The sequence below is a fragment of the Anabas testudineus genome, chromosome 17 (assembly GCF_900324465.2).
Source record: "Anabas testudineus chromosome 17, fAnaTes1.2, whole genome shotgun sequence".
NCBI lineage: Eukaryota > Metazoa > Chordata > Actinopteri > Anabantiformes > Anabantidae > Anabas > Anabas testudineus.
The window spans coordinates 328,605-398,259 of NC_046626.1; the positions used below are offsets into that span (position 1 = coordinate 328,605).

At 40.8% G+C, this 69,655-nt stretch overlaps 7 protein-coding genes across 9 annotated transcripts in view; 4 read left to right on the forward strand and 3 right to left on the reverse strand.

Moving 5' to 3' along the window:
- The first annotated feature begins 2,459 nt into the window (after window positions 1–2,459).
- Window positions 2,460–4,721, forward strand: tmem70 (transmembrane protein 70). The gene is made up of 3 exons (XM_026375342.1): window positions 2,460–2,710; window positions 3,382–3,481; window positions 4,182–4,721. The coding sequence occupies exons 1-3, from the start codon at window positions 2,537–2,539 to the stop codon at window positions 4,625–4,627; spliced, it is 720 nt and encodes a 239-aa protein (XP_026231127.1). The 5' UTR covers window positions 2,460–2,536; the 3' UTR covers window positions 4,628–4,721.
- Window positions 4,722–4,844: 123 nt separating this feature from the next.
- Window positions 4,845–10,520, forward strand: ankrd45 (ankyrin repeat domain 45). 3 transcript variants are annotated; one of them, XM_026375345.1, is made up of 5 exons: window positions 4,845–5,581; window positions 6,301–6,468; window positions 6,566–6,651; window positions 8,173–8,311; window positions 9,118–10,520. In XM_026375345.1, the coding sequence occupies exons 1-5, from the start codon at window positions 5,365–5,367 to the stop codon at window positions 9,150–9,152; spliced, it is 645 nt and encodes a 214-aa protein (XP_026231130.1). In that variant the 5' UTR covers window positions 4,845–5,364; the 3' UTR covers window positions 9,153–10,520. The 3 variants fall into 3 exon arrangements, with proteins under 3 accessions (XP_026231130.1, XP_026231131.1, XP_026231128.1); XM_026375346.1 differs by having other exon boundaries at window positions 9,121–10,520; XM_026375343.1 differs by lacking the exon at window positions 9,118–10,520 and having other exon boundaries at window positions 8,173–8,567.
- Window positions 10,521–10,963: 443 nt separating this feature from the next.
- On the reverse strand, window positions 10,964–19,486 carry bpnt2 (3'(2'), 5'-bisphosphate nucleotidase 2). The gene is made up of 8 exons (XM_026375272.1): window positions 18,933–19,486; window positions 17,663–17,735; window positions 17,232–17,378; window positions 16,776–16,935; window positions 12,889–12,984; window positions 12,477–12,635; window positions 11,859–11,993; window positions 10,964–11,614 (listed from the first exon to the last, which is right to left on the reverse strand). Exons 1-8 carry the CDS (start codon window positions 19,049–19,051, stop codon window positions 11,472–11,474), a joined length of 1,032 nt encoding a protein of 343 aa, XP_026231057.1. The 5' UTR covers window positions 19,052–19,486; the 3' UTR covers window positions 10,964–11,471.
- Window positions 19,487–22,148: 2,662 nt separating this feature from the next.
- dars2 (aspartyl-tRNA synthetase 2, mitochondrial) lies at window positions 22,149–30,557 on the reverse strand. The gene is made up of 18 exons (XM_026374123.1): window positions 30,377–30,557; window positions 29,913–30,285; window positions 29,503–29,602; window positions 28,854–28,920; window positions 28,556–28,657; window positions 27,381–27,476; window positions 27,165–27,288; window positions 27,015–27,061; window positions 26,742–26,848; window positions 26,358–26,427; window positions 25,837–26,016; window positions 25,237–25,344; window positions 25,070–25,132; window positions 24,819–24,971; window positions 24,481–24,699; window positions 24,297–24,407; window positions 24,127–24,202; window positions 22,149–22,940 (listed from the first exon to the last, which is right to left on the reverse strand). The coding sequence occupies exons 1-18, from the start codon at window positions 30,446–30,448 to the stop codon at window positions 22,759–22,761; spliced, it is 2,250 nt and encodes a 749-aa protein (XP_026229908.1). The 5' UTR covers window positions 30,449–30,557; the 3' UTR covers window positions 22,149–22,758.
- LOC113171846 (quinone oxidoreductase-like) lies at window positions 30,493–45,231 on the forward strand. The gene is made up of 9 exons (XM_026374589.1): window positions 30,493–30,604; window positions 30,726–30,988; window positions 31,447–31,599; window positions 31,673–31,836; window positions 36,266–36,317; window positions 36,597–36,746; window positions 37,004–37,105; window positions 44,017–44,112; window positions 44,442–45,231. The coding sequence occupies exons 1-9, from the start codon at window positions 30,493–30,495 to the stop codon at window positions 44,601–44,603; spliced, it is 1,254 nt and encodes a 417-aa protein (XP_026230374.1). The 3' UTR covers window positions 44,604–45,231.
- Window positions 45,232–47,948: 2,717 nt separating this feature from the next.
- On the forward strand, window positions 47,949–49,335 carry LOC113171847 (quinone oxidoreductase-like). Its single transcript, XM_026374590.1, has 7 exons — window positions 47,949–47,957; window positions 48,185–48,337; window positions 48,422–48,585; window positions 48,653–48,659; window positions 48,796–48,867; window positions 49,023–49,118; window positions 49,234–49,335. Exons 1-7 carry the CDS (start codon window positions 47,949–47,951, stop codon window positions 49,333–49,335), a joined length of 603 nt encoding a protein of 200 aa, XP_026230375.1.
- Window positions 49,336–66,737: 17,402 nt separating this feature from the next.
- Window positions 66,738–69,655, reverse strand: part of tox (thymocyte selection-associated high mobility group box) — a 42,953-nt gene continuing 40,035 nt past the window's right edge. Inside the window, exons 9-10 of the mRNA XM_026373582.1 lie at window positions 69,109–69,266; window positions 66,738–68,114 (exon numbers count right to left, since the gene is read on the reverse strand). Coding sequence (XP_026229367.1) covers window positions 68,078–68,114; window positions 69,109–69,266 — 195 coding nt within the window. The 3' untranslated portion in view covers window positions 66,738–68,077. The remainder of the gene's footprint in view (window positions 68,115–69,108; window positions 69,267–69,655) is intronic.

Consider the following 69,655-nt stretch of genomic DNA (forward strand, 5'->3'; position numbering starts at 1 on the left):
CTGTTGCATATAAACTGCAAATTGATTCGGTGACATACAACGGTGAGTTGGTAATTGCAGTTCACATAAATGTTGTGCTGTGGTTCTCTGTATGAATCTTGACTTGGTGCATTCCATAATGACGTCTGTGAAGATTCTCAGTCATCATGGTGAGGTTGCCTGGACGTTGAAGCTTCCTACTGCAATAAGACTGGGTTATGAAGGAGCAGCATGATAAGTTGGAGACAGACTGTGTCTAAGGTCTCCTCCTCTGTTGAGTGAAGAGCTCTACACTAGAGAAACCAAACAGCCACTACAGGAGGATGGCCCTAGCAGACTAGAATTAGCTGGGTACCTTCATTTGAAGGACAAAGGACATTTGGGACAGAGAACATAGGCAGTACAAAAAGCACCAGAAGTCACTCCATTCAAGTAGGAACCCCTTACTTCAACAGAGGTGGAGGCCTTACATCTAATCTGTCACCAATTTATCATGCTGTGCTTTCACCAATCCTGTAACATGACCACATTGGTAAATGTGCCTCTTACTGCAGTGCCAATATTCAAATTTAAAATCCAGCTTCTGGCTGGCATTTTTCTCCCTCTTACCTAACCCAAGTAACATAGTCAAACTTCATACAAATGACCAGAATATGAATAATAATGTCGTACTTTATTGATCTCCTGGGGGAAATTGTTGTTTGGACAGCTGCAGTAGATGATGGAGGTACTGTGGAGTGTCAGGGTCTGTGTTAAATAGTATGGTTCATCATATACCTTACATCTACATCTTTACAGTTCAGAATTTATGAACTATTGCAACACTCAATCAACAGATGCCAGACAGAGAGTAATAAATCAAAGATATACAGCAGATTAGTGCCACCAGTTCTCAATCTTATTATAAACATTTCTTTAAAAAAGGGTCTGGTAATCTGATATTCAGTAAGTTGGTTAAGTTGTGAGGCAGAACATGGTTTCTAGGACTCCAAAAATGTATTTAGGATATATAAATGCATCTGCAAAGTTTTAAAATGTCCCTAGTGAACTAGACTGTTAAATGGCCATTGGTTTACAAAAGAAGCTGCTCAAGGAGAAGTGCAAATAACATCATTATGGAGTTGTATAGGAACACCCAAGCATTAAACCTTAAATGCATCTGTGTAATAATGTACCAGTTTTTAGACTGTCTAATTCATCCTTTTTTACATTTACCTCCCTTGTATTCCTCAAAGCATTTGTCTTTAGCAATACTCTTGTGTCAATTTTTTACTACCTCTGCCATTGTTATATTATTTTATCTGCAGCAGTTGTAGCCTGTTGTCAGTTTCCTAACTCGCTACCTGTAATCAGAACATTCATATGTAGTACTGTCCTGCCATCTGATGGATGACTAAAGGTGCTGCATGGGAGCAATTTGATGTTGCACCTTGTAGTCTCTATATGATTTTCTAGGTTATTTTTAGCATCACGCTATAAAATCAACATGACATTTTCAAATTACCTTCATACTTTGGGAGTTTTAAGGTAACTGTGGAAATGAAACTCTTTCAATTAGCTAAGTTAGAGGATGCATATTACTGTCATGTCTTTTGAAGTTAAGTGAGCATTCAATTCCTCATTTGTTTGTTTTTTCTATCCAGCATGGGTCCAGCTCAATAAAAATAAGATATATATATGTAATATATATATATATATATATATATATATATATATATATATATATATATATATATATATATATATATATATATATATATATATATAATGTCCACATTAACTTAAAGACATTAACTATTATATTGGACTGCCTGCTGCCTACATAGCATGTAATCACCCATATGAGGATGGGTTCCCTGTTGAGTCTGGTTCCTCTCAAGGTTTCTTCCTGTTGCCTTCTCAGGGAGTTTTTCTTGCCACCGTCGCCCTCGGCTTGCTCATCAGGGACAATCTCATTTCAAGATTCATACACATTCGCTGTTCATGTACTGTTCTTTGGTTGTGTAAAGCTGCTTTGTGACAATGTCAATTGTAAAAAGCGCTCTACAAATAAAATTGAATTGAATTGAATTGAATTAATTAGATTTAGCTATCGAATAAATAAATAAAAAACAATTAATAACCATAGAAATCATTTAGAAGCTGAAAGAGACAGCATTTAATAAGTATGTTTTTTAGTCTCTGTCAGAGGACGGGCAATTAGTGCTCTTCAGTCCATGCATCACAAATGAATGAAGGACACATCAATACACACAGCTGTCCTATCTGAAGACAGCCTCTTAATAGAACATGCAACAGACCGTTCTGTGTGCACAATGTGCAAGTACTGAGTACAAGACATAAAAGAAAGTTCACCTATAGTTAAGTACATTTCAGAAACAGGAGTGAGTGGCGATCCTAGCAAACAGCAGTAGGTGGCGGTAGTGCAGCCGTGAGTTGGTTGAAATTCGCAAAGAAGAAGAAGAAGAAGAAGAAGAAGAAGAAGAAGCGGAATCACTTGCAGCGTGTGAGAAGTTAGAAAGTGTATTAATCACGGAGGATCATCAAACAGCAAACTATGTTTTCTGTACATGTTGCGCGTAGGTTACGGCCTTGTACTGTTTCTCAGTCGTTCAAATACGTTCACGATAGGACCAGACAACATGATGCGTTTGCTGTGTCTTGTTTTAGAGGAATCTGTGAGAAACAGTTAGGTCCTGTCACAAGGTCGTTCCTCAACCTAAACCACAAGGTATTTACGTACAAACCAATATTATGTTTTACTGCAGGACGGGGGGTGTTGGGCCTCCGTAGTGTGGTCTTTAAGAGAATCCTTTACTGGACATGTTAAACAACTAGCTAATGGAAACAAGCCAGTTCTGCTTAGCTCAGTTAGCATTAGCCGCTAAGACCATTTTATGTGGAATCGGCTGGTGAGGATTTCTGTGTACTCCTGTTAAATGACACGTGTGTCACACATAGTACGGTAACATACACAACAAAACGTTGAGAATTGTGTGTGTGTATATTTTAATACAACTCATTGCCTCCTACAAAACATGCAATGAATTGATCTGGACCCTCATGAGGACCTCTCCTGGAAGACTTACCAAATTGATTTACAGAACTGCTGGTTGATGAGTGAGAAGAAGAAAATAACTTGAAGCAAGAAACACGAGGGATGGACATGTTGAAATCGGTATTTTTGATGAAGTGTTGAAGCCTGGTGAAACGTTGTTGTCCCATCTGGTTTCAACTCATTGGAACCATCATTTGTTTCTCAACAGGATAATAACTTAGAACGCACCACGACACAGTGATCAGATGAACTGATCTTCAGTCATCTCCAAGTGACATGGGGTGGGATGGGTGGGTTGGGCTTTTTAAACCAGCCCCAACATCATTTTTGTCTTCTTTGAATAGGTGCAGTCTCACTGTCCGCCCACTCGCTTTCTGTCCGCTGTGACCCACTCTGAGGACGGGAACCTCATTTACACTGGCAGCCTTGGCACCGCTGTTCGAGGTGAGTCACTGTGGCCTGATGCTTTTCATCTTTATTTGTTTTTATTACAGTGCAGGAGTAGAAATATTGCTATATCTGTACAACCAGCACATCATACATCCATATTGACACAGATCAGTTAACACCCGATGAACAACAACATTTTGCTGGTCAGGTCTCATTCTTGTGAACAAGAAATCACAGAAAGAGTTGGAGGGAATTTCTTTACACTTGGCACAAGCGTCCTCTTAAAATTATGAACTGATTAGATTTTGGTGGTCAAAGACCAACGTCACTGTGACCTCATATGTCCCATTCTCATCACGCAGTATCTCAGAAATGCCTGGAGGAAATGTGATTAATTCTGGCACAAACGTCCATTTGGACTCTTAGATAAACATTAGAATATCCAGACAGACTGCATGTAAACTACAACTTCAGAGGCCTTCAGCCACAATGCAGTAATTTTAGTTTTAGTCTCATATTTTAATAATCTGTGATGTAAAAACATTATAATAAAAAAACAGTGTTCATAGTTCAGTTCTAAAACCCTAGCACTCAATGAAGTGTGTGCAGACAGAGCTGCTGCTCAACATTCCTAAACCAGAGGGTGTCACAAATATGAATATATGGATATGTACATGATGATAACAGTGTATGAAGAAGTGTTTTCTGTGATAGCCATTCTATCTAATCTATGTTCCCTGACTCCTCTAATCAGGGGTAAAGTTGTTCTCTTACAGCTCCAGCGGGGCCAGCCTCTTGCTTATGCCCCAAATCCTCCTGAAGACGGGGCTAGGAGTCAAGAGCATTGCCATGCAAGTCTCTTTCTGTGGAATCATTGGCTTCTTCACCTTCCTCACCCCCGTCCTCCTCCACCTTGTCACCAAGGGTTACGTGGTGCGTCTGTACCATAACCCAGACACAGACACCTACACCGCCATCACCTACAGTGTTTTCCTCACTGAGAAAAAAAACGTGTTCCACCAGAGCCAGGTCAGAATCCCAGCCGTGAGTAAGATGTTCACCACTTTCTACGCTAAGAAAGTGGGGCTGCTGGTAAACCCGGACTTGTTCAGCATCCCAGACGATTACAACCACCTGATGGGCTATGATAAACCTTTCAGCTTTAACACGGATGACATGGACAGACCTGAGAAGTTCTAAAAGAGTGACTGCAAACAGGTGGAGCATATACTGAGGACTTTCTTAATCCGATTACATGTTTGTTTGTTTTTTTGTTTTTTTTGTTGAATTGTGTTAGATGTTTTGTAATTTAAATTATAACCTAATCATCATAACCTTTGTTTGCCTCGTTGTCGGTGTCATGATTGTGCATATACACTGCAAAATACAGCCACGTTCTGACTTTCAAAAAAAACTAAATTCCATTCATTTTTGAATGACTCCCTGTCATAGTCCCACTGAGACCAGGTTCTTCTCATAAGGATGTGTTCACTCAGCCAGGAGAGCAGACGTGATTGACTTTCTATTCTGAACCACATATATGTAATACATACTTATAAAATAAGGTGAATTCATAACAACACAGTTATGATGGGTATCTACTGATGTTTTAGCTTACGACCAGAGAAGAGTTTGTGGTTGTAAAACATATAACGTAACATTTATGGACAGCATTCTCTTCAATTCAATTCAATTTTATTTGCAGAGCGCTTTTTACAAAGAACAGTACATGAACATTGAATGTGTATGAATCATGAAATGAGATTGATGAGATTCTCTTGTGGGATCTATATGTCTGGTGTGGCGCCAACATACCAACACTGTTTGGAGTGACGCGGCGCCGTAACCATGGCGATATTCACATCCCAGCCTGTTGCGGAAGAACTCGTGGGGGCACCTAGCTAGCTAATGAGCTAACGTCAAATAAAGTGAGCAAAATGACGACATATGACGAAGTTTTTACACGTGTGCTGTCTGGGGACTTGGACACCATTATTCAGAATCGCCAAGGCGAATGGGACAGAGAGGAGATATTCGGAAAGAAGGACGAGGCTGGGAGAAACGTGTTGGCAGCTGCCAGTTTGTTGGGGAGGAGCGCCATCGTCCGGGAGCTGGTCAGTCACGGAGCCCGGGTCAACGAGCAGACTGTGCGGGGTGAGAGGGAAACACAGGCTGGGCCCTTTGAATTAGAATAAAACTTACAATAATAAACATCTAGTTATTTATTATACCACAAGAGTAATAGAACTCGAGTCTGAAGACTCTAAATCACTACTAAAATATGAACGTTAGTGTTACTGTGGTTGAGACTAATCAAGCTGCAATCACCAGATCCCAGAATAGTAGAATTTGAAATAGTTCCTTAATTGGAAAAAGTGATTTCTGTGTTTAAAATCTGAGTGCTGTACAAGAATGACAGTAATACTTACACTGCAACTTGGTAAAACACACGCAAACAGAAGTTCTGTGCAGAAATGTCAGAATAGATGGGAGAAACACAGTAAAGACAAACACTTGATTACTTTTTAGCATTGTGGCTATATTTATTTATTTACTATATGCCATTAGAACTACAGTATTTTAAGCACAGGAGAATTCATTATTAGAAAGTGTAATGCATGCATAAGATTTTGCTAATGTACTTACTTATACTGTAAGTTAAACATTTTCAGATTTCAACGTAATTTAATTTTTTTTTTACATTTCCCAGTGAATACAGTTCATTTAGAGTAATTAACGGGAAAAATGCTGATTGAATATAAACGTTCCACATTGTATATCAACACAGCATTTAAATTTCTACACTACAGTAGCAGTAGCATTGTCGTTGTCATAGTTGATCTGCGAGCCTCGCTTTGATTTCTGTGTTCCAGGTTATTCATCACTGCACCTTGCTGCTTGTTGGGGCCATGTGGACACAGTGAGGAGTCTACTTGAACTGGGAGCCAATATACAGGCCACCACCTTCAGGGGCGAGAGACCTGTAGACCTGGCCAGGAAATACTCAAAGACAGGCTGTGTTGACTGTCTTACCCTCGCAGGTGTGGATAGCTGATGTTTTGCCATTATCTTCAGCAGTCTCCTAATTAGTTAACTTGTATTTAATCCCTAACATGTATGCTATTTATCTCCATACAGAAGCAAAACAAGATCTGATGTCATACATTGTTTTCATTAAAGACATGGTTTCGCATTCAGAGAGGAACCTTACAAATGAGGAGAAGGTAACTTGTTTTACATCAGGACACTGTGAGACAAGATGCTCCTATTTATATTTATTTGTGCAGTATTCCACAGGTGAAAGAAGGCAGTTCTAGAGATTTGTCCTGGTAAAAATTAATGCTCCCCACAGTAGTACTTTTATTCCCATTCAGAGTTTCATACGTTTTTCGCCAAGATCTTGTATTGATGATGGGAGAGTGAGACCACTGCGCAAAGTCTTCTCCAGCACATCTCAAAGATTCTCAATGGGGTTAAGGTCTGGACTCTGTGGTGGCCTATCCATTTGTGAAAATGATGTGTCATGGTTCCTGAAACACTCTTTCACAATTTGAGCCAGCTGAATCCTGGCATTGTCATCTTGGAATATGCCCGTGTCATCAGGGAAGAAAAAAAATCTATTGATGGAATATTATACTGGTTATTCAGTATATTCAGGTAGTCAGCTGACCTCATTCTTTGAGTACATAACATTGCTGAACCAACTGCAGCAATAATTGACCCTTCTGAAATGAGAGATTAACATGTTTTCCTCGACCACAAGATGTGTCTTTATATATGTTTTTTTAAGAAATGAGAAGCTACTCACTGCTTCAGTTAGAGTTTAATAACTTGCTACCAGCTAAAAAATAATCATCCATGCAGTAATAATCCAACTGGAGGCTCTTACCTATTTGCTTAGTTAAATCCAGGTGGTGATTTTGTCTTTTGGATGGGCAGTGTATATAAACATTAAAAAGTATTGGTGGCTGTGGCTCAATAGGTAGAGCAGTTGACTGCCAATCACAGGATTGGTGGTTTGATTCCCAGCTGCCACGTCACATGCCAAAGTGTCCTTGGGCAAGATACTGAACCCCTAGTTGCCCCCGGTGAGTCAGGTCAGCTGCATAGCAGCTCTGTCATCAGTGTGTGAATGGGTGAATGAGACACAGTGTAAAGCGCTTTGAGTACCAGCTAGGTAGAAAAGTGCTATATAAGTGCAGACCATTTACCATTCTATGGAAATCAATAACTAACTTTTTTTTTGCACAGAGGACTCATCGTTAACATAAACAAACAGGAATCTATCTCATAAATAAGATTTAAACCCACTAAACCAGTCAGGCCAGTCCTTTGTCTGAAGCTAAGATGTCACATAACATGCGTCTATCTCCTAAAGTCTATTCTATAGTTATTACATGAATGCATTATTACATGATGATTCAGGATAAACAGTATTATAGTGCTTTATTATAGTGCTTGATCATTACATGTCTGTCCCTGAGCACTACAATGCTGCAAAATCACTACAATACTTTTGAAAAGATTTATTATCTATTATCTATCTAATATTATATAATAAATAAGTGAATGAAAGTTATTTCTTGTGCATGCATTACACTTTCTAATAATGAATTCTCCTGTGCTTAAAATAATGTAGTTCTAATGGCATATAGTAAATAAATAAATATAGCCACAATGCTAAAAAGTAATCAAGTGTTTGTCTTTACTGTGTTTCTTCCATCTATTCTGACATTTCTGCACAGAACTTCTGTTTGCGTGTGTGTTCTACCAAGTCAGATTGGATTCAGAGTTTCAAAAACCCCACTTTGTGGGACTTCACAGCTCAAAGAAAAGACATCGAGGACAGTCTTCAGTATATTCTCACCAAGTTGTCAGCTCAGCGTAAGTATTACTGTCATTCTTGTACAGCACTGAGATTTCATAGTTGATTTTTGAACACAGAAATATCTTTCCAATTAAGGAACTATTTTAAAATTCTACTATTGTGGTGATCTTGTGATTTCAGGTTGATTAGTCTCAACCAGAATGTGTTTATATATACAGTACTGTGCAAAAGTCTTAGGCACCATACACATTTTTGAGTTTGGCAGTGCTATTATAACTATATACCTATTTATGTTGTAGTCACGTGATTAGAATACAGATAGTGTTCATAGGAAATATGTTCACTGTGATAAAAACACAAAAATATCAGAATAAACATGTTTGTTTTAACATTATGTGGCTAAAGTGACAAATAATAAGTGTAACCTATGTAGAGGAATCTGGAAAGGATCGAGGACAAAAACAGAAGTGGAAGTTGTGATGAGAAGTTTCCCAGAGTTTCTTTTTTGAGAGTCCAGCAAGAACCTGGTTCAGCATCTGGCAGCTTCATCTGGATGGAAGCTGGACCAGAAATGTTTTTTGTGGAAAGGCAAAAGCCAAGAAACCACTTTTTGTGTTTCTAATGTAAAAAAAAAAGAGAGAGAGCGAGAAATAAATAGTGGTCATTGTTCATAAAAGAACAAAGAAAATGCTGCCTAAGACTTTCGCACAGTACTGTAAATGTAATACAATAAAACATTACTACATATTATAAGCTTCCATTGATTATACATAAATTAGTATTTGAGATTTTGTTTATATCCTTTACCATCTCATTCTGCTTTACTCTGCTTTCCTACTTGCATTTTTCTATTTGTCTGCAGCAGCTGACATGCCTGCTAAAGGAGAAAATGTTTAAAGCAGATGAAGTTGAGTTTTTTTCCCCACCCACCTCATTCTGACACTTGAAATGGATGGAACTTTGTGTTTGCTTATTCTTCGTTGCAGTAACTGTGTTTAATTATTTAGTAACGAAAAAATGCCTAAGCCTCAGTGATGGGTTTAAAAGTGTCTGAACATGTGTGGTTCTGTATGTGAATTTACTTAAACTGTCTGCAAACAACACAAGGCAGAAGAGCCCATACATAACACACATTCAGGGTAATTTCCATTGGCTCCTTACTTACTACTAAATACTTACTACTACTTACTATTGGTATGTCCCAAGTAATATAATCATGCAGAGAAAAACATTGACAATCTTAAATGTGTAGAAAATGAACAATATTAGTGCAAAGTTTTCAAATTAAAGGTTTGTTAACATGTGAACTTGTTAAGATGTTGAGAGTCCTGAACTGGTCATATTGGAATTGGAGGTTTCTGGTCAGTAACTGCAGTAACTCACACAACAGCTAGAATTACACTTTATTCCACACATACTTCCTTTTGTCAAACGTGGTGCATTTAAACAATTTCCCTCTGGGATTAATAAAGTTTTTTGAATTGAACACATCACTTACAATGCAACTCAGCTGCTGACAGTTCAGTCACATCACCAAAGAATACAGACACAGCTCCCTCTGGAGCCCCAAAAGCTTCCATATGACTCCCTCACACCCATAAACAGAGGTAAAAGCACTGGAGTTTCATTACTTGTATACAGTATTCAAACTGTTTCTGTGATGCTGTACATACATAGCAGAACCCAGTCATCTAGCATCATCTTCTGTCTGTGGCAGAACATGGCGTAAAAATGTCCAACTTCTAAACTCTAATATTTTCCATCTATTCAAGGTTATCAACAACACAAGAGCAGCTGAGGCAAACGGAACATAAAACAGGTCTCTTGTATCTTTTAGAACTGGCATTGGTCCATATTCTTCAAGTATATTATTGTCATTATTTTACATGCTTTCTCAGCAAAAGTAATTTGTCTAACTTCATGCCAGCCTTTGTTAAACTAAATGCATTTAATGGCTATAGGACTGTCAGTTCAAAGGTGCTGACACAAATGAGAGACAGTAGAGAAAGATACTAGTCGTAAACATGTCATTGTGGGGGTGTGATGGCCAAAGTTAAAACTACAACGTCCAAATAGTGACGGGATCGGAAACTGTACAAGCGGATTCTCTGCTCTTAACTCACAGTGAACTGAGACAGTGAAGCAAATCGTGTTTGTACTGAAGAGGTGTTGTTGTGTAGAGTACCAGGCCAGAGTCTAACTCACAAAAGTTTTTTTCCAGGTTGAGATTGATTTAAAAAAAAAAAAAGAAAAGTTTATGTTTTTAAGATAAACATACATCTTTTTACATTTGTGTAGAACTTCTTGTATAAAACAATCAATCACTGCATGTCCACACCGATACCTGAGAATGGCTATAAGCATCCATAATTGCCTTTTAGATGAAAGGTACCTACAGATGAGAAAATGTATCAAATATATAAATCACAATACGTCACAAAATGCATGGCGTGATCCTGCTTTGTAGAGCAGAGGGTGTAATCACATTTGTTTGTATGAAAACAATTTCCTGAAGCCTCCATTTCTTCAACAGGCCCACAGCGTGAGGCAACGCTTCATCATTGAAATTGAAAAGGTGTCTATTACAAGAGCTAATATTTTTCTCTCTGAGCTTAACCTGTCCATGATGTATGAAGAAAAAAAAGTTGTGTGGACACTCACAATTTAACTCGTAGCTGACTTGACCTAGTAACCATTCAACTTCTGGTCTAAAAGCAAGAGGAAAAACTAAAAAGTCTTAACCTTGCTGCTGGAGTCTTGACAAACCTACAGTGAGTGGATAATAAGGTTCATAAATAACAGGAAAATGAAATCCTTACAATATTTGCTGCCAATCCAAACATGAAGTGCTCCATCTCTGTGCCTCCTTAAATTCACAACTTTGAAGAAGCAGATTAGTCAAAGTCAGTCTGACGTGGATTGCTGTGGTGTTGGTGAACCTGGGGTTTGTTGTTAAAGAAGTATATCATGGACAGTTGAAGGGAGGGGATCCAGTTGTCCAGAGTTCATTGTGAACATGTGTTTGTGTGTATGTGCACTGAAGGAGAAGGACATACTGTTTCTCTGTATGCATGTGGAGGAGTGTACAGTCAGAGCCACTGTATCAACCACAGTCCTGCTCGGTGATCCAAGCCTCCAATTCCAATGCATGTGGCTGGTAGTTGTCTCCTTTCCCACTATGTCACCACACTACCTGCACCTCTGCGTTTGTGTCTTTCAATGCTCCGAAGGGTCCCAGTTTGGCAGCCTCTTCAGTATGGCCTTATGGTCCACGCCCACACTAGCCACTAGTCCTCCTTTGTTGAGTGGTGTTCCACTGTAGTCGATGTCCTCTCCCTTTAGAGTTGTCATGTGGCCTCCTACAATCATCATTGATTACATGTCACTGGTACTGCACACATTAAAAGCTAATAACACACATGACAGATCCTTCGAATTGTACATATACAGCAGGACTTGTTGTTTGATAATTTAAGAAATTACAAATAGTGTATAAGCAAAGATTCAAGACAAGCTACAATATGTTCTCCAACATCTTCTCACTGAGAGGAAAATCAGAATTTAATTTGACATTTCTTAAAAAAGCAACTGGTTGTTTCATACCCAGTGCATTCAGCAGTGCTGCGCCAGCACAGATGTCCCATTTCTTAATGAAGGTGATGTGAAGGTAAACATCGGCCTGGTCTATAGAACCTGAATCAAACTGAGGAACATCCAGGAGAGACAGAACCTTATATCCTGAGATACAGAGAGAGAGAGACTGAGTTAGAGGGTGACTGCCCAAGGGTTCAGAGAGAAACGTAGAAATCATGTCAGGGTTTGATCATGTAGGTCAAACTTAAGGCTAAACAAGCATAACTGCACTAGTAATCGTATTACTTGACTTACTTGTAAATACTTTAAACAAAAAAACAGACTATATGTAAGCTACAAGTGCTAAACTAAAAATTATAAGGCAGAGATGTTTCCAGAAGGAAAACACAAGATAAAGTGATGTGCATCAGGTTCACACACAGAAATGTACAGCAGTCCTGTTGGCTAGGGCTGGGGAATATGGCTAAAAATACTATCACAATAATCTTTTTTACATATTGGTTGATATTAATGACTATTAAATGTTCATACGTTTATTGGGAGGAAAAGTGTGTTTTTACTGGAGCTCCACATGCACCTACTTTAAAACGTATGTAAATATGTGAAATAAAATAATTCCCTACTCACCTGCTCCACCCGCTTCTATGGTTGTGCCGTTTCCAAAGGCATCATGAATGTAACTTTTGACTTTTCCAGAGTGGGAACGTGACACAATCATCTTTGGTGGGTTGTTACTGTAGGATAACCGTGGATGCATGTTTGATCCTTGTCCCACAAAAGCCCAGGCTGAGGAAGACAAGGAGATGAGAGGGAAAAAAGTTATTTTATTAAAGAAGAGCTTAGCAGTGATTCTTAAAGCCAGAATAAAGATACCAGAGGCACATTAAATGTTACTGAAATGCATTCTACTGAGGTTTTACAGGGTTTAGTGTGAGGGATTGTACTGAAAATGTCAAGTTGTTACTTAAAACTATTAAAAGAGACTAACAATGTGAAGTCCAGAAGATGGAGGTAGAACAAAAGTAATGGACACACTTACCAGTGAACCCAGTGAATGGCAGATGTATAACCCCAATGACTGGTTTACCATCTACAGCCACACATACCATTGTGGTCACATACTTCACAAGCTTCTCTATGGAGACAGATTAGCAGCAGACATGCAGGGTGGGCAAGAAAAATGGGGAAAGACAAAAGAGGATAAAACAGAGATGATGGCATTTTTTATTTGTGCATGTTTATATTTTGTAAATCACAGTAGCTCTTCTTAAAATGCTGTTAAAACTCAGTGACAGTAGCTGAGGTAAAAGAGATTCTGCCACGGTTATGCAATAGAGTGACAACCTTGTGTTTAAAAGCAAATATTTAATTCTTGGTCCAGAATTCAATAGGTGCACATGACTAGGAAAACACCTCAACACATTGTCATTAGTGAGGTACTCTAGTTCCCAGCCTCAGAGTGACAGACCAGCACTGGGCCACTTGTCACAAAGAAGAGCTCCCCCAGTTTTTGAAACACTTTACTTGCACTGTTCATGTCATTACTGACAAATCTAACGATTCTATTCTGGATTTACTATTTAATGTAGTTTGTATTGTATACAAACTACTGAAACTGGCCTCTACAAAAATAATGGTACAATGAACTTAATATTTTGTTGCACAACCTTTCTTATCACTGTAATCAAGTGATTTCTGTATCACTGCACCTGACAGGTATTTTGGCCCACTCCTTACGAATAAACTACTCCAGCTGTCTCAGGTTTGAAAAGTGCCTATTCCAGACTGCATGTTTCACTCCCTTCCACAGATGTTCAATGTGATTTAGGTCAGAAGGTCTCTACAGATTAGTCCAACGATTCGTTCCTTGCTAGTTTTTTAGCTGTGTGTTTTGGGTTATTATCCTCTTGGAGGACCCATGACCTGTGACTGAGACCAAGCTTTCTGACACTGGGCAGCATGTTTTGCACCCTTCAGAGATTCAAGACACTCCAGATACAGCAAAGCAGCCCCATAACATAACCAACCTGCTCCATGTTTAACATTAGCTACAGTGTTCTTTTCTTTGTATGCTTAATTTTTGTGTCTGTGAACATAAAGCTGATGTGACTTGCCAAAAATCTGTAGTCCGGTCTGTCCAAGGGACACTTTCCCAGAAGCTATTTGGCTTGTCACACTTTTTTACGATTTGAGTCCTTCTCATCTTCCATTAAGTTCACTTTGGGTCAAACAGTGACTGATGGTGTGATCTGACACTGATGTAACTTAAGCCCATATTTCTCCTTTAATCTTTTTTAAAGTTGTTCTGGGACCCTTGATTACCATTTGTATTACCAGGGCCAGAGAGGTTGGCTACAGTCGGGTGGACCTTAAACTTCTGAATAATATGTGCAACTGTAGTCACAGGAACATCAAGCCGATGTTCCTGTTCCTGCCGGTTTCATACAGACTGACTGATTACAAGTTTGAAGACTGGTGTGATGCTTATTACAGGACACACTTTAGTTTAACATGCCCCTACGGTCAAATTCTTTTCTAGGGGTAGCATCATTTTTGTCCAGGCCAGTTTCATTCGTTTTTTTTTTTTTTTTTTTTAAAAAAAAAACGTCTGCTGAACGACAACTCAAAAGCAATGTCTGATTTTCATGAGTTAATTTTTAATAAATTTGTATTTATTATTATTTTTGTCATTTCAAGTTATTTTAGTGACCATTATGGGTTTTTCTTACTTTAACAGAAGGGTACCAACAAAATATTACGTCTATACGTAGGATAAGATAAGCGGCTCCTTTACAATGTACAATAGACTGCACCTAGCTCCTATCTGGGCTTCATCTGGGAGAAAAAATTTAAACCCAATTTGACACTTAACATCCATTGATGTATATTCAGGTAGTCAGCAGACCTCATTCTTAAGGCACATATAGAGGCAAGAAAGACTTTGTGAACCTTTTGGAATTTCATGGTTTTCAGCAGTAATTTGTCATAAAATGCGCTCTGATCTTCATCTAACTCAGAACAATAGAAAAAACACAGTCTGCTTAAAATAACAGTACACAAACATTATATGTTTTCATGTTTTTATTGAACATAACATGTAAACATTCACAGTGCAGGGTGGAAAAAGTATGTGAACCCCTAGCCTAATGACTTCTCCAAGAGCTAATTGGAGCCAGGAGTGAGCCAACCTTGAGTCCAATCAGTGTGATGATATTGGATGTGTTGCTGAAAGCTGTCCTGCCTTTTAAAAACACACACCAGTTTTGGCTCAAAAGCCTTGATGTTCATGTGTCCACAGTAAGACAGACTGTCTACAAATGGAGAAAGTTCAGCACTGTTGCTACTCTCCCTAGGCGTGGTCGTCCTGTAAAGATGACTGCAAGAGCACAGCACAGAATGCTGAATGAGGTAAAGAAGAATCTTAGAGTGTCAGCTAAAGAATTACAGAAATCTCTGGCACATGCTAACATTTTTGTTGACACATCTACAATAAGGAAAACATCAAACATGAATGGAGTACATGGGAGGACACCACGGAGGAAGCCATTGCTGTCCAAAGAAAATATTGCAGCACGTCTGAAGTTTGCAAAAGAGCACCTGGATGTTCCACAGCACTACTGGCAAAATATTATGTGGACAGATGAAACCAAAATTAAGTTGTTTGGAAAAAACACACAACACTATGTGTGGAGGAAAAAAAGGCACAGCACACCAACATCAAAACCTCATCCCCACTGTAAAACATGGCAGAGGGAGCATCATGGTTTGGGGCTGCTTTGCTGCCTCAGGGCCTGGACGGATTGTTGTCATTGATGGGAAAAATGAATTCCAGAGTTTATCAAGACATTTTGCAGGAAAACGTAAGACCATCTGTCTGCCAACTGAAGCTCCGCAGAGGATGGGTGATGCAACGGACAATAAGCCAAAGCATACAAGTAATTCAACAAAAGAATAGCTTCAACAGAACAAAATACACCTTCTGGAGTGGCCCGGTCAGAGTCCTGACCTCAACCCGATTGAAACGCTGTGGCATGACCTTAAGAGAGCCATTCACACCAGACATCACAAGAATATTGCTACACTGAAACAGTTTTGTGAAGAGGAGTGGTCCAAAATCTTTTCAGATCGTTGTGCAGGTCTGATCTGCAACTACAGGAAACGTTTGGTTGAGGTTATTGCTGCCAAAGGAGGGTCAACCAGGTATCAAGTCAATTCACATTACTTTTTCCACCCTTCACTGTGAATGTTTACATGTTATGTCCAATAAAAACATGAAAACATATAATGTTTGTGTACTATTATTTTAAGCAGACTGTGTTTTTCTATTGTTTTGATTTAGATGAAGATCAGAGCACATTTTATAACAAAGTTTTTCTTGCCACTGTATCGTTGCTGAATCTAGACCTGAACAATTGCAGCAACCCCAGATCATAGCACTGCCCCCACAGGCTTGTAAGGTAGACACTAGGCATGATGGGTGCATCATTTCACCTCCTCTCTTCTTACACTGTTGCTCCATCACTCTGGAACAGAGTTAATCTGGACTCATCAGACCACATGACCTTCTTCCATTGGACAGTTCTTAACCCAGTTTTAGTAGTTTCATCAATCTCCTTAGATGTTTTCTTTGCTATATGCATGCATATAATTTGACCCTTCTGAAGCAGATCTTTTCCACGACCACAGGATGAGTCTTCAGACATGGAAGAAACGAGAAGCTACTCACTGCATCAATTAGGGTTAAATAACTTGTTGCCAGCTGAAAAATATTCATCCATGCAGTAATTGTATTGTCTCAAATAGGTAAGAGCCTCCCATTGTAATCTAACAGGAGGCTCTTACATATTTGCTTAGTTAAATCAAGGTGGTGACTTTTCTTTGGACGGGCAACGTATAAACATAATAGCACATCACCTAAATGCACACCTGTATATTCCTGCGTAGCATCTAGAGGATCGATCCACACTGTGATGCTCTCAGCTGGAACATCCCTGCCTCCCTCTATCTTGTTTAGTATTTCAGCTGGAATTTTCTGGCTCCAGGCTGCTGCTGGATCCAACACGTTGTCATGTTCTTCACTGTTCACCTGAAAACAAACACATGTAGACACATTTATAAGCCCTGTACCAAGAGTCTTGTGCATTGACATTCTGGTCTTTCCAGTTGGCTTGACAACTAAATAAAGCTTTCCTCGGGCTCTTCATAGAAGCGTTCCTTAATTGTCACAGAATATGACCTAGTCATTACTAAGATATTTAATCCTGCTTCTAACAAAGAACTATTCCTTAAAATCAGACAACAAAGAAAACATGGCGATGAATGACTGTTAAATGTAATGTGCAGAAGAAAAGAAACGCTAACAGCTACAGTGTATGTGCTCACCGTAACATCGGGAAAGGTGTTCCTAATGAGGTTAAACATCTTTCTATGAGACTGCAAGTCGCCCATAGTCAGAAGCTCGTTGGCTCCCTCCCTCGTTTTGCCCTTGGACTTTTCCTCCAGGTTATTATCATCACGTACCTTCTTTACCTATGGAAGAGAAACAAAACTCATGACACTAACACAAACAGGATGTGCCTAATGTAAATTTACAGTGCAGCTGTGTTTCTTTATCAAATATAAAACAAATACAGTTTACTACTCCGAAATTCTCTGTAACTCTTACAGGAGGGAATAAACACAGTTACATCCTGGTTGCTCGTCTGACTGGAATGGTTAATTTTGATATTCTATTTTTAGCAAAAGGAGATTTCAAACACCACCTTTAAGATCACTGAGCTGTCAAAGATATAGATATATAACAGTGTTTTTACCTCTTTGCCACCCAGTTCTGCAGCCTCCAGCGAGACAGCCAGCAGGTCCCTCAGATCTACTTTTCTTCTCTGTCTGCACAGACAAAAAGACAAATCTAGACTGTGTTAGGCTCAAAACTGTGCAGACTGGAAACAAAGCTTGTACCTTTGTTCACATCAAACCCAATGGAACCGACAGTGTGCTACAGTGGCTTTTTTGTAGGATCAGACCTGACAGGCTACCTTTTGCATCCCTCACGCATCAATAAGCCTTGAGGGCCCATGACCCCATCTGGGTTCACCCCCTGTCCTTCCTTAGACCACTTTTGGTTGGTAACAACTGCTTACTGGAAACAATCTACAGGACCTGCTGTTTTGGAGATGCTCTCACCCCATTGTCTAGCACAAGGCTTTGAACCCTGTGCCTCAAGGCCCACTGCCTTGCTAGTTTTGAAATAATCCGTGCCCTTTCCACTGCTGTGTCAGGTTTGTAGAGTCATAGAGGCTTCATGATACTAATTCACTTTGGTTTTCCCCCTCTGACCTCATCTTTGTTGGCATCTCCACCTCAAGGGTTTGAAGGTGTGGCTAATTGGTGTATCAGCCTCATCAGGTTCTAAAAGGTTACTGAGAAGGCATGTTTCGGACACTGCCTCAAGTATCTTTGAAAAGAAGCCGATATGTTGTGCTCAGAGTTACTCGGTTCAATTTGACCATTGTCATGTCAAATGATTGTAAAGATTCAGTGTTTCCTGACTGAATCTTTGCAACTGATCTAAAACACACATCATAGCGATCTTTTCAGGTCTTCCTTGGTCTCTAGGGCAGAAATGACATTTGAAAGGTTGACAAATTTACTAACCTGACCAGATGTTTAATGGTAGCCTTTTCTGACAGACTTGCTTTAATTTTCGGAACCATGGACACATTCAGGGTGGCACTAAAACATATCCAAGTTCAATACCCAGTTTTAGATGGCAGCCATTTTACACCCTTTTATACTATAGAGTGATCCCACTGAATATTTGTTCACATAGTTGGTTCATCACTGTGAATAACTGTATGTCTTCCAAATACTAACTTTCTACAATATTTATGCATAGTTACAAAACTCTCAAAACAGCTTGAATACTTGCTGAAATACAAAGGAAATAATCCGCTTTCTTTGAACTGTCCCGTCAGCTGTTGGAGAACTGGTACACGTCGACATCTGCACCTACACTGAGCGTCACAGCTGATGTTCTCACACGCACAGCTCCCGGTAATGTTACGGTAACAAGCAGAGTCTCACCTGAAAGCCGCCAGGCGGCTGCAGATGACCCCGGCATAGAGGTGGTAGATAACGCCGACTCCAAGGAGGCAGAACACCGCCACGCCAAGTGGTGACAGACGGATTCCCATCGGAGCCATCGATGTTGAACCACTGAACCAAACAGAGCTCGTAACAGATTAGAGACAGGTGCTAGCTCACGTTAGCTGACGTGGCTGTTACAGACACCACGGCTTCCTCAATAAGCAGCGTTACGACAGGGTTTAGTTTTCCGATAAACACATCGACTGCTAAACTACGAGCAACCGAAAGCGGACAAACTGGATCTGTCGGTTAGCTAGTTGGCTAACTTAGCTGGCTAGCATCGTCCAACATCTGTCTGACGAAGTTAACCCCGCAACAGACTGTCGCTTGTGTTTATAGCGACATTTCGCTTGTTGCACGGTCTGGCTGCTCCTTATTCTCGCTGTTAACTCAATGAAACGAGCCAAGTGTTCACTGGTGTCGAAGGCGAAACAGAACAATCGCGTCTCTGTTCCGTCATTTTTCCTCTCTACGTACACACGGAGGTCACGGAGCGTCTCCTGCTCTTCCGGGTTATCACCGGCGACTGCTTTGCCCTGGACTCGTCTTTTTTATGTAGAAATAAAAACAAACTATTAAAACCAAACAAAATGTACTTAATTGATCAAAATATTGTGTTGCTTGTGTTTGTGAACCATTTATTTATTTAGTTATTCATTCATTCATGTGTCAATACCAAAGGTAACTAAATGACACAGATATATAAAAGGTAGTGGGGTCTAATTCTGTATATTATTTCATTCACAAAGGAAAATTATCCAATCTTACATTTACATTTAAATTTAGTTATTTGGCAAACGCTTTTATCCAAATCGACTTACAAGGGTAGGCAGGGTAAGCGTAAGGAGGTCTTGCCTAAGGACCCCTCCTGGAGGTGGGCTACAGCTGTACACTACAGTCAGATGTTTCAGTCAACTCGATGACAATCATGTGTCTTGGAGGATCTGCCTTATTTAAAGGAAAGAAATCTGGGCGCTTACTCTCAAAGTTAGATCCTGACAACACAGGTTTGTAGAATCTAGTCATGAATCAAACAAAGGAGATTTCTGAAAACCTTAGAAGAAAAACTGTTGATGCTCACCAGGCTGGAAAGATTACAAAAGAGAACAAAAGTATCATTGTTAACCTCTCCAGGAGTGGTCAACCCACAAAGATTTTCATCCTATAGAAATGCTGTGGAAGGATGCCAACAAACATCCATGGGTTTAACGGTTTTATAAGGAAGAATGGGCTAAAAGCCTCTGAGCAGTTACTGAAAGTAAAATGTTTAGTTGGTTTAATTGGGTCTATTACCTCTCTGTTCATACTGTTGCAGTGCAATCTGTATGTACAGTACAGTGGCAAGAAAGACTTTGTGAACCTTTTGGAATTTCTTGGTTTTCTGCCTTAATTTGTCATAAAATGTGTTCTGATCTTCTTCTAACTTACAACAATAGAAAAACACAGTCTCCTTAAAATAATACTACACAAACATTATATGTTTTCATGTTTTTATTGAACATAACATGTAAACATTCACAGTGCAGGGTGGAAAAAGTATATGAACCTCTAGCCTAATGAATTCTCCAAGAGCTAATTGGAGCCAGGAGTGAGCCAACCTTGAGTCCAATCAGTGTGATGATATTGGATGTGTTGCTAAAAGCTGTCCTGCCCTTTAAAAACACACACCAGTTTTGGCTTTACTGGTTTCAAGAAGCACTGCCTGACGTGAACCATGCCTCGCAGAAAAGAGCTCTCAGAAGACCTACGATCAAGAATTGTTGACTTGCATGAAGCTGGAAAGGGTTAAAGAAGTATCTTCAAAAGCCTTGATGTTCTTGTGTCCACAGTAAGACAGACTGTCTACAAATGGAGAAAGTTCAGCACTGTTGCTACTCTCTCTAGGCGTGGTTGTCCTATAAAGATTTAATGACAACCTTTTAGCTAAAGATCCTGGAGACAATGTGGTCCTGGTTCTCCTGGACCTAACTGCTGCTTTTGACACAGTGGACCATGGTATTTTGACTTCTCGATTAGAGAAATGTGTAGGCATCGGTGGCACTGCTCTTGAGTGGTTTAGGTCGTACTTGGAAGAGAGAACATTTTGTATACAAATTGATCATGTCCAGTCCTCTTCTGCTCCTCTCCTGTGTTGCATTGCCACTGCAAGTTTGACAGGCCTCCTCACTGACTGTTTTTAAATCAAAGCTCAAAACTCATTTCTTCTCCTTGGCATTTGACCCAGTATGAGAAGTTGGCTTTAACAATGTTATTGTATGTTATTCCTTTTAGTTCTTTTATATTTTAAATGTTTTGTTGGTAATTGCATTGTGATTGCACTTTTATTTTTCTATTCTATCGTTTTATTTTAAATTGTTAAGCACTTTGGTCAGTCTGCTGTTTTTAAAAGTGCTTTATAAATTAAGTTGACTTGACATGCTAACATTTTTGTTGACACAAAATCAAGCTCCACAGAGGATGGGTGATGCAACAGGACAATGACCCAAAGCATACAAGTAATTCAACAAAAGAATAGCTTTAACAGAACAAAATACACCTACTGGAGTGGCCCGGTCAGAGTCCTGACCTCAACCCGATTGAAATGCTGTGGCATGACCTTAAGGGAGCCATTCACAGTTTTGTGAAGAGGAGTGGTCCAAAATTACTCCAGATCATTGTGCAGGTCTGATCTGTAACTACAGCAAACGTTTGGTTGAGGTTATTGCTGCCAAAGAAGGGTCAACCAGTTATTAAGTCCAAAGGTTCACATACTTTTTCCACCCTGCGCTGTGAATGTTTACATGTTATGGTCAATAAAAACATAGTGTGTGTGTTTCCATTTAAGTTCTACAGTGTGTTTTGTTGTTGTCTACACTGTTTGTTATTCTTGTACTGTGTTTTGTTTCTTGTCGTCGTTTAGATTATGTTAATGTTCAAATGGTTTTTCTGTGTAATGGCTGCTGCAACACCAAAATTTCCCCTTGGGATCAATAAAGTATCTATTATTTCAAGCAGACTGTTTGTTTTTTCTATTGTTGTGACTTAGATGAAGATCAGAGCACATTTTATGACAAATTACTGCAGAAAACTATGAAATTCCAAAAGGTTCAATGTTTTTCTTGCCACTGTATGTGTATTTACCAAAACTCTAAATGTTACAAAGTATTTATATCATTTACCATTTTAAAATATTTATTCAGAATATTGTCAGCCAGAGACGTTTTTCAGCTCAGATTATACAGATCTGATTGACATACTAAGGTGGTTGTAGTCTTGGCTGATCAGTTCCCCAGAGGAGTCTTTGTTTTGCATCCCAAAAATTATAGGTTTCACCGGAGCTTCATTTTAAAATGATAGAGGTTTACTTCAGGGGTCCATTGATTTGTACCAGCATATGAAAGAAAGCAATACAAAATAAGCTGCTTATTAGAGTTAGTGCCCTGCCTACTGCAGGGAGGGAAGTCTTTGAGAAATGTGTTCATTTGATCTGTGAGGAACCACCACTGGAGAGGTCCAGTATCTGTAAACTAGCCCCAGTCTAACCACAGTGAGATGTAGTGGTAAGTTTATCTCCTTGTTTTAGTCGGTGTTTGATTTTCTATGCTATGGCTGTTTGCAAGATGACCTCCTCCTCGTCCTGCCAGCCAGCTGGCACATTTTCCTGTACACTGCTCATTGTCTGGTCGTCTCTGCTTCCTTGTCCTCGTCCTCCTTTCTCTGTTGTCATGGTTACAAAATCCCCCCTTTCCCGTGATGTCTCTTCATCTCTTCCTTCTTAATCTCCTCACTTCATTTCGCCTTCCTCTGTTGGCCATCTGACAGAGATATGGTAAGACTTCAGCTCCTCATCAGACACCAAGTCAGGGGCACGACTCATGAGGTCATGACCTCGGAACGACTTGGGGAAGGCAATGACATCACGGATGCTGGAAGCCCTGACAATGATGGAGACCAGCCGGTCCAAACCTAGAGAACCATGAATGAGTAATGACATAAATAAATCATTTTCACTGTCTTTCAGCTCAACAAAAATGGATTTGTAGTAGTAGTGTATGGTGACATCATCTGGAGGAGTTTTTCAGTTCACATCATTTGTGAACTTGTATACTTTCATACACTATACAAGGGCTCCCTGATTTCTACACTACAGATAGTGTTAGCTGAAATGACATTTGCTTGTAGCTGTTTCATCATTATCAAAATCCTGAATATTTCCATCCAGGGCTCCCATTTGTTGTCCTCCTCATTCTATTACGTTTACATTTACATGTAATCATTTGGCAGACACTTTTACCCAAAGCAACTTACAAGAGGCACAAGGTACAAGGCAAATATCTAAGCCAAGCAGAAGAACTTTAAAGTAAAGTAAGTCTAGAAGAGCTGTTTCAGTTTCATGAGGTGAAAGTGCCATATTTATTTATGTATTTTTTGAAGATTTAAGTGCAGAGAAAGTTGCAGAAGAGTTCTGTTTTCAGCAGGTTTTTGAAAATTCAGAGTGAGGCTACTGAGCGTGCAGAGGTAGTTAGGTTGTGTTATGGTTGTGTTTCATAGTCCAAAAGATAGAGTCTGATCTGTCTGATGTTGAAAAGTGCAAATCTGCATGCCCTTGAAACAGATGTGGTCGGTCCTTTTCATCCATTAGTTAGAGGAGAAGTGAACATCTTAGCACCATATTGTCATGTAATGGTTGTTGGCTCTAGCTAAATGATACCATACACAAAATGTCAATTTTTTGTCTTCATTTTATTTTTGTATTCTTAGCACCTGCTGTTTGTTTTATTTTGCACCTGCATCTCTAATAACTCCATCGATGGGTGTTCTGTCTACAAACACACATCACTAGCTACAGTGTCACAATAGCTTTAATACTGAAGGGGTATTTTTAGGATTTTGAAATACAGGCACTTTGGAGAAATATGGAGTGGCGCTGTGTGGCTTTCGGATATTTTTTTAAATAGTTTTTGAACAGCAATATAGGTCTACAGCACAGACTAGTTCCTGTGAGACATGACAGTGAATAGACACAATTCACATTGTTGCACAGATATTTTAAAAATATTAAATAAATCCACCAGACTCATCCTCTTAATTGTGCTGAACTAGCTTACTGGAAACTAAAGCTTGCTGCAGTCAAGTGAGGAGTTAACCTTACCCAGAGCAATGCCTCCATGTGGTGGTGCTCCAGAGTCCAGAGCCTCCAGCAGGTGAGAAAGGAGACTGGGATCCTCCTGTGACAGAGGAATGTCAGCACCAGTTACAACAAACAAATGATTCAAATCAATTCCAAAGGAATTGGTGTTTGAAAAACACACAGTGACTGACCTTGAGGATATTCTTCAGGACATGAAGCTGCTCTGAGGCTTTGTGGATACGAATGGATCCTCCTCCAATCTCACAGCCATTCAAAATCAGGTCAAAGTGTTGACCTCGTACCTAGAAAAGTAAAATCACATAGCATGAGACTTATTACTTATTATTACTTATTAGTTCTCAAAAATAAACATACCTTGTGTGGCTCTGTGTAGAGTAGCTGTTTGTCTTCAGGCAGTGGAGCAGTAAATGGATGATGGGCTGACTCTAGCTGCCCCGGCTCATCTTCTTTAGGCAAAAAAAGAGGGAAGTCCACAACCCACAGGAAGTGGAAGGCTGAAGGGTTTCGCAATGAAATGCCACAGGACTCCAACAGCTGTGCACACTGCAGGCGGAGACTACCCAGCAATGGACGCTAGGAGCAGAGCAGCGTAGGGAGATACAGGATGAAGAGACAGAAGAAGAGAAATGTGTATTCATGTTCACTTACATCATGCCTTGCTAATTTTTCCCCTTCTTCAGTTAATCTCCTACCACAGTGTGGAGGGGACCGGCTGTGATCAGCAACAGGTCTCCAGGTTTTGCTCCCGTCCTCTTCAGCAGCTCCTCTGTGGCTGAGACGGACAACAGCTTCTTCAGGGGAGACTTCAATGTGTTGTCCTCTTTGACTAGAACCAAACTCAGCTCCTTAGGACAAAAAAAACATACACACATAAAGAAAAATTCTAGATAATAAAGACAGTATTGAGAGTGGACACAGCATAAAGAAAGAAATACAATCCAACCTGTCCAAACTGAGTCTTGGTTGTTTGTTTCAATTCCTCCAAAACCTTCCCAGTGAAAAGTTTCTGTAGTCAAACACAGAGAAGATCATTTGAGAGTTAGCTCATTGTCATGACTTTTCATCATACTGATCCATGTACTCCACCACAGGAAATGTTTCTTTTCGTACCGCTCCCCTGGGGACATTCAGAGCCTGAATGGAGCCTCCTGGTTGGCTGACAGCAGATTGGAGAAATTCAATTTCCGAGGACAACAAAACCTCACTGATGTCCACCAGCTGGACAGACAGACGAGAAGGAGAACAGGGATCAGACAAAGGCTGGGAAACTGCCAAACACACTGCATGGTCCAACACACACACATTTACACTCCCTTGAACACATTAGCTTAAAAATTGCTAAAGTAGCTTGAACTCAGTATCACCCAACTGTCTGGGTTTGGTTCTGCTCAGTCAGGTCTAATTTTACCGCCAAAGGCAACTGGTAAGGTTTGTGTGAAAGAGAGAATGAAAACTGTGACATCTCGGGTCAATAATCGTTCAGTTTTCATCTACTTCAGGGGTCCAATGATGATCAAAATGCCAGAACAATGTTCTGGTGTTCACTGGTGGCAGTGACACAATACTGAATACAGAAATGTAACAACAGTTGCTACAGTCACTGAATTAACTTAATCTTCTTGGCTTTACTTCATTTGATTGCAACAAAGCACAAGAAATCCTTTCACATCCCCATCATCCAAGACATGTTTACAGCCCACCATCACCCACCTTCATACTGAATCTGGTATCAGGTTTGTCCACACCGTAGTCCCTCATCGCCTCTTCATACGTCATGGTTTGAAAGGGAACCTTGAGGGAACCGTTTTCTGCAGGCCAGGCGTACTGTAACAAACCCTCCACCAGGGACATGATACCAGCCTGGTCCACGAACGACATCTCCATGTCTACCTGTGAGAGATGTTGACATGATCAGCATTCAGATACCACTGACCTCAAGATTCAGACTACGTTCTGTTCATTTTCGTCTGCATGGGAAGTAGCATTTTTAAATGACTCTTGTTACAGATGCAACTCTTTTACTAATTTCCATGAAAAGAAACGTGACCTCAGTTCTTAAAATTCTTTTTCTATTCATGTGTATGTTTGCTGGGCTAATCACAATGCAAACTGAGCTCTAAATCTGAACTTTGACAAAGGAAATGTCTAGGTGTCAATGTTCAGCAGGAGCAGCAGCAGGAGAGAAGGTGAGACTGCGCTCATGCAAAATCCACACATCCAAGCTGAGTTACCTGGGTGAACTCAGGCTGTCGGTCTGGTTTGGAGCCTTCATCTCTGTAGCAGCGAGCTATCTGGAAATACCTGTCAAAGTGACACCACAGGAGAAAGTCAGACTAATAGCATGTTGAACCATAGTGTGAAAGCATAGCCTCTGTCCCATGTGAGGATGCAAAGATTCAGAACAGAGAAACTTTGAGCTAAAGCGTAATAATACAGACAATAGTTGTACCTAAAAACAGCACGACTGTTTGCTTACATGCAGAACACTTCATAATGTGCATGTTGGGCTTATTCTGCATATACAAAGCAAGCAGATAGTGGTCAGAGTTGGACGCTGACTTTCTAATGGTGGAAAAAAAAACATCTACATTACCTCTGGCCCAGCCTGTACCCACCTGTCTATACCAGCCACCATCAGCAGCTGTTTAAACTGCTGTGGACTCTGGGGGAGGGAGTAAAACCGTCCAGGCTCTCTGGAGGGAACCACAAACTCTTTGGCTCCCTGAAACACAAGCAAAGGATGATGTGTTACTAATAGAAACTACCTTGCACCATACATTTTTAACCAAGCTTGCATGTGTCCACTGCAAACTATAGTTAATGTAACTCTGAGCCTACTCTTCACTACTATAAAAAGAAAGAGAAGAAAAATCAAAAGACCTTCGTACCCCTGGTGTTCTTTTGAACAAAGTTGGAGTTTCCACATCTACAAAACCTACAAACAGCAAAAAGAAACCACCCACACATTGTGAAAATCACAGCATGTTACAGCAAAAATGGATCAAGCAAGCAGAGAAAATGAAGCATGCTCTCCGTACCGTGTACGTTACACAAGTATTCTCTCATCTTCATCACCAGCTTAGATCTCAGCCGGAGGTTCTTCTGCATCTGAGAGGACCTCAGGTCCAGGTAGCGATACTGCATCCGCAATGACTCCGATTTCTGCCAAATGAAGCACACAGACGTATACTCACGCAAACATAAATATGATTTTGTAGCATTTGTGAAATAAGTTAAAGCAGACAACCACGTACTCTGATGAAGTCTTTAATCTCAAAAGGTAATTGGCGGCACACATTGAAAACCTCCACGTCCTCAGCAAGGACTTCTATTTCTCCTGTTGGCATCCCCTGTTGATATGAACACAGCACAACATAACTGAAAAGAAAACTGGAAAATCTCCTTTACATTGCTAATGGATAAAACCATTTCATACTGAATTCAGCCGTTAGATCACTGAAATAATTCTTAAATGTAAATCTACAAGGTTGTTCTATGCAGCTAATTGCTAATCTGTGCAGGAATGGGGATCCTTTCTCTCTTGCTCCTTTGATGTTTAACTTTTTCCCCTAAAGATTTATTCTTTACCTATTCATCACATATCAAGTATCTAAGAACAGAGGTTGTCACTGTTGTACAAACTGTGACGTCCACTGACGTAAACTGGTGTTTGACTGGATTTGATGGTTGTTTGGATGATTTATATTTATATTTCATTATTTGGCAGACGCTTTTATCCAAAGCAAAGTGAGGAATAAAGAAAGCAAATATCTAAGCTAAGGAGACAAACTTCAAAGTTAAGTTCTCTACAAAGAGCTGGTTCAGTTTCATGGGGTATAAGTGCAAGTGCAATTTTTTTAGGGTTTGAAGTGCAGAGAAAGATTTGGAAGAGTTCTGTTTTCAGCAAGTTTTTGAAAATGGAGAGTGAGGCAGCTGAGCGTGCAGAGGTGGGCAAGTCGTTCCACCATCATGGAACCACAGAGATGAACAGTTGGGATCTTCTGAGGTGAGGTGTTGTTCACTCGCAGCGAGTGATTGTAGACCTGAATGAGGGAGTGAGGGTGAGCCAGTGCTGTTGAGTTGACTTTGAACCTGATACAGGCAGCTACAGGAAGCCAGAGATCTGAAGAGTGGTGTAACGTAACTTTTTTACTGATCATAAATGAGACATGCTGCTGCATTTTGGATCATCTGGAGGGGTTTGATGGTGCAGCTGGTCAGTTAGACATTGCAGTCAAGCTGAGATATGACCAGAGCCTGAACAATGAGTTGTGTAGTCCAAAAGGTAGGGTCTGATCTTTCTGATGTTGAAAAGAGCAAATCTACATGCACTTGAGACAGAGGGATGTGGTCTGTAAAGCTCAGTTGATTGTCAATGATCTATTTGTCTTTATACGGAGAAAACATGCAACCATAGAGCTACACACACCTTGTTCTCCTGTCCCACTGGTCGTCGTCTGACTGTTCCTGTAACCTTGATGACAGATTCAGCTGTGAGATCACACAGTGCTGCTTTCAAATGACGTGCAGACTTAAAGAGAGGAAAAAAAAGGTCATGTTAGCCTTTTACTATATACCTGCTCTTTTTGTTTTTTAAATTCCTTTGTTCTGTGCTAGAAATAGTTTTGCATTATTAAGAGTAGTTTTGTGTTATTATTACTAATACATTTACACACTGTACACTGTATAAACATTGTATTGTGTTATTTAATTGTTTTCATTCTTACTTCTTCTTGTGGAATTAAAATTTGTGTCAAGCCACTGAAATCTCGCAAGATGATAAACAGGTCTTGTCTGTTGGAAGCAGAAGCATATTATTAAAACTCACTTTTTTTATGAAGCGTAATGGGAGTCAAACAATTACTGTAACTGTGATTATGCTTGGGCTTTGCTACCCCCAAAAATAAAAAAAACAGGTTGCATGTAATATGTAACACTAGTGACTGACTGCACTTCTCCAGCAGAGTGTTTAGGCGCACTGTGATCACAGTGAACAGTGAACAGTGCTAAATGTCAGCACGTTAGTCTTGTCACTGTGAACATGCCAGCATGCTAGGGTTAGCGCTTAGCTACCATGCCTATAAAAAGTATTCACCCCCTTGGATGTCTCAAATAGTAATGCAAACACTGATTTCCCCTTGACATGACTTTGTGGAAACCTGTATTCACTCTCACTATTTTTCTGACATTTCTTTGTCAAAGTCACCAACTTTTATTGACCATGATTGATTTCGAATTTCAATAAAAGGATGAAATATTCTTTTTTACAGGCACTGTCAGTGTCACACTGTGCTTATTCTGGTGTGAGTCCATCAGAGCATCTACAGTGGCTGCGGATTTCTGGACTTGTTCAACTGTTAGAGTCTGGAGTCTCACCTGAGGTACTGGACCCAGCCACACAGAGTGACTTTGTCTCCCAAGTGATGTGATCTCAGCTCTCCACAGGTGTGACTCCTTAATGACAGACTGCTGGGACCTGACATCAAAACAGAATTGAAATACCTGAAACCTCCAGAAACCCAGGAGATCACCAAAACCAAACTGAGAGTTCTACAAATATCAATACAGCTGTGGAACAAGATCAATCTGGTGATAACACAACAGCAGCTAATGACTGTAAACTTCATTGCTTTTACTTTCATCAGAAATCCAGCTGAACCACGTTATAAGAATACCCTGGAGCAGTTTTAAAGGTCGCAACAAAGACTTTCTGTGCATTTCTATAAGTATGTAAATCTACTGCAGGACATCTGGAAGCTCTCGTAGCCCTCAGTAACTTCCGGTACCTGTGGCAGGAGCGTCACACTTGTGGAGTGGTGATGAGCAGCTCACATGTCTGAGCTGAGGTCTCCACAGCCGGCGTCCTGGACTCAAGGTCGAAGTTGACCAAGCAGCGTGAGCTCTGAGCCCACTGACCGCTCTCTGCAGGAGAAACCTGCTTTTTGTAGCCATTTTAACGGGCACACAGAGAGTGGCCAGGCTGATGTAATGTTGCTGTCCTGAAGGTGTCTCCTCGCTGTGTCTCCTCGCTGTGTCTCCTCGCTGTGTCTCCTCACTGTGTCTCCTCACTGTGTCTCCTCGCTGTGTCTCCTCGCTGTGTCTCCTCGCTGTGTCTCCTCGCTGTGTCTCCTCACTGTGTCCCGAGCGTGTAACTTCCTCCTTTACAGGGAAAGACTGTTATGAGAAAGCTACGAACAGGAACCAGAGCACGTTCATCTATCATAGTTTATCCACGGCAGGTCGGCCAAACCTCTGCTGCCTCGTCTGCTCCTGGTCCTGGTCCTGGTCTTGGTCCTGGTCCTGGTTTCTCCCGGTTCCGCATTTTCGCTCGTTCAGCACGGTCCTCGCGCCTCGCTGCTCATGTGGATGGGCTCCTCCGAAGCGCCGCACGTGAGCTCCGTGCTCATCCAGTCATGTACAAGTCGGCGGGACGTCAACGGATGTGACGTAGTCAAGGAGACCCCTTCCTTACTAAAGTGTAAATATTCTAATAATCATCCTGCTCTGTCCATAGACTAATGCAAAATTTAAGAAAAACACACAAGGACGCAAAGATGTGTGTTTTATCATTATTGTTGTTTTTTTCATCTTTGTCTAAGCAGAGAGCTGTTCCACACCCCAGTCCAGTGGGTGGCGCCAATGCACGAAGCGGACTGGAAACCACAGAATAACATGCACGGGTTGTGAACGAGTCGTTAAAGTTTCTGAAGCCATCAGCAACATATCTGATCTATATTATATACAGAGATATATAGCCTATATGTCGAAGATGATGAGAGCCATCAGAGTGAGCGAGTTTGGAGCTCCGTCGGTCCTCAAACTGTGCTCAGATGTCAAGGTTCCCCAGGCTGGACACAGACAGGTGAGACAGAGAACTGCACCGTGTGGACGGGTCACAGGTGCAGGTTCAATCCCAGTCCGAACAACGGCCTTATTGTGTAAGAGTGGACACAGCTGAAATCACCAAACGTTTTCTACTGAACTAATGCGTTCGCTGTCTTATGGTCATGTTCACAGTCTGCGTAGACATGGACTTCATAATTCAACTTTGATCGATCAGCTATTACTACATGTTTTAGTATGCAGGGCCTATTCTAGTCAGCCTTAAATAACATTAATAATAATAAAGCTTTGAGAGAGACATCTGGTGGCTTGTGAAAATCGAATCAGCTTTCTCTAGTCCAGCAAACAGCATTTTACCAATAAATCTAAAATCATTTTCTTCAGACGTCTAAAAAGCCAAAATATTAAAAAAATATGTAAATTTAGGTTTTAATTTTCTTGGCGCTCTTGTAGCTCTTCCTTGTTTCTGTACTGTAGGTGTTGATCCGTGTCCATGCCTGTGGAGTGAACCCTGTGGAAACGTACATCCGGGCTGGAATGTTTGCCCGTAGGCCCAACCTGCCATACACACCGGGCGATGATGCAGCCGGAGTGGTGGAAGCTGTTGGAGAAGGAGTTGCTGCTCTGAAGGTCTGAGTGGTACTGTACTAGACAGTGACAGGAAATGTGCTCCATGTGATCATTTCGCTGGTGTGTTTTCCAGGCAGGAGATCGTGTTTTCACCACAGCCACAGAGACTGGAGCTTATGCCGAGTTCACTATAGCAGCTGAAGACAGTGTCCACAAACTGCCTGATGTTTTAGACTTCAAACAGGGAGCAGCTATAGGTGTCCCTTACTTCACTGCCCACAGAGCTCTGATCCACAAGTAAGAACATGTCAATTCAACAGACTGCTTCACTTTATTCAAATCTGCAACTGTACAGGTTCAAATATCGTACTGGCTAAACCTCATAGATGTTACTCTAGCACCACCATCGGGTCAAACTTCATTATTCCCTACATTACAATCTGATGGCCCAGAGAAGTACAGTGGTGTGAAAAAGAGTTTGCCCCCTTACTGATTTCTTATTTTTTTGCATGTTTGTCGCACTTTAATGTTTCTGATCAGCAAACAAATTTAATTATTAGTCAAAGATAACACAAGTAAACACATCATGCAGTTATGAAGGTTTTTATTATTAAGGGTAAAAATAAATCAAAAACTACATTGCCCTGTGTGAAAAAGTGTTTGCCCCCCCTTGTAAAAATTTAACTTAACTCTGGTTCATCACACCTGAGTTCAATTTCTCTAGCTCCACCCAGGCCTGATTGCTGCCATACCAGTTTGCAATCAAGAAATCACTCTAATAGGACCTGCCTGACAAAGTGAAGTAGACCAAAAGATCCTCAAAAGCTGGACATCATGCCGAGATCCAAAGACATTCAAAAACAAATGAGAAAGAGAATAATTGAGATTTATCAGTCTGGAAAAGGTTATAAAGTCATTTCTAAAGCTTTGGGACTGCAGTGGACCACAGTGAGCCATTATCTACAAATGGCAAAAACATAGAACAGTGGAGAACCTTCCCAGGAGTGGCCGGCCGACCAAAATTACGCCAAGAGCGCAGCAACAACTCATCCAAGAGTTCACAAGAGACCCCACCCCTGAAGTAGAATGTCCGAATCCAATTGAGATGCTGTGGCGTGACCTTAAAAAGGCGGTTGATGCTCGAAAACCCTCCAATGTGGCTGAATTACAACAATTCTGTAAAGATGAGTGGGCCAAAACTTCCTCCACAGCGCTGTATCAGACTCACTGCAAGTTATAGAAAATGCTTGATTGCAGTTGTTGCTGCTAAGGGTGGTTTAGGGGGCAAACACTTTTTCGCACAGGGCAATGTAGTTTTTGATTTATTTTTACCCTTAATAATAAAAAGTTTCACTTAAAACTGCATGATGTGTTTACTTGTGTTATCTTTGACTTCTAATTAAATTCGTTTGATGATCAGACATATTAAAGTGTGACAAACATGCAAAAAAATAAGAAATCAGTAAGGGGGCAAACTCTTTTTCACACCACTGTAGCTGCAGTGGACGACTCACCTCACTGCGATGCAGGACTGAAAGATACAGGAGATCCTTCATCCCCACTGCCATCAGGCTCTGTAAAACCCTGGCCAACAGCAGATGATTACTAACTACTGTCTTTATCTACAAGACTGCCTGAATTTCCCTTCAAGGATTAATAAAGTTTATCTTATCTCATCCTATTTCTAACACCTTAACTTTTATTTTTGGTAAATCAAATACTTAAAAAGTCCATATAATACACAGGTTTTTTAATATCGGTATTCTTGGGTTTTACTGAAACAGTTTTGGACAATTTACAATTTCAAAACATACTTATTGTTCTTTATACTTTACTTCTTCTGACTTTGTTTCAGCTAATGTATCTTTAAGGCCTAGTGTACTGAACCATGCTGGTGGGCCAACCTGAGCAGGGGAATCAAACCCCCAGGAATGGTGCAGGGCAATGGTGCAGAAGCAATTTTGGCAAATTTGAGGGTATGAAGAGTGGGTATAAAATAATGACTAAATTATTGTGAACATCACGGACCCTGTGAAGTGATGGTTTGTATTATTATCTTTCAGTTTCCCAGACAATTTTATCCATTTCATAAACAGTTAAAATGAATTAATTAAATGAGGACTGATCTACATTTTTGTTATTACTAATTGTCAGTTCTCTGCATCCGTCTCCTGCTATGGCTGCTAATTCAAGTGAATCATTTTATCAGGCCAATTGATTATGAAAAAAAACCTTTTGCAATTGTGTTGCACAACTGGCCAATAAAAACAAAAGGTGGAGATGAGCAAAAGAGCACAGACATTGGAGACTGGAAGACTGGACGAAGGTGTTTACTGATGAGTCCGAGTTTGAGGTCTTCAGATCAAATGGAAGAACATTTGTGAGATGCTAGAACAGTGCTTAATTCCTTTAGTCAAGCATGGTGGAGGCAGCGTAATGGTCTGGGGGTGCTTTGGAGGTAATATAGGAGATTTGCACTGGAAGGGACCCTGAGGAACGAAAGCTATCACAAGTTTTAGCAACGCCATGTCATACCCTGTGGACAGCACCTAATTGGGGCTAATTTTTGTCCGACAACATGATAATTACTCAAAACACACCTCCAAAATGTGTCACTAATATTTGAAGAATAAGCGGTCAGCTGGAATTCTGACTTGATTGGAGTAGCCAACACAGTCTCTGGGTCTGAACCCTATTGAGCTGTTGTGGGAACAGCTTGACCGTATGGTATGGAGGAAGACTCCATTAATCTTGTGAGAGATGCTCCAGGAAGCAGGGGGTGAAATTTCAATAGATTATCTTGAAAAATTGACAGCTAGAATGCCTAAAGTCTGCCAGACTGTAATTGCTGCAAAAGGTGTTTTTTTTTTTTTTTTTTTAGTTTTTTTGGTGTTTGAAGAAGACAGTCATCATTTCCATCAAAATCATTATTTATAATGCATGTCCTGTTCTATAAGTGGGCTACTGGAACAAGACATTCATGGACAAGAGATGAGAACAGGGAATTATTGGAATGCTACTCTACAAGTAACCCTAGTGAGTGGGGCTACATAAAGAGGATGTGGGAATTATGGAAAGTTTGACACCCATCATCTAGACTAACACCAAAACAACTAGTATCACAGGGCTCTAACATCCGCAAGAAACACCTCATGTCACAACTAGAGATTGAAGAGGTACAACACAAAAGCTACGGCAAGGGCGAGCCAGGACGACAGGTCAGCGGGGAGACATTACAATTATCCTCCCCGTTCCAAGCCCCAATAGTACCAGCTTAATGCAAGAGCAGTTGACTTAAGATTAAAGATCATGGCTAAGATGGACACCTGGACCCCCGAGGCCAGTTACCAAGAATTAGTGAAGTACCCTCTGAGAGTCTGCTAGAAGATGTGAATTCAGCACTACAGACAATACCAACTCTGACCATCACTGAGACCAATCAGCTGATATACAGCACAGCAACTGTGATCCTTGAGGTACTTGGCTATAAAATCAACACAAGCCATAAGGTGCAGTATCCTCCATGGAAACAGAGGTTGGTCGCCTCGACCAAACCCCTCCAGATGATCCAGAATGCAGCAGCACGCCTCATTTTTAATCAACCAAAAAGGTCTCATGTCACACCGCTCTTCAGATCTTTGCATTGGCTTCCTGTGGCTGCAAGGATCAAGTTCAAAGCTCTGTCTCTTGCCTACAGAGTGGTTAACTTCACAGCTCCATCTTATCTCAGTTCAATCATTCAGGTGTACTACCCCTCCTGTCCACTGCGCTCAACCAGGGAACGTTGTCTGGTGGTACCAGCACCACACAGTCGACACCAAGTAAAAACTGTTCAGCTCAGTGATCCCACGATGGTGGAATGAGCTGCCTATCTCTGCACGCTCAGCCACCTCACTTGCAATCTTTAAAAAACTGCTGAAAACTAACTCTTGACTTAGATTTTGTTTGCTTGCCTTGTTCTTCACTTGTAAGTCGCTTTGGATAAAAGCGCCTGCTAAATGACTAAATGTAAATGTAAATGTGAATTAGTGAGCATCAAAGCCACTATCCAGGATGAAGAAACTAAGCTCAATGAATACATCAGGAAGATGGCTCCAACTGATGGCGTGCTTAGCGAATACCTCAGGCAGCAGAAACCAGAGGAGCAAGGGAAGGAAGAGGAGGAACCCTCATGGAAGGACAAAACCTTGCACGGCATGTACCACCGGCAGATAGAAGAAGTGGCTGATGTCAACAAATCCTTCCAGTGGCTGGACAAAGCTGGACTGAAAGACAGCACAGAGGCACTAATCCTAGCAGCACAGGAGCAGGCTCTGAGTACAATATCAATAGAGGCTGGATCTACCATACCAGGCAGGACCCCAGGTGCAGGTTGTGCAAACATGCCCCTGAAACAATCCACCACATAACAGCGGGATGCAAGATGCTAGCAGGCAGGTATACATGGAACACCATAACCAAGTGGCCGGCATAGTGTACAGGAACATCTGTGCCGAGTACAGGCTGGAAGTGCCAAAGAAGACAGATACACACGAGACACAAGTTTTTGTGTACTTTCTTCTTCTTAACTTTCCACCTTTATCCGACAGGTTCAGGAGGGGAGGTCCAGTTTATGGGTCGATAAGTTTCTGTAGTGAAAAAAAACTGCATAGAACTGTTCTGTTAATCCTAGATGTCATGATCAAAATATTTTTTTATCTGCTGTGTGCTGTGTTGTGTGATACAGAGGCTGTGCCAAGGCCGGACAGACTGTCCTTATCCATGGAGCCAGTGGAGGGGTGAGGGGTTTCTTTCTCAATACATTTTAGGGTTAGGGTTAGAATTAGGTTTTGGTTATGGTCAGGGTGAGGCAGTAAATGTGATAAATTAAAATTTGAAACAGAATATATAACCATGGCCTACGCAGCAGTAGGCTAGGAAATGCTTTAAGTCAGTGAGTGTTTTTTTCCACTGACTGCCATTCAAAAGTGTGTGTGTGTGTGTGTGTGTGTGTGTGTGTGTGTGTGTGTGTGTGTGTGTGCGTGCGTGCGTGCGTGCGTGCGTGTGTGTGTGTGTAGGTCGGTGTGGCAGCCTGCCAGTTGTCCCGTGCTCTGGGTCTCAGGGTGTTGGGGACAGCAGGGACACCAGAGGGAATGAAGCTGGTTCTCAACAATGGAGCTCACCTGGCCTTTAACCACAGAGAAAAGGGCTACATTGACAAGATCATGGTACCTTAGACACACACTACAAAACACACTCTAACACACACTGCTGGAGACACCAGCAGGTAAATAGGTTTTAAACAATTAAGCATTCAATAACAAATATTTGTTTTAATCATTTCAGACACTGTACTGTAAAGTGAGAGTTCTTCACACCAGCAGTCACGACACGTCACTACATTTACTTCCATATGTTCCAAAAACACATTTTAATCATGTCCCCGAAGTGACCAAAATTGACTTTTCACCTTTTTTTGTTGCAGGAAGCCACTGATGGCAAAGGAATAGATGTGATAGTGGAGATGCTGTCAAACGTCAACCTAAGTAAAGACCTCCAGATGTTGGCCTATGGTGGACGTGTTATGGTCAGTAAGTCTAAAATCTGTGGAACTGCTTCACGTCCCTCTGCACTTTATACCATGTAGCACCAGACATCACACAATGGTGCATAGTCCCACAAAAATTAATTGAGAACACGTATTAAGAAAATGTTTAAATTGTTAGTATATTTTACCCACTGATAATCAACTGTGTATTTATGTTTACATTGCAAACAGGACCTGTGAATAGATCATTTGGCTAAAATATAGACTAAAAAATTAGCAAAAATGGGGGCCCACATCATGGCACCTTTTTCTGTCCACTCTTTGAAATGATTTGGTCTATGTTTCCTTCTTCATTGTCCCTTGGAGGGTCAATCCCACCTGTTTGCTGAGTGCTGGGGGCTTCTCTGGAACCTTTAGAGCAGGTGGTGGAGAAACAAGCTGCTGAGCATCATGGAGAAAAGCTCACATCCTCTCCACAGCCTACTTGTCAAACAGCGGAGCAGTTTTAGTCAGAGACTTCTCCAGCTCCGCTGTGACAAGCAGAGGTACAGGAAGTCATTTGTGCCAACAGCCATCAGCCTGTACAATTATTCACTAACATAGAGTCAAGTCAAGTCAAGTCAAGTCAAGAAGCTTTATTGTCATTCCAACCACATATAGCTGAAGCAGTACATAGTGAAATGAGACAACGTTTCTCCAGAACCATGGTGCTACATAAACCGGCAACAAGACAAACATGGGGCTGAGGACTGCTAAGTTGTCCTAGCAAAACACATAAAGTGCATTCTGTGCAACCTAGTGCAAACAGTGCAAGAACACAAAGAAAAAGTGCAGACAGACGTCAGAAGACAAAAACAGAACACAAAACACAAAACAGCAGCGACCAGTAGCGGAAATGAATACAATTTACAAGTTTACGAGTCAGTGTCCACGCTGACAGTTTAACCCAGGGGTGTCAAACTCATTTTAGTTCAGGGGCCACATGCAGTATAATTTGATGTCAAGTGGGCCGGACCATTAAAATCGAGGTAAAGGTCATCATAGCTATAAATAACAATAAATTCATGTTTTCCCCTTTGTTTTAGTGGAAAGAAGTACAATTACATTAGGATATTTTTTTTATTTAATGAACTATCCTATTAAAAAACACGTTATGAAGAAATGTCAGATTTCCCAAGAAAAACGTGCAGTTTGCTTCAATTTACGTGTGCATTACAACTGATCACAGTGATTGCACAAAAGGCACAAAACACAGTTACAGGTCACAAGTCACAGGTATTCAGATTTGAAAAATATGGTAGCCTATTGCACTTCAACATTAAATTAACTTAACATATAGGAATTATTTTTAGTCTACATGTGTAATAATTCTCAAAACTTAAATTGACCCCCCACATCTTACAAACTTAACACTAGGACTACTGGCTTTTCTGGTCATACCTAGGAGCCCGGCAGTGTGGTCAAATGACCACCTGGCCCCCTGTGGACAGCTGCCTTTATATGTAAAGACGGTCGTTAGCGGCACATGTTGGGGTGGGGGCAGCTGGGGGGAGGGTTGTCGCTGACACACTACAAGGGGAACGGAGGCCCGCTGAAGCTCTGCCTCACCAAGACATCTTATGGAGACATCCACACATGTTGTTTTTTTCCTTTATGCAACAGATTTATTCATGAAAATGAATTCTGCTTGATCCACTGTCCACATGTGAACCTATAGCAACCAGCACATCTCTTGGTCGTGTGGTTCGAAGTGCAGCAATGCTTCACCTGGCACACGGCCAGATCTGCATTTTTTCCCCTGATTAGAGTCGGGATGTAGATCTCCGGTCCTGCTCTGTGTCTCACTGTGTGGATGCATTCGTTAGTTCTATGTATTTGTTATGTGACCAACGGATAAAGTGGGCTTCATAGATAATTGGAGTACCTTTGACGGCAAACCTGGCCTGTTAGGGCGGGACGGTGTCCATCCCACTCGGGAAGGTGCTGCTCTCATTTCTTGCAGTATAGCTCATAGTCTAAGATCAGGCCTAGCTAGTCGCTGACTACCCAGAGTCCAGGCCAGGGAGCAGACAAACAGGCTAAACCAACCGTCTGCTAGCTGCACAGAGTCGTCACTCAGGGTTCAACATATTGAGACTGTGTCTGTTCCTCGAGCTAAACAAAAAGCTAGAAAAACCCAGAAAGTCTGTTTTAGTAATCTAATTAACATACAGACCTCAAATTCAGAGCACACTGATTGTGCAGCCAGCACCTCTGATCTGAAGTTAGGATTGTTAAATATTAGATCTCTTACATCTAAAGCTCTTACTGTAAATGAAACTATCACAGATCAGGAGTTTGATATACTCTGTTTAACAGAAACCTGGATTAAACAGGACGAGTATGTAGCTTTAAATGAAGCAACTCCTCCTGGATACAGCTACATTCACCAGCCTCGTCTGACTGGTAGAGGAGGAGGTGTCGCAGTTATTTATAATGATAAACTGACTATCGTACAAAAGCATGTACACAAATTTAAAGCTTTTGAATGTCTTTATAGTAACATAACAAGTATAGATACAAATATAAAGTCTGCTCAGCCGATCCCGCTAATTATCATTTACAGACCCCCAGGGCCCTACTCTGAATTTCTTTGTGAATTTGCAGATTTCCTTTCTAACCTAGTTGTTTCTGTAGACAAAGCATTAATTGCTGGAGATTTTAATATTCACTTTGAGAATCCAGAAGACCCTCTGAGAACAGCATTTATGTCCATATTGGACTCGCTAGGAGTAGATCAGTGTGTAGTAGGACCCACTCATAAAGCGGGTCACACCTTAGATTTAATAATATCATTCGGTTTAAGTATAAGAAATTTACTTACGCTCCCACTGTCTGAAGTTATCTCAGACCACTATCTTGTTTCAACTACAGTGTGTCATATTAATAATGTATACTCAGCGCCGCGCTATCGCATTAAACGTACATTTACATCAACTACCGCACAGAGCTTTATTAGTAATCTTCCAGAGTTATCAACTTTGATTGGATCACCGTCTGACACCACAGAACTAGACCAGGCGACTGAATATCTCGAGTCATCATTACGTTATACCTTAGATAATGTAGCTCCAGTTAAAAGAAAAGTCATCAGAGATAAGAAACTTGCTCCTTGGTATAACGATGACACGCGCGTCTTAAAACAGACTACTCGAAAGTTAGAACGTAAATGGCGCCAAACTAAATTGTTAGTATTCCAGATAGCGTGGAAGGAGAGCATCCTGAACTATAAAAAAGCTCTTAGTGCAGCTAGATCAACTTATCTCTCCACTCTCATAGAAAACAACAAAAATAACCCTAGATTTTTATTTAATACAGTAGCCAAATTAACTAGAAAGAAGACCACTGCAGATATCTCCATAACAACGTTGTGCAGTAGTGAGGACTTCATGAACTTTTTCAATAACAAAATTGTAAATATAAGGCAGAAAATTCAAGCTTTAAAACCAGACAATTTAGTTGACGCAGGTGACGAGCTAACCTTAGCAGATCAGTACCTAGATTACTTTACTCCTCTTGAAGAGAATGAACTAATTTCACTCATCTCTTCTGCAAAATCTTCAACCTGTACATTAGACCCTATACCGACACACTTTCTAAAACAGATAGTGCCAGAAATAATAGAACCCCTGCTGACAATCATAAATTCCTCACTCAGCTGTGGGTATGTCCCGAAGTGTTTTAAATTAGCAGTTATTAAACCGCTAATCAAGAAACCTGATCTCGACCCCTGTCAGCTGTCAAATTACAGGCCGATATCAAACCTCCCCTTTATCTCTAAGATTCTCGAAAAGATAGTAGCTGGGCAGCTATCCTCGTATCTTCATAGAAATAACATACACGAACTCTATCAGTCAGGTTTTAGGCCTCATCACAGCACAGAGACGGCACTTGTTAAAGTAGTAAATGACCTCCTATTGGCCTCTGATCAGGGTAGCGTCTCTATGCTTGTGCTACTCGATCTCAGTGCAGCTTTCGACACCATTGACCATAGTATTCTCCTTCACAGACTAGAAAATGTTGTTGGAATTAGGGGAACGGCCCTCTCCTGGCTTAGGTCCTATTTGACCGATCGTTATCAGTATGTAGATCTAAATGGCGATTACTCCACATGCTCTCCAGTGGAGTTTGGTGTTCCACAGGGTTCAGTTTTAGGCCCCCTGCTTTTTTCCCTCTACATGCTTCCTCTGGGCAACATTATCCGTAAACATGGTATTAACTTTCATTGTTATGCTGACGACACACAGTTATATGTTTCATCAAAACCAGATGAGATCAAACAGCTTAATAAAGTTGAGCAATGTGTAAAGGATATACGAGACTGGATGCTAATTAACTTCCTTCTGCTAAATCCTGATAAGACAGAAGTACTAGTTATAGGATCATCTGCAGCTAGAAGCAAGATGTTAGACCACACCGTAACTCTAGATGGCCTTTCTGTTACATCTAGTGCAACAGTAAAAGACCTTGGTGTGATTCTAGATTCCAGTCTTTCATTTGAAGCTCATGTAGATAATATCACCAGGACAGCTTTCTTTCACCTCAGAAATATTGCCAAGATAAGGAATATTTTGTCACTAAATGATGCAGAAAAACTAGTCCATGCTTTCATCACCTCTAGGTTGGTCTACTGTAATGCCTTACTGTCTGGTTGTTCAACCAGGTGCATAAACAAGCTTCAGTTAGTTCAGAATGCAGCAGCGAGAGTCCTCACTCGAACCAGAAGATACGAGCACATCACCCCTATCTTATCTACACTTCATTGGCTCCCCGTGAAATTTCGCATTGATTTTAAAATACTACTTCTGACATTTAAAGCATTAAATGGTCTTGCGCCGCATTATCTAAATGAACTGCTAGTGTCTTATGATCCACCACGCCTACTTCGCTCAAAGGATGCTGGCTGCCTGTCAGTACCTCGTATCCTAAAAACTACAGCTGGGGGCAGAGCTTTTTCTTACAAAGCCCCAAAGTTATGGAATAGCCTTCCAAATAGCGTTCGGGACTCAGACACAGTCTCAGTGTTTAAGTCTAGGCTGAAAACCTACCTATTTAGTCAAGCATTTGAGTAAATAGATCTGGGAAGGACTCATGGGCGTAGAGCATTATGGTGAACTGGTATGTTTAGATGCTGTCTTCCCAACTCTCACTGATCACTCGGGTTTGTTGATGGTGAAGTGTTTGGTTGCTCTACATCCCAGTGCGCCCTCATGTCTGTGTTTCCTTCTGAACCCACCCTTTTAGTTAGGCTGTCATAATTAGTCCTGCCGGAGTCCCTGCTGCACTACACTAAATATACATTCACCTCAAACTTTATCTGACTGTGATCATAACTAACTGCTATCTCTCCTCTTCTCTCTCTTTCCCTCTCCCTCTCTCTTTTCCCTCTTCCTGTCTCTCTGTCGAGCTACACGTCATTCCACCCTTTGCCCTCTGGACCTGTCTGTCTCGTCCTGATGCCCAACTTCTGGCTGGAGATCTCGTCGCCTGGATCCACCGTTTGCCCTATGGGATGCGTTTGGAGACTGGATTGGTCACAAGCTACTATGATGTCGGTCCCGGCCTCGGCGGACGTCGGAAGCTGTTTCTTGGAGGTCTCGACTCAACGCTCGATAGTCAAGGAATGGAACAAGTCTGCCTGCAATAACTAACTGGACTCCACATTAACTTAAAGACATTAACTGTTATACTGGACTGCCTGCTGCCTACACAGCATGTAATCACCCATATGAGGATGGGTTCCCTGTTGAGTCTGGTTCCTCTCAAGGTTTCTTCCTGTTGCCTTCTCAGGGAGTTTTTCCTTGCCACTGTCGCCCTCGGCTTGCTCATCAGGGACAATCACATTATTATGACTCATACACATACACTGTTCATGTACTGTTCTTTGGTTGTGTAAAGCTGCTTTGTGACAATGTCAATTGTAAAAAGCGCTCTACAAATAAAATTGAATTGAATTGAATTGAATTGAATTGAATAAAGCACCAAAGACGACTTGTCATCCCGCTTTGGGGAAAGAAGAAGAACATGTGTGTGGATGTCTCCAAAAGTTGTCTAGGTGAGGCAGAGCTTCAGCCAGCCTCCCTTCCTCTTGTGGTGGGTCAGCGACAACCCTCCCCCCAATCTGCCCCCACCCCGACGTGTGCCGGTAACGACCGTCTTTACATAATAAAAGCAGCTGTCCATATATTATTGTCATTTTACCCGTCTGTCGTAGTTCTAGTGTTAAGTGGTGGCCATTTTAAATGTATAAGATAGAAAGTAATCCCCTGGCCTGTAAATATAAGATTTATACATGAAACACACATTAAAAATACACACATGAACTTTATGACCAAACTCTTTTGTAGTGAAGTTTTCTCCTTTTTAAGAAAGACATTTTGGCTAATGAGGGTGCGAAGGCAAGTACAAAAGTAAGTAGATGTAGTAAGTAGATGTATCGTAGTAATTACTGAACATTAGCTGTGTCTATCTCAGAATTGTTTCGTCTTCTTCTTCTTTCAGCTACTCCATGTCTAAAACACCCTAGCGCCCCTAGCGAACAATTTAGGAATAGTTTATTTTTCAGAAATCCTACTTCATGTCTCATTGCATTTTTTCACTTTCAGATTTATCCCGCGGGCCAGATTGAACCCCTTGGTGGGCCGGTTCCGGCCCGCGGGCCGTATGATGACACCCCTGGTTTAACCTGTACATCTAAGAAGAAAAAAGAAATCTGTGTTTCATTTCTGCATGTTAAGATTTTACATTGTGAAAACTCACGGTTGTTACTACATCCACATACTTAGCAAATCTACTGTCGTCTGATTGTCATTTACCATGTTCCTAATGGTTCTATTCAGCCTTAAAGTAATTCTGTATTTGTCTTTATGCTCCCTCATGTTTGTTGCCTTTGCTTTTTTCTTCCATGTTAGATTGTTGGCTGCAGGGGCCCCATAGAGATCAACCCTAGAGACACCATGTTTAAAGAGAGCAGCATTACGGGGGTGTCGCTTTTCTCTGCTACACCGGTACAAAACAGTGACATCACAAAAGCCATGTTGTGCACTCAGACACACATACACTGGGTTTATCTGTTTGGGGATTTGTATATTTTAAAAGCTCACACACACACACACACTTTGGGTGGCAGTATAAATTGATTCATGTATGAAAGCTATATACACATTAGACTTCCATAAATTTAAACATATTTTTGCAGCAAGCAAATTATTACCTTACATAAGTCTTAGCTAGTAATGGGCAGCACTACTATTAACATGGACACAAACGAAACTGATCCTGATGTAGTGCTCTGCTTAGCTGAAGCATGTTTATACGTATGTCTCCTTTCTCTCAGGAGGAGAAGCAGGAGTCTGCAGCGTTTCTCTATGCAGGGATGGAAGCTGGTTGGCTGCGGCCAGTCGTGGGTTCCCAGTATCCATTTGACAATGCCGCCCAGGCCCACCATGATATTATTGAGTCCCCCGGGGCTACTGGGAAGATAGTCCTCACCATATGATGCGTTGTGGCAATAAAAAAAAAAAGTTAACCAGGTCACATTTAAGTCACTGCTGGAAAAAACTAATGATCATTAATGATCAAAGTGGTTACTGAAAGTGCAAGAGGACAGTTACAGTGAGGTTAAATTAAAGTTAAATGTGATTGCATCTGTATGAAACTCTGAATACTTAATAATTCAGAGTTGGTGACATTTAATCCACTGTTAATATCAGAATAGATGTAATTATGAAAATCACAGACATGTAGTCTAATCATGAAGGTGCCAAAGGGTTTTCAAGCTGACTTATGCTGACTAATAGAATCATTTGAGATGTGCAAGAAGAAAAAAGGAATGAATGAATTTGCTGGTCTGAAATTGTATGTGTTAGATTTGTAATAGAAAAGGCATCATGCCTTTAGATAAGTCATTTTAATATTGTCATCAGTTACACACTACAATCATCTTTTCAGGCTTGTGAGAATGACTACAAATGTATAATATGACAACTATGCTGTAATTATAAAGAATATTGAATTTATGTAATGAATAGACTTTGTAATTATACCATATAGAACAATGTCTTTTATCAACAAAATGGGACAAAACTGTCAAATAAAATGTAATAAAATAAAATTGATGGGAAATATTTTTACCATAGGGACGCTGTTTCTTAAAATGCCTGCTGTGGGGGCACTGTTTCGTCTTATTTATGTTGAAACTGCTGTTTTATCTGTGCTCAAAGGTACAAATATTTTACAATCAGGCAGACTTACCTGCCAAGTAAACCCTTTGTATAAACTAACTCTCCTGTGGAATATACGGTATATCACCATGTATAAAGAGAAGATACATGTAGCTACAGATTATAGTTGTTTTGTTTTTGTGCCGGTGGCATAAAAATTCACTGTAAGAGTTAAGTTTTTAAATCTGTTTTTAACAAAAAACGATTTCTCCGCAATCCTTTACCAAGTCACTTAGAGATAAAGGTCTGAGATCTCTTATGACCACCCTAACCTTGGAGTTACACAGTTCAAAACTGTTAAAGAAATGTCAAACTGTGGGGAACATAACATTAATAGTTTGTAGATCAGACAGTTGTTTACTTTTTAAACTGAGTTTCTATGTGCATGTATCCCAGCTCTGTAGGCTTGTGAATGTGCATTTGAGATTACGTTCATCTACATGAAGTCAATGCGTAAAAACAGTTTTTCAGTTATTCACAACAAAGGACTTTTGTGCTATAATAATAAAGCAAAAGCTTATGAACTCAAGTGAAGTGTCTACTAGCTGCTAAATAGGTATCTAAGATAAGTTTATAGAACAGATCTAAGCGGTAATTCACTCATTATCAAGAACAAGGTGGCTACTGGGTGGAAACTAGGTTCCAACAAACAGTAATAAAACTATGACTGGGTTTTATGAAATGCTTAGTCATGCTTGTGCACCAACAAGTGTCCGATTTGTTTAACACAATGTGTAACTGTCTCTTTTGAGAGGTCGATGATGGGCAGATTAAGCACTGAGGATTTTCTTCTATATATAGAGACTGTGAAGCTGATGTCTCGCTGTGCTGTCCCATAACTCATTCAATAAAAACACTTTAGTTAGCTGCAAATTTTGAGTAAAAATATGTTAATAAAGTTCAATAATGTTTTGTAATATTAATTTTGGCAGTCACATAAAAAATATTGACAATTATGAAAAAGGAAAAACTATAAAAGTTCATCTTAAGAATTTGGAGGCATTTGTTTTGTTCTGCAGTGTGATGGCTGAAGGGATTTAATATGAATCATAAATGATTTATTCTGTGTCAGGTAAACGTGAATTTGGCGAAGTCAAAGAGGTTAAACTCTACATACATACAGTATAAGTGTTTTTGTTGTTTTGTTTTTATTTAAATGATGTCTCTCTGTGCACATCTCCATTACCGGAACCACAAATTGTGACTTTGATGTTCAGTGATGTTTATGGAAGAATCTTGATAAGTAAATGTGCAAAAGCCTGATGCTAAAGACGCACTTAACTTCAATCTGCTCTATTCTGGTTTTGTGGCTTTGTTTGAGCTGCAAGACAGTGAGAGACAACAAGAGAAGGCAATAAATAGAGAGAGCATGAATTAAGTAATCCATGCACTCAGATTACATCATTTGTGCTCTGAACTGATTCATGTGTTCTTAATTTAATAGTCCATGCACAGGATTCCATTGGGGTTTTTTTTCCTCCTATGTCACCCCCCAGGCTCCACAGGCTCTCGCCTTCACAAGAAGGTGGTGAATGGATGGAGAGACATGAGGTCACAGTCACCTTGACATTCAGTTCATCAAGTTAACGTTCATGCCAAACAGTTCATGCCACTATTATACATAGTGATGATTATATAATAATCATCACTATGTAACTACAGTAATGATAAAAAATAACAACCAATGCTTTCTTAATGCCCTTGAGAAAACCAGGGTTCTGCCTTACCTACTGATCCACAGCCATCAACAAAATGTGACAGAACTGTTACATAAAACACAGAATACCTGAATTCACAGCTGTCATTGGTGCATGCTGGGAAATCTTAAGACAGATGACCAGACTTCCCAGTAAGAATATACTGTCATCTTTATATAGAAAGCCTTATTGTTTCCTAGTCCTTTGTATGACTGTGCTGTGATCATACAGGAAGACAGATATTGACTTATGTAGTTAAAAAATGTGACTGGTGTGTTGAGTGATAACAGGTTCGTACTGGTTTCTAACCTAACAAAAGGGACCCACCCAATACCCACCATAGATAGATAGATTGATGATGGACAGATTTAACACAGAGGTTTTTATTCTATATGAAGCTGACGTGACGTCTGACCCAACCCAAACATGAGCTCGCCCCATTCTGTCATCAGCAGGTGGGGGCTTCTATGTATATATGCTCCTCATGAACCTTCTGTGTAAACACTGGTCATATTCTTAGTCTGCCTGGTCGGACATGGGCTTCACATTTCAACTCTGGAGGATCAGTCATGACTAAATGTTTCAGTATGCAAGCTGGGTTGCATCAAGTTGTTTTGCACCACCATTGGTTAGTAATTGATTATTTGGTGGCAATAATTTTGATAACTGTTCAAGCAAGACTGGCAGTAATAATTTTTTTCTCTATAATAGAAAATGTATCTACATTGCATAACATTATTGCTTGAGTCTCACTGTGGAATAATGACTGATTTGATTGATAATATATATTAGGACTGTTAAGTTGGAGGATCCTGCACAGGGTGGGTACCAAAGGTAATAAAACAAGTTTGACTGGGTTACTGAACATACTGGTGCAGCAAGCTACTTACAAGTGGGCAAGTTGTTTGCTAACAGTATGTCTGAATGGTATGTGTAAAAGGATTAATGATGGGCAGATAATGCGTTGCATTATGCATTATTCCATAATGTATGCACTCCATCTATAGATATTGAAATTATGGGCAGCACATTGTAAGAACTGAGCTGCCTTTGTGATGCCAGAATCCTTTTTAAAAATCTCTCATATGTTCATAAAGCTTTTGGACCATATCTGGGTCTCATCTAACTTAAAGTACTTCTATAAGGTTTCTGTACTGTAGGTGTTGATCCGTGTCCATGCCTGTGGAGTGAACCCTGTGGAAACGTACATCCGGGCTGGAATGTTTGCCCGTAGGCCCAACCTGCCATACACACCGGGCGGTGATGCAGCCGGAGTGGTGGAAGCTGTTGGAGAAGGAGTTGCTGCTCTGAAGGTCTGAGTATTGTCTGAGTGGTACTGTACTAGACAGTGACAGGAAATGTGCTCCATGTGATCATTTCGCTGGTGTGTTTTCCAGGCAGGAGATCGTGTTTTCACCACAGCCACAGAGACTGGAGCTTATGCCGAGTTCACTATAGCAGCTGAAGACAGTGTCCACAAACTGCCTGATGTTTTAGACTTCAAACAGGGAGCAGTTATAGGTGTCCCTTACTTCATTGCCCACAGAGCTCCGATCCACAAGTAAGAACATGTCACTTCAACAGACTGCTTCACTTTATTCAAATCTGCATCTGCACAAGTTAGTTAGTTATTTAGTTAGTTAGCCTGCCTTGTCACCTTGACCTTGACACGTCACTACATTTACTTCCATATGTTCCAACATAAAACACATTTTAATCATGTCCCCGAACTGACCAAAATTCTGACTTTTCACCTTTTTTTTTGTTGCAGGAAGCCACTGATGTCGATGACGTCAACCTAAGTAAAGACCGTCAGATGTTGGCCTATGGTGGACGTGTTATGGTCAGTAAGTCTAAAATCTGTGGAAGTGCTTCACGCCCCTCTGCACTTTATAATACACTAAACATTTTCCACAGCCTTACAGTAATTGCTATAGCACTGTAGTCGGTACATGTCAGTACGTGTCTGTATATGTCTGCCTTTTTCCTCCATGTTAGATTGTTGGCTCTGGGGGCCCCATAGAGATCAACCCTGTAGACACCATGTTTAAAGAGAGCAGCATTACGGGAGTGTCGCTTTTCTCTGCTACACCGGTACAAAACAGTGACATCACTAAAGCCATGTTGTGCACATATCTAGTTGGTTTGTTTTTGCTGTCTAACTTGGTTCAATTAGCTGAAGCATGTTTATATGTCTCCTCTCTCTCAGGAGGAGAAGTGGGAATCTGCATCGTTTCTCTATGCAGGGATGGAAGCTGGTTGGCTGCTGCCAGTCGTGTGTTTCCAGTATCCACTTGATAACGCTGCCTAGGCCCACCATGATATCGCATAGTCCCCTGGGGCAGCTGGGAAGATAGTCCTCACCATGTGATACTATTACTCTTAATTCTGAGTCATAGTGAGGTTTAATTAAACCTAATTATGTTTACATGACATGTTTCTTCTCAATTGTACTTGATTATTCAGAGTTAGTGATAATTAGTAGTGGTTTCAGCTTTACCTTAGTAAAAACCATGTGATCCACTGTTAAGATACATTTTGATTATTGTAGTGTCACTGTAATGCTTATTATAATCATAACTCATTAAGGATGGTGCCAATATGGTTTCAGAGCCGACTGAAGCTGACTAATAGAAGCACTTGAGTTTTAGAAAGACAAAGAAAATAATAAAATTGCTCACTGGAAATAGTGTGTGTTTGTTTTTTTGGAGGTTGGTGTTAGAAATATCCAGTTGTTGCTTGTAAGTACAGATATTTTTCTGTAACATTTAAATATGTAATAATAGGTACCTGTTTTCTGTCAAACCAATGTGTCAAAAGATAAAATGTAAAACCTGCTCTTATTGGCTGAACTGTACAAAAATATATAAGAATAAATGTCACAATGTGGAGCACATTGTCATGGTTCCAGCCTCGTTGCTCCTGGTGTTGCCCCCGTGCTTTTATTTTAGCGACTTCCTGTTTCCTCTTCCCAGTGTGATTGCCTTTACTCACCTGATTGGTTACACCTGGTTTCCCCCATAGTATGAATACCGGCCTGCTCACCTGTTTCCCCTGCCAGATAGTCTGTTCTTGATACCCTGACACTATCCAGCGTTTCTTGTGGATTGAGTTAAATGGTAAATGGTCTGCACTTATATAGCGCTTTTCTACCTAGTTGGTACTCAAAGCGCTTTACACTGCTTCTCATTCACCCATTCACACACACAAGCACACACACATTCACACACCGATGGCAGAGCTGCTATGCAGCTGACCTGACTCACCGGGGGCAACTAGGGGTTCAGTATCTTGCCAAAGTGTCCTTGCCCAAGGACACTTTGGCATGTGACGTGGCAGCCGGGAATCGAACCACCAATCCTGTGATTGGTAGTCAACTGCTCTACCTATTGAGCCACAGCCACCCCTGAGTTATTTGGATTTTTTGGACTTTGCCTGTTCTGGACCCCGTCTCTTGCCTGACCCCCTGGTACTGTGAGTTCTGTTTATTCCCTGTCTTTCCCCCTGCTCACGGTACCAGACCTGTACCTGGACCTGTACCCCTGTACCCTGTCTACCCTGGATTCCCCCTCATTGGACCAGCCTGACCTGACCCTGCTTCCCCTCTGGTTCAGTGAGTTCTCCCTCTGTTCTGTTTCGCTCCCTTGTTGTCCCCTTTCCTGCTCTGACTGTTTGGACTGCTTTTGTGTGTCGACCCGGATTGTCTTCCTGTTGTGGATTTTGCCTGTCGGATTTAGCTTTGAACTGCCTGCCTGTGTATGACCTAGCTTACCCTCGACCTCTGAGCTAGCTCTGTGGATATTGTTTGGACTACATTCTCGTTGTGCTTGTGTGACTCTTGTGTCTCTGTCCATGTGCTCTCTGTTGGTCGGCCATCTTGGATTTGACATCACTTCCGGTTTCCAACCAGACCACCATACGCACCCTACCTCATCTCCTCCCACCTGGTCTCTGTTTCATTGATTTACTGTGTTCTGTCGCTTATAAATAAACATTGTTTGCTCAGTTCTGTCCTGTCTGATCTCTGACCATGGAGTCCATCCGGCAGCTCATGACACACATGTTGTATTAGCTGAAAGATATGAGATGAGTTGATCAGTTTCAATACATTCAAGGCTTGTGAAAATAGAGAAACAAGTCAAATTCAGTGTTCCATTCAAATTTTTGCTCTTTAAAAATGTGTATAAAATCACAGAAATGAAATTAAGCACAAGCTGCTGTATGCTAAAAGCAAGCTGATGTGTCAGTCCACATAGTTGTGTGAATGGAATATGTTAATCACAGATTTTTGTTTGTCTGTTTGGATTGGCTTGTTAACTAAATGTTTGATGCATAAACTACAGCTAAACTAAGATTATAGAATAACTCCGACTGGTTTGCTGTGTGATTATAAACACAGGCTGAGTACTGGTTGCTTGCAAAATGTATAGTAAGTTAAAGTTAAGTCCAACAACAACTGTGTGTTAGTAAAACTATAATTCAATTCAGTTTTATTTGTATAGCACCAATTCACAACAGAAGTTATCTCAAACCTTACACAATGTAAAGTGCCTTAAGACCTTATAGACAATTACAACAAAAAATATAGAAAATCCAACAATCCCATTTGAGCAGCACCAGGAGACAGTGGAGAGGAAAAACTCCCTTTAGAGGAAGAAACCTCCAGCAGAACCAGGCTCAGGGTGGGTATCTGCCTCGACCGGTTGGGGTGAGTGGAGAGAGAAAAGAACAGCAGGCAATAAGACAACAAGCAGCAAGAACATTGGGCAGGTCAACTGGATTCTGGAGATGTACAGCTCGGGGATACCTGCAGAAAAGTACAGAGTACTTTTTAATTACTTCCTGTGCATGATGGGCATAGTTCATAGTTTGTTGAAAATTGTCAGTACAATGGCTCACATTATGTTTTCTTATGAAGTCTGACAACTGAGGCAAAAAGCCAGCCATCAGAGCCTGCTTCAGCTGTTGTTGGTAGGGAGAATCTTGAGCCTTATCTTCTTGCAGCCCACTATGATCTTTAAATGTATCCTAAGTCTAGCTCTGAATTCAAACACATCCTCATTATCTTTCTGTCTACATTGTCAACTCTTCACATAATCAGGTGTTCTCTTCCATGTCTCTTTCACTGCATTGTGCACCAACTGCAATTGTGCTTGCAGAGCTTGATCCCCTGCAGACAATATCTGTCCCTGACCGTTTCTTCCTGTATAACCTGCTCTTACCCTTCCAAGATTAAATGTGAGAGATTTCTGTTCAATCTCCCATCCATTTGACTAAAAGAGTCAACTAATTGCTTGTGTCGCCCACCCATCCCTCTGGGTCTACCTTTGGATCCCCCAGTGTCTTGCAGGCTTCAGTGCATTCTGCATCTGTCCATGGTCTGTACACTTTCATCGTCCGCCCCTCATTTTGTCCTGGAGCTCCAAAATGTGGATTAGCTACTTCTATCATAGGATAAATCCCATCACCTTCTCCTGGAGCAGGTGAGTCTGATGCTGGGCCACAATCTCTGCAGTCATAATTAACATCTTTTATTCCATACTGATCTTTCAATGGTCCTAGATCTGGGTAGCATGTTTTGGCTAATAGGGAGGACGAGGAGGATGCAGCTGCTTGTCTTGTGCGTGATGACACGGGTGAGGAAGTTGAAGTGGCTTGTCTCTTTTCTTCCTCACGTAACTGTTTTTCCACAGCCTGAAGTAATCTGCTTAGATTTATAGCTCGGCTTCGGTCTTCTTGTGCTTGTCTCTGCTGCTCATAAATTTGTCTGACCCCTGCGCTTGGGCCTGCAGTTTCCTCATTCACAAGAACAGCCGCCTGCAGTGAGGTCTTTCCCTGCTTCTTGTGTTGTTTCTTCAGAATGTCTCTTTTCCTCCTTTCTGCCTGCTCTCTCCACTTCGTAGCTTCTAATAACTGCAATTGCTTTTTTGGTTTTACTTTATCAGAGGCGATAACCTCAATTCTTAATTTATTTACCAGATTGTTACAGGATTCGGTCTCGGTCAATTTGCCATCAAAGTCATGGATCTTTTTCCACAACTTCAAATATTGAGTACTGCCAGGCGAGAAATTTCTCATCGCCTTCTAAGGCAGGTTTACTTCTATTCTTCCCCATTATTAAACTATGGCCTTAATTCACCACACTGTGTACTTCAACAGACCACTGGATTAGTTATCACCGTTAGGGTTCCTCCAGTGCTGCTGCTTCCACGTCAATTGGTGACATCCACACTCAGAATCACACTCTTTTACACAACAACCGGTAAGACTTCTACTAAAAATTAATGGCTTCTTGGTCCCACTCGACCAATTAGTGATTAGCAGCAAAAATACACTAATTCATAAACTTATAGTGGCTTTAAACTCCGGTCCCACTCGACCTCCTACGCGTATTACTCACTTATTGATGCTGTATTGTCCGTCTCCTGGAACTCGTCATCGACGCCGATGGAGGGGAGGATCAGGACCTATTTCACCGACCCAGCAACGAATTCACGTCCCAGGATTTTCTGATGGACGTCCTAGACATCCGGCTGTCGACAGACTTTCGGTGTTCCGTCACCCTCCTCCCACGACGTCGACTGTTGAGATCCGGCTCCAAGGACCAAGTTAATGTCGGGTTTAAAATAACCACAACACTTTTCATACTCTGAGAGACAAAGACAATGAAGCACAACAAGGACACTCTTTGGCCTTTTTACTTGCAAGGGGAGCCGGCCTGAGATCTTAGCATCATAAATGCTTCACCCAGGAATTCCCACCTCCGACTCCGTCCGTCTCCCCTTTGTACAAGCTTTTTATTAAAGATGAGACACTCCCTGAAGTTACAGATGTGGGTGTATGCTATGGTTACAATAAATATAGGATGATCATATTGCAAGAAAAAGAACTCCATATAAAGATAAAACATTTCTTATAGGCGTATAGCAACAAGAACTGTTCAACTCCAAGGCCCCTGACCTTTCCTTGACCTTTCCTGTTTCCTGTCTGTGTGCAAAGTGCAGCTTCAGCACAGTACAGCATGCTCTTGTTGCTTACAGGATTAAACATCAAATACATGTATCCTTCATAATGACAATAAGTAAAAAACAAGAAATTATCCTTATGAGTGAAGTAACTTTGTAATAAGAAAATTATAAATCAGTGAGTAAATCTTTTTTACTCTAACAGTTTGAAGTCTAGTCTTAAATGTGGAGAGGGTGTCTGCCTCCAGAACCTGAACTGGGAGCTGGTTCCACAGGAGAGGGGCTTGATAGCTAAAGGCTCTGCCTCCTATTCTACATTTGGAAACTCTAGGAACCACAAGTGAACCTGCAGTCTGAGAACGTAGAGTTCGGTTTGGAAAATATGGAACTATGAGGTCTTTAAGATAAGATGGAGCCTGATTATTAAGGGATTTATAAGTGAGGAGAAGAATTTTAAATTCAATTCTGGATTTTACAGGGAGCCAATGGAGAGAAGCTAACGTAGGAGAAATATGATCTCTGTTACTAATTCCAGTCAGAACTCTGGCTGCAGCATTTTGGATTAATTGGAGGCTTTTTAATGAGTTATTAGGACAAACTATTAATAATGAATTACAATAGTCCAGTCTGGAAGTAACAAATGCATGGACTAGTTTTACAGCATCACTTTGGGACAGAATGCTCCCAATTTTAACAATGTTTCTCAGGTGAAAAAAGGCAGTTCTAGAGATATCTTTGATGTATGAAGCGATAACTTAAGTAATAACTTTGTTTTTTGGTAAGATTAAATAGTCATACGACAGTGTCAGTGTGGGTTATTTTAAGTTCATGGTTGATATTTATAAGGTGTTGTCTGATTCTAGCATGTTGCTATATTGTCCGTATACTGTGTATTGTTAACTGTACCTTGACACACACAAACACACACACACACACAGAAAAACACAAATTTACAACAAGCGTGGTAAAACTGAACCATGAAACTGTAAGTATTGAAACTTGCACTGACAATCTCTATGTGACCGGGGTCCAAAGTAAAGCATGGAGGAGCAGAGATGATACTGTGCGTCAGTGGTGCACATTTCCAACTAGTTTGCCAGTAACCAAATTATGCAGTTCCATTCTGTGTAGTAAACCTGGGGCTTTAGGGTAATACAGTCAGTTGCAGTGTACAGCCCATAAAATGAAAATGCATGTAAGGAACACAAAGGAGCCGCTACAGGGGTCCCTGCCTACAGAGCTCTGAGGCAGTAAGACAAGTAAGAACATGTCACTGCAACAGACTGCTTCACTTTATTCATCTGTGCAACAGCAAAAGTTAACAAACACTGCAGGTCCAAATATGACAGACCAAAAAAAGAAAGGTCACACACTCTAATATTTCGTTGCACCATTTTTAGCTTTGATTACAGCATTCATTCACAGTAATATAATTTCAATGAGCTTCTGCAAGGTCCCAACATTTATTCCCATCCAGAGTTTGTCACCGTTTCAACCTGGCACGTGGCCAAGCTGGATTTTCCTTCATTTCCCTCACTTCACTCTCCCTCTGGACTCCGCCCACCAGCCCTTTCTCTCCCTCTGTTCACAGCAATCAGCTGAACATTGGACTCACCTGTGCCCCCTTTCCACTACAAAACTCTCCTCAGCCCTTTCCCCTCTGTTAGTTTGTTGTCCCCACCCGTGTCCAGTCTGTTTCCAGTTTGTTTCCCATGGCTGCTCAACCCTGCCTGCTCTTGCTCGTCCTCCTCAGCCCATTTCACAATTTGAGCCAGCTAAATCCTGGTATTGTCAGCTTGGAATATGCCTATTGACAGAATAACCTGATCATTCAGTAAATTCAGGTAGTCACTTGAGCTCATTCTTTGGGCACATAACCACTGCCTCCACAGGCTTGTACAGAAGGTACTAGGCATGATGGGTACCTCACTTCACCCACCTCTCTTCTTACTGATGCACCCATCACTTTGGAACAGAGAAAATCTGGATAGTTTTAGTAGTTTCATCAATCTCCTTAGATGTTTTCTTTGCTTGATGCATGTCAATAATTTGACTCTTCTGGATCAGATTAACATCTTTTCTACGACCACAGGATGTGTCTTCAGACATGGCTGTTTAACCCTCGAGGCACCTTGGCGTTTTGGTCCCATTGACTTCCATTATAACGACATATTTTTGATATACTGTAATCCTGACCTATTATAATTCTTTTCCCATTAATACCAAATAAATCTAAGCCTCTACCTTCAAAATACAGGGAAAAAAGGTTTTAGGGTTCATGACCCCCCCAAAACCACCAGGGTCAGCAGGGTTTTATTACATAAGGTTTCGATCGAGGCCTGGTTCTCTTACCTTACCAAAATGCATGGCAATAAGAAGTCTGAGCACCACAAAAATGGTCTTGGTGTGTAGGACTGATGTAAAAGAGAAGTGTGAATGTGGGTGAAAATAATTTTTGTGTGTGAGTGTGAGTGTCATCAAAGGCCAATTGGGCTTTGTCGTTACTTTATCAAGAGAGAGCCTCGTCTTTCCTATTGGATGTGTAGTAAACACAAACATGCACCTGCATAAACATGCAGGGAGAATAGTTTGCAGCCTTGTCTGGCTGGTCATATGTCCTGAAGACAGCCATCAGGGGAAGTATGAAACTAGAGGAGGCCCCTGCTGCAGACCTGCAGTCCTCTGAGGAGAGTGAGGAGCAAGTTACCAGCAGTGAAAAGTCACCCGAGAGTCAGGTGGAACTCCTGCTAGGCAACTAGGGGACCTGCAACTCGGAGGAGGAGGAAGAGAAAGTGGTAATATCTCAATAGAGATCAAAAAATGGGGAAATCCTGTGGTCTGCCACACATGAAGAGCCCCTGACATTCTTTCCCCCTCCCATCTTGACCCCAGGACGGACTTATACTTTGCATTTATCAGGATCAGCAGCCCTGAGACTGCATTTGAGAGTATATGCCCTCCAAACCTGGAAATTATGGGTTGAAGAGGTTGTCTGAAGATATTATAGGCTGAAGATGTTGTCTGCCTGCATGCAGACCTCATATGATGGACAGGTCATGTTACAATGCCTATGTCCTGCTCACTTCTGTGGACCCATGCTGGAACAGCACTAAGTGCTGCAGCTGGCATCTCTTCTTAGATCAGGTTGACAGAGCTCTCTTTGCCCCAGCCATGGCAAAGAGGAGGAGGAGAAGCTACAGCCAGGGACCTCCAGAAAGCAGAAGCAGTGTCTGTTGTGCCCACAGTGCAGAAGGGTGTGGAACCAGTGCACCAAATGTGGAGTGCATGCATGCTAAATTCACCTCACAGGGATCTGTAGTTTATGCATCAACATGCATTGCAAACACACAGACACACATGACAAAACAAGACATCTTTTGACAGAAAATAACAAATTGGTAAATATTGCAATATTGCAGTTTTTCGCTCCTGTTCTCATGACAAAAAGGGCATAAAAACCCCAAAAACATATAAAAATAATAAAAAACTTTACATATATGGATAGGTCTGAAGCTGTTGAAGAGATCTGATGTGGTGAAAGTGAAAAAAAATATTGATATAGAACATTTTTATTTCACTTTTATGAGAGGGCCCGTTTGGGGTCCCGAAGGTAAAAGGTATATGTTTTTTTAATAAACTCATATTGCTCCAAAAATAATAATGCATCAAAATCAAAGTTGTTATCAAATATTGACTTAGTCAAGGCTCTAATACCCACTTTGCATCTTATTTTTGGTAAATACTGCATGTTTTGTGTTTTTGCCTGTTGAAAAATCGGGGGTTCTCATGACAAAAAGGGCATAAAAACCTAAAAAACATATAAAAATAATAAAAAACTTATTAATATTATAACATTTTTATGTCTCTTTTATGAGAGGGCCCGTTTGGGGTCCCGAAGGTAAAAAGTGTAGGTTCATTTTAAAGGTGCCTCGAGGGTTAATAGAGGAGAAGCTACTCACTGCATCAGTTAGGGTTCAATAACTTGTTGCCAGCTGAGGAATAATCATCCATGCAGTAATTATCCAATGGGAGGCTCTTACCTATTTGCTTAGTTAATTCCAGGGGGTGACTTTTTGTTTGTTTTTTGGAGAGGCAGTGTATCATGCTGGCCAAACATCATGGGTGTTACTCTAGCACCACCATCAGGTCAAACGTCATATTCAACACGTCTGGAAAGGATCTAAAAATATTAGAAATAATTTACTGTATTCTGTGCTCAGCATGTGCAGATTCCTTGTTATAATTTTTATTTTCTTTGTTCCACAGACACAATTAGGTTTTTTCTACTGCAGGAACTAGAAACCTTTAATTGAAACTTGTACCCCTGATGAAGATAGAGTTAGAGTTAGCTGCTTAGCCCCAAAATAGATTTTAAAAGCTTACATGTACACAATGACAATACCCATGACTTATTCATGCATCAAAGCTGTAAACACATTAGACTTAATGGAACTACCTATATACTGCAGCAAATTAAACTATTATGTCATGTGACTCTGACGCTTGTGATGACGCTTGCTGCTGACAAGCAAAACTGATCCTGATACAGTGCTCCACTTAGATACATGTGTACATATCTCCTCTCTCTCAGGAGGAGAAGTGGGATCCTGCAGTCATGTTAAATAAGATACACATGTATGCATTATAAAATAGGAAAGTTAAAAGCTCAATATTGTCAGGAAAGTGAGTCAGACATGACATCTGTTCCTCTCAGGTGACAACCAGCTCTACTGAGCATGCTCCAAAGAGGTCCAGGTAACCTAAGCTTGAAATGCTTATATACACAGTAGCTTAGAGCAATGTAGCAAACAGTAAATGTTGGATCTGAGAGCTAAATCCCCACAAGAACAGACGACTAGCAGAGTTTGAAGGCATTCCTTTAGATTAACATGTGAGTGGAGTGTACCACGTCCTCAGTCCAGTGATCAACAGGTAAGCAGTTTGGAAAGGTTTATATGATCGTGCACTCTAATAATTATTTGGTTTTGTAGGATGTGTATGGATGTTTAGCAGATTTTTAACAGACGGACAAGATCCAGAGAATCAGTTAGTTAGTAAAAATAAAAGACAAAAAAAGACAATAGTGGGACTCTCAGGGTCCCCATTACAAAATAGAACATATATAGGGACGAGTGAAAAAATATATATTTTTCTGGTCTAATGAACTTTACATTGTGGTGGACAAGTCTTTGAATTAGGTCTGTTAGGGATCCTCACAGCTTTAGGGAAGAAATGTCTGTACAACTCAACAGAGGCGGTTTTGTTGCTTGGGTACCTCAGGTCAGATGGTAAGAGACACGACACACAGCAGTTTGTCATGAGGTCATCAGGTCAGAGACTTTGCAGCTTCCTTTGCAGACAGTGGACTCTCTTGATGATGTCTCTGTGGATTGTGGTGAGGACAGGTGGAGGAACAGACAAAGAAAAGATATATTCCCTGGAGGTCTTCTGGTGGGTCTGGTCCCTGCTGTCAGCTGCTGTAGAGTTTTTCTTGTTTGTTTTCTTCTGTATCTCTGATTCCATGTGACAAACTTTAGTTCTTGCTGATTTTACAGCTTTTATCTTCATGGATCTGGCCTTGACTGAATTGAAACTGAATAGAAATAAACAGAATTTGAGTCATTGAGGACAACACACCCGAGGAAAGTCCAGGAAAATAAAGCTTTAGCTGACCAGTCAAACCCAGCTAGAGGTTCTCACCTTGGGCCACAAGCCCATTGGCACAATATATATCTGGGGAGAAATTCAAAAATATTTTACAGTAGCTGGTTGTTTTCATTTTGATGGATGATGGATTCTCATCATCATCCTCTTTTCCTAAGAAAGTACAGTATATATAGTTTATCAGCTGCTGGAACTGGCTGTCTAGTCCACCTTCATGCAACAATCTGACAAGGTGCAGCAGCTCCTTATCAACACGTCCACATTAAACTATGTAGTTCCACGTGTTCAGGGGGTACCACATTAGTACAGTACAAACATATGGTAGGACAGTACAGAGCAGGGCTCCATGTGGCTTGGGAAAATAAATAAATGGTCAGTATTTAATTGAATACAGAATCACAAATAGAGGGATACTAAGAACCTTCCAAGACCGGACAAACATGGAATTCATCCCCGACACCTACATAAACATGAAGAAATATGCATTTGGAGTCCTGTCGATCTTCTGATCCACATACGTATGTGAGGAGCTATTCTCCACCATGAACTACGTTAGAAACAGACAAACGACAGCTTCGAGTCCTGAAAGTAAAGATGACAGTGACTTCGTACAGCTCCGATTTGCTGTGCACAGAAGTTCAGGAGCAGGCAAAAGAAATATTTATGCAGATGTTTTGCAAATATTTATTTTTCATTGTTTAGTGACATAGCGCTTTTTCCCCATTTTACTTTTTAAATTCATGTCAAGGCTCCGCTACACGCTCTGCAGCATCACAGCATCTTCTGTTTGCTACGTGGATAATTTAAGTTCAGCTTTTTAATTCATTTGAAAGAGAACGAGTTCAAAATGTGTTTAATGTGTTGAAATGTTATTTTCTCTGTAGCACTTCATAAATGTCATAAGAAACACACTTTAGTTGTTTATACAAAGTGTAAAGGTAAAAAAAACAACAACTATGTTATCTTCATTTTAGATGTCAAAAAGTATTTGCAGCTCCCAGTGGGTTTTTTTCCAGGTCCAAATGGCTCTTTGGGTGTTAAAGGTTGCTGACCCTTTATATACAGGCTTCTGAGAGGTACTAGCTCATTAGCCCAGTGCATTTGTTGCATGACATACACTGAAATGTTCAAAATTGCAAAAAATAGCAATAGCATATACTTTATTTATCCCCATGGGAAAGCTCCTTTGGACAGGCAGCCACATTTAAAGTGCCAATAGCTCAGGGTTCAATATCTTGGCAGGAATCAGGATCAACTGGGAGTTGAACCACCAACCCTGGGTTATATATAAAGAGAGAGAGAGAAAGAGATACTAACTGGGATCTTTTCCATTTGCTGCCTTCAGACCCTCTGTGAGAATCTCAGGATGGGGTGGTTGTGTGCACATTCACACAGCTTGACTGGCTGTAACCCCAATGCTAGAGCTGACTGAGGCCAGCGTGTTCCCATCCAATCCACATGATGCCACAACTGTACACACGAGATGTGGCCATCACTGCGGTCATCTGCTTTATTGGTGAGAATGATGCACATCACTGTTAAAGCAAGTAGTTGAAATGGGGAGGTTAGTTCTTACATTTTTACAAGGCTGGTGAAGGCAGCATACACTATAGTGTGATTTCTGCACTGTTTCAGCAATTGTACATTCATGTTTCACTAAATTCAATACAATACAATAGCTAATACTAACATATAACACATTTTAATGGTCATATAGCTATATTTTAGTTATCATAATCTGAATAAAATAAACTATTGCTATCATTAGATCTGATTGGCTAATTGTACCAAACCTTTATATAATGTCACATTGCACTCAACTTTATCTTGTATTTATCTTGTAATATGTGGGTTTTGCAGCAGCTAATATAAGTTGAAAAGTGATGGTGGAAAAAGTAAGTGAGGCTTTTGATTTAACTAAACACCTAGTTGGAGCAAGCAGCATGAACTGATTTTTGTTCCACAAAAAATGGATCAGCCAAAGGCATGACACAAAATGCTCAATGACCAACCAACATTAAACAGGAGGCCATTGCTCTCCAAAAAAAAAAAAAAAAACACCCCAGCATGATTGACGTTTGCCAAAGATAGCAAATAGTTCACATACTTTTTCTTACCACTGTATATGGAATTAGATGTTGGTGCAGAACAAATACAATCCAGCAGTTTAAACCTTCCAGTAAGAAAACTGTGAGTAAATTTGTGTTTATCTAAATTGACAAAACTAGTTACATCCATCCTCTACTGCTGTACTTCAGGTGGCGTTGGCATAACCCTGCTGGTTGTATTGGTTTGCTATAAAGTGTTTCGCAAGAAGAAACTAAAAGAAAGTAAAAGACAGAAAGAAGAACAGAAGGGAAACACAGTGTTCAACCATAATGCCAATCACTTAGATGAGAAGATGGCCAGTAACAGAAAGCCATGGGACAGGGAATCCATGATGTTGGACACAGGGTTAAAAACCCACCCTAACCCTTGGTCTAGAGCGGATGAGGACAGCAGCCATTTAAGGTGCCCGGATTGTAGCACCAAAGAACAAAGAGGTATGGGGCCAAACCTGATGAGATGGAACAACAGAATAAATAGAGAGATGGAGGCAGATGAGGAAAGAGAGAAGAGGAGGATGAGGATGGTTACAGAGGAAGAGAGGAGAAAGGGGAATCTGCAGGGAATCTTGAGCAGAGACATTTCTAACAAATTCAACTCTTCCTCTCAGCCAAGGATAGAAACTTTCAGTGAGAGACCAGAGAATCAGCTAATGTATGAGACAGGCAGGGACATGGGCAGCTATAAGATTAATGTGGAAAGTAAGGGTACAGAATATGAGACTTTACACTGCGAGAGCTGCCACAGGGCCTACAGACCACCCGAGCAGACCATAAGACCAGGGAAGTTTGAATCCAACATGAGAGATTCTGCTGCATTTAATGGATACCTTCCTCACCACAGATTGATTGGTAAGGGCAGGAACTACAGCCAGTTTGACATGTCAAAGAACGCAGAGTCTAGAAGGGAGTTGAGAAACGTAACGTTTGATCTGGAGAGTCATAGAACCCTAGAACAAGGAAACATTCAAGGCGAGGAGAAGAGAGGGGAGGAAGGAAGGACTTCCAGAGACAAGGAAAAAGAAAGAGAAAAGAGAGCTAACATCCAGTCCAGTCGAGTACTGAAGGTTAAACTAAACTTGAATCCCTTACGAAAAAGCAAAGTTCATCCTAAAAGGAAAAATGAGCAAGACCACATGCAGAAATATAGCTCCAGGAAAAGTAAGGAGAAAAGGCAGCAGCATGGAAAAGACAGAAAGTCTGGCAACAAAACGAAAGCTAGTGGTGAGAAACTAAAGAAATCCACCAAGAGTAGAAGACCTTCTAAAGATGGTGTGACAATGGGAGAAGAAGAGGACAAAGAAGAAGAGGACAAAGGAGAAGAGAAGGGCCAAAAACCTACCTCTGAAAGTGAGCAAGCTGTCCAGGGAGAGAGAACACACCCAGCTAACTTCCTGTCCAGTGATCTTGGTGCTGATCAGTCAGCCCCTGCTGTGGCCACAGGTCAGGTACAAAACTCACAGGATGGGGGTGTTCAGTATCATGGACCTGGATTGGTTCTAGGAAGTGCAGAGCTTTCGTCTAAGCTTCCCTTCTCCCTGTCGGCTGCAGAGAGGAATCATACTATCAACCTTCCTCTGCAGGCCTCAGCTGGCTCACAACTGTTTGGCAGCAGCCTTTCGCTTCAAGGTGGGAATTTTCTACTCAACAGAACAGCCCCAGGATTTAAAGCATTGTTCCCCGATGGCCCAGCTAATTCTGTTGCTGCTGGTATAGCTATCGCTGGGCCCAACTTGACTTCTGGTGGTGCCTTAGACAGCCTTAGTAGGCAAACTGGGTTAGGCCTCATGTCTGCTACTTCTCTCCTGGCTAACACTGTACATGCAAACCCTTTGCAAATAAGTGCAATACAAACTGCTCCACTTCAGAACTCCCAAGCTGGAGGACTTGCCCTGAACTTGGTAGCAAACCCAGCTATTAATCCTGAGCCTATCCAGTCCATCTTTCAGACCCAGCTACTTCCCGACAGTTCTGCCCTTCTAGCCAGACTCAAATGTGATCCAGCTCAGGAACCGGGCCAAACTGGACAAGCACCCCAAATCAAGGAGAGCCTTCATGTCCAGGCTCAAGCACCTACAGATGGTTTGTCTGTTGTAACTTCTCAGGCACTGGGATCGATGTCTACAGAAAAGAATCAGTCAAACAATGAGAGAGAAACCAGGCCTGTAGCTGGTGGGTTGACATCAGCTGAGGGCACTGCTCTACCTGCAGGACCAGCCGCAGGGGTGCCTGGAGACAGCATGCAGGCAGCAAATGTGTCGGTATCAGGTATCGGTGGTTCCTCCGAAGGCGATGCTGCTGATGCTGCTGATGCTGCAGTGCTGCTGCACCAGGAGTACCTTTTAGAGGAGGGAGACTCCTCCCCCCGGAGGAAGCTGAGGCTGGCACTTCCTGAGAAGACATCCAGCCGACCACCCACTGCACTGGAGAAGAAAATACGCTAGCAGATTACACCCTATTGAAGCATTTTTGTTTCTTTTCTTTTTTCTTTTTTTTATTTATATATTTTTGTCAATAGCTAAAATTATGTGTGTATATATTTTATAGATTAGGACAGAGAGAGCTGGAAGTAAGATTGCTGCCCTCCATGCAGGACACCAGGGCTGAAATCCTGGCTGTGGCCAGTAGGGGTCATTAGGCAAGACCCTGGATAAGAGGGTCTGCCAAATGACTTAATGTGATGTAGTGTAAAGCAGGCGTCCAGCAAAGGGCAAGTAAAAAGATTAATAAAACCAAAGATTGATAAACTTTCTCCAGTTGGATAAATTTATCAGACAGGTATGATTTCACATTTTAGTAGTATTTACCAGGAGTGTAGTCAGTTTTGTTGTCAACTGTACACACTGCAACAAACCGTGTAATTTTTGTGTGCTTTGCAGACATCTGATGTGGTTTTAAGTACAAACTCTTAATAACTTGTTTCAGTTTACTTCAGATTTTGGTATCACTGGTTGGTCCATTTAGAGCTTTCAGTTAAACCCTATTGAATTCATCCTCAGATGGAGTACGAGGTGCAGCTCCTGCTTGTTGTCATCAGGGGGCAGTGTGTAGCCAGCTGTGGCTTCATGGCAGAGGTAGAATGAGAAAGGCTCTGTCTATGGAAAACCATTAATTTATAGAGGAGAAATTCATGAAGGTGCTTGATCAAATTGTTGTCTGATTATACTCTGCAGTCGTGAGCAACCAGTTTATCACAAATTTGTTCCACTGTTAATATAAAAAATATTGACTAGTGCAGACTTTTGGTGTACTTTATATTTTTATTTTTGTATTTTTCTTGTATTGTACACATCTGAAGAGCTTGAAATATCTGAAATGTGGGAATGAACTAATCAAGGCTGTAAATGCAAGTGTCCCTGCCCACTAAAGAGCATGAAAACAGTGGTTGGTTAAGATGAACTTCAGGATGCTCTGCCCATTAAATCAAGGACTAATACGGATCACCAAAGTGAGTAGAACTTTGTAAATATTGAAACTAAAATATTATCAGTCCCAAAGTGGTTCTAGTCTTTGACAAGATGTGGCCAAGCTACAAACTCAGCACTGGTAAAGACCTGGATGTCCTCCAATTTCCTTCTCCTAAATCCAGACAAGACAGAGGTTATACTGTTTGGGCCTAAAAATCTCAGAGACACTATGTCTAAACACATTCTCACCATTGATGATTTAGTTCTGGCCTCAAGTAATACTGTAGGAAATCTCTGAGTTATCTTTGATCAGGATATCTCCTTCACTTCATACATCAAAGAAATCTCTAGAACTGCCTTTTTTCACCTAAGAAACATTAAAGCTAAAATTAGGAGCATCCTGTCCCAAAGTGATGCTGAAAAACTAGTCCATGCATTTGTTACTTCCAGACTGGACTATTGTAATTCATTATTAATAGGATGTCCCAATAACTCATTAAAGAGCCTCCAGTTAATCCAAAATGCTGCAGCCAGAGTTCTGACTGGAATTAGTAAGAGAGATCATATTTCTCCTACGTTAGCTTCTCTCCATTGGCTCCCTGTTAAATCCAGAATTGAATTTAAAATTCTTCTTCTCACTTATAAATCCCTTAATAATCAGGCTCCATCTTATCTTAAAGACCTCATAGTTCCATATCTTCCAAGCAGAACTCTACGTTCTCAGACTGCAGGTTTACTTTTGGTTCCTAGAGTTTCCAAATGTAGAATGGGAGGCAGAGCATTTAGCTACCAAGCCCCTCTCCTGTGGAACCAGCTCCCAGTTCAGGTTCTGGAGGCAGACACCCTCTCTACATTTAAGACTAGACTTAAAACTTTCCTTTTTTATAAAGCTTATAGTTAGAGATGGATCAGGTGACTCTGAACCATCTCTTAGTTATGCTGATATAGATTAGTCTGCTGGGGGACCTCTACTGACAAACTGAGCTCCTCTCCTCTCTCCTTTCTCCTTTATCCATTCAAATGCCACCATTGCATGTCATTAACTTTTGTGTCTTCTCCCTCTTTTAGTTGTGTTTCCTCCTTTCTGTCTCCCTCTCTCTGTACTTTTCTGCAGGTATCCTCGGCCTGGAGCTGTACATCTCCAGAATCCAGTTCATCTGCCCAATGTTTCTTGATGCTTGTTGTTGTTTTTGTTGCCTGCTGTTCTTTTCTCTGTTCTCTTTCCACTCACCCCAACCGCTCGAGGCAGATGGCCGCCCACTATGAGCCTGGTTCTGCTGGAGGTTTCTTCCTCTAAAGGGAGTTTTTCCTCTCCACTGTTGCCTAAAGCTTGCTCAAATGGGATTGTTGGGTTTTCTCTATAATTTTTTGTATAAATATTTTCTGTAAGGTCTTAAACCTTAAACACTGTAAAGTGCCTTGAGATAACTTCTGTTGTAAATTGGCGCTATACAAATAAAATTGAATTGAATTGAATTGAATTAAAGGTGTGCATTATTATGTGCTGCTAATTAAAGCAGCCATCACAAACAGTTTGGAAATAAGCAGCATAAAAGAGACAGGTTTCGGGAGTAATGCCTGCACATCAATGCAGCGATGACTTTATTCTCAAACACATTATTAGAATCTAAAAATAAGAAAATCTTCATGGTTATTGTTGCCCAGTCTTTTCATCTGCCAAAACACACATTAATACAAAGAGATACAGAGCGAGAGAGATACGTCTCTCATCATCAACACTAAAACAAAACTTGATTTCATTAAAAAAAAAAAAAAAATCTAGCAACAGTTATAGTTTCTTAAATAGCCTCTGAGCACAGAGAAATAGAGGTGATAAAAGAGACCATGCAACCTAATCAGCCACTCTTTCTCATTAACACTTCACACACTCACACAGAGTTTGGATCCAAATCAATAATATCAAGACATAATGCCAGGAGGAGGAGCTGTCATTGTACAAAGGACTATTTTTGTTTCTTTTTTGTAATAAAAAATGTTTAACATTTCATTATTTCACAGCCTAAAATAATGTTTTCTTTTTTCTTACTGTATATCTGAGCATCACTAGTAAGAGCAAGAGAAAAATTAGAGTTCTTCAATCATACATAATAATTATCAGTCAGTTCTTGGTACAAGACAAGCAGTTTCAGCTCTTCCTCCCACTTGTCTTCAATATCAGTACGAATTCTGTCTTTATCACTGTGTTTAACAACACGATACTGTGCTCAGAACACTGGACCTTAGTCCATACAGCATCAAATCCCAGATTCCTAATCATGGAATTACAGAATGTGTGAAATGTTGTTGTATTTGGTTATTAACCCTTCATTTGTGCGCTGTGTTCTTCTGGCTTTGGTCGTAGAAGCATACAGCAATTACGAGGTCAAAGAAAACAAATGTCTTTCAATTGACAGCTCAGACAATTATCTTACAGCACTTTACATTTGCTCTTAAGAGCCTTTTGGAAATGATGGTAAACACCATCTTTACAAAATGACAAACTAGATAAATCGCTGGGGCAAATGGGACTATGGGAGGAATATCCCTTGTGAAGTATATACTGTACACCTGTTTGCACTGTTCACAGCACATTACCTGCCCAATCCTCCTCGCTGGTAAACACTTTTTAAATTCAATCATATGCTGAAAATGATCAGTAGAAGAGATAAAACCAATAATGTTGGTTCCTAACACTGTCATGTTGTCCCTTAGCACAGAAAGAGTGTGAATGCACTGAAATCCTCTGTTATTCAACTGCACAAGCTTTTGTCTAGGGGAGGCTGAGGTTGAATCCTCTTTGGGTTAAGGTTGGATGCAGCTAGCTTGGGTTCACACTGAGGTGAGACTGGAGGTTTCCATGGATGTGGCAGTGCAAGGGCTTGGCTGAGGTTTGATGTCGTTTTGTCTGGAGATTAGCTCAGATACAGAGGTTTGTCCCTCTGAAGACCTCTGGAAGCGAAGGGGAGAAACACAAAACAATCAGCCACAGTGACTCATTTTTATCCCACACTCCTAACACCAACAGAGCTGTAGCTAGAAGTGAGGTCCAGGTGCCATTCAACTCCATCCTTCATGCGTCTCACTTTGTTTGCCAACAGTGCAGTTATTTAAGTAACAAAGGTATTGTTTCAACATTCAAATGCTAACAAGCCAATTGAAACAAGGTCCTAGTGAGAGGACATGATCATCATTGCTTCAACAGCTATTTTATCCTCACTGGAAAATAATTTAGATTTAAATCTTAATATATAAATACAATAAAGTTGTATTAATGCGATAGTCCAGCTAGCCTTATACAGCCATCTAACCTGCTCTTTTAACACGGCGTAACAGAGCTGCTGAAACTGCTGCTGGTTGACATTAGCTTAATGAGAAGTAAGTCTTTTTTAGTCATGCACTTCTCTAAACACTACTAAAACAACAACAACAAAACTACTGTTTTCAGCAGTGTACTATTAATGTCACAGGCCTCCTGAATGCTCTACACAGGGATCACCCTTCATTGACATCAAGTGGATATTTCCCCAAGTGAGAACACGTCTGACACAGACAATCTGCTGCTGTGCGCTGTATATGCGAAACTCTCCAGACATCCCCCCACGTTTATTTGTGAAAATGACTTTACTGTCTGTTACTAGTTTAGAAGTTGATCATCCTGGGGTCCAACCAATGTTTTTTTTCTTTTATAGGGGTTATAAATATTTTAATTATCACCAAATTGCAGGAATTCCTTCAAAATTAACTAAAGTAAAATAACTTTATTTACAACAAACAGTAGAGTAGAGTGGGTCAAGGATCAACAGATCATGTTGTTCGTGGCATTTACCTTATCCTCACAGACATAAATAAGGTGGACAAATTATAGAAACTGTTATTATAATGCAACACAATTTAAATGCCAAACAAACTTCTCTATTATACTCTAGAAAAGACTTATATCTACCCATTGCCATGGTAGTCAGTGCTCCAATCCAGAGTGGGGTGGTGGTTTGGTGTGTGTCGACCTAGCTGGTGGTAGTCCACTGATGATGACAGTACTGCTCCATTAAGCATACCTCCACCTACTGGCTGGTACTCTGACTGGAGGGAATGATGGTAGCCCTAGAATTAAAAAAAGTTACATAATTTGGCCTAAGGAAGAGGAAACCAGATATGATATATACTCTGTTAACATGAACTATGAAAACAAACAGTTCCAGTTACTGATACTTGTCTGAATTATCAGATGTGCAAAGTTACTGCAGCAACAAAATAAATAGTGCTGGACACAAAGGGAAGCTCTTTTCATGGTTGTTGGTGGACTTTTTGAAGATCGAATGTCAGAACAGCTGAAAAAAGTACAGCTAACAAACTCTATGGTTTTAGTATTACAACCATACAACATTTTGTTTTATATTCAAGTTTTCCTTTGAGATGTACCTCCTCAGTGGAGACAGATGGATGCTGATATTATTGCAGTAAGCTCAGTGATTTTCTTTTCTAATTAACAC

What these genes read in the sequence shown, in the direction of transcription:
- dars2 (XM_026374123.1), bottom strand. Translation starts at nt 30,448, where the DNA reads ATGCGGAACCGGGAGAAACCAGGACCAGGACCAAGACCAGGACCAGGA. An exon ending in ATGGTGGCTGGTATAGACAG is followed by an intron (nt 26,428 to 26,741) that starts GTGGGTACAGGC and finishes TCACTTTGACAG; the next exon opens with GTATTTCCAGATAGCTCGCT. An exon ending in GACAGCCTGAGTTCACCCAG is followed by an intron (nt 26,017 to 26,357) that starts GTAACTCAGCTT and finishes CATCTCTCACAG; the next exon opens with GTAGACATGGAGATGTCGTT.
- LOC113171847 (XM_026374590.1), top strand. An exon ending in CCTATGGTGGACGTGTTATG is followed by an intron (nt 48,868 to 49,022) that starts GTCAGTAAGTCT and finishes CCTCCATGTTAG; the next exon opens with ATTGTTGGCTCTGGGGGCCC. An exon ending in CGCTTTTCTCTGCTACACCG is followed by an intron (nt 49,119 to 49,233) that starts GTACAAAACAGT and finishes CCTCTCTCTCAG; the next exon opens with GAGGAGAAGTGGGAATCTGC.
- tmem70 (XM_026375342.1), top strand. Translation starts at nt 2,537, where the DNA reads ATGTTTTCTGTACATGTTGCGCGTAGGTTACGGCCTTGTACTGTTTCT. An exon ending in TCCTCAACCTAAACCACAAG is followed by an intron (nt 2,711 to 3,381) that starts GTATTTACGTAC and finishes TTCTTTGAATAG; the next exon opens with GTGCAGTCTCACTGTCCGCC. An exon ending in CCTTGGCACCGCTGTTCGAG is followed by an intron (nt 3,482 to 4,181) that starts GTGAGTCACTGT and finishes TCCTCTAATCAG; the next exon opens with GGGTAAAGTTGTTCTCTTAC.
- bpnt2 (XM_026375272.1), bottom strand. Translation starts at nt 19,051, where the DNA reads ATGGCTCCGATGGGAATCCGTCTGTCACCACTTGGCGTGGCGGTGTTC. An exon ending in CATAGAAGCGGGTGGAGCAG is followed by an intron (nt 11,994 to 12,476) that starts GTGAGTAGGGAA and finishes TCTGTATCTCAG; the next exon opens with GATATAAGGTTCTGTCTCTC. An exon ending in AGCACTGCTGAATGCACTGG is followed by an intron (nt 11,615 to 11,858) that starts GTATGAAACAAC and finishes TGATGATTGTAG; the next exon opens with GAGGCCACATGACAACTCTA.
- ankrd45 (XM_026375343.1), top strand. Translation starts at nt 5,365, where the DNA reads ATGACGACATATGACGAAGTTTTTACACGTGTGCTGTCTGGGGACTTG. An exon ending in CAACGAGCAGACTGTGCGGG is followed by an intron (nt 5,582 to 6,300) that starts GTGAGAGGGAAA and finishes TCTGTGTTCCAG; the next exon opens with GTTATTCATCACTGCACCTT. An exon ending in TGACTGTCTTACCCTCGCAG is followed by an intron (nt 6,469 to 6,565) that starts GTGTGGATAGCT and finishes ATCTCCATACAG; the next exon opens with AAGCAAAACAAGATCTGATG.
- LOC113171846 (XM_026374589.1), top strand. Translation starts at nt 30,493, where the DNA reads ATGGGCTCCTCCGAAGCGCCGCACGTGAGCTCCGTGCTCATCCAGTCA. An exon ending in AAGGAGTTGCTGCTCTGAAG is followed by an intron (nt 31,600 to 31,672) that starts GTCTGAGTGGTA and finishes TGTGTTTTCCAG; the next exon opens with GCAGGAGATCGTGTTTTCAC. An exon ending in CCTATGGTGGACGTGTTATG is followed by an intron (nt 37,106 to 44,016) that starts GTCAGTAAGTCT and finishes CTTCCATGTTAG; the next exon opens with ATTGTTGGCTGCAGGGGCCC.